This window comes from Lolium rigidum, chromosome 6 (genome assembly GCF_022539505.1).
Source record: "Lolium rigidum isolate FL_2022 chromosome 6, APGP_CSIRO_Lrig_0.1, whole genome shotgun sequence".
Taxonomy (NCBI): domain Eukaryota; kingdom Viridiplantae; phylum Streptophyta; class Magnoliopsida; order Poales; family Poaceae; genus Lolium; species Lolium rigidum.
In genome coordinates this window covers 114,823,991-114,879,030 of record NC_061513.1, presented here as the reverse complement: position 1 = coordinate 114,879,030, position 55,040 = coordinate 114,823,991, and the positions used below count along the sequence as shown (strand labels likewise).

Genomic DNA, 55,040 nt, shown 5'->3' with positions numbered 1-55,040 from the left:
AGAAAGAGAATGAAGTTACCTTATGATTCTATTATTAGAACAAATTATGATGTTGATGCTTCATCTCTCGATGTTACTTGAGATACACTTTCTGCGCCTAGCTGAAAGGCGTTAAAGAAAAGCGCTTATGGGAGACAACCCATGGTTTTACTCCAGTATTTTTGTTTTATATTTGTGTCTTGGAAGTTTTTTACTACTGTAGCAACCTCTCCTTATCTTAGTTTTATGTTTTGTTGTGCCAAGTAAAGTCTTTGATAGAAAAGAAAGTACTAGATTTGGATTATCTGCGCAGTTCCAGATTTCTTTGCTGTCACGAATCTGGGTCTATCTCCCTGTAGGTAGCTCAGAAAATTACGCCAATTTACGAGCATGATCCTCAGATATGTACGCAACTTTCATTCAATTTGAGCATTTTCGTTTGAGCAAGTCTGGTGGCCTAATAAAATCCATCTTTACGGACTGTTCTGTTTTGACAGATTCTGTCTTTTATTTCGCATTGCCTCTTTTGCTATGTTGGATGAATTTCTTTGATCCATTAATGTCCAGTAGCTTTATGCAATGTCCAGAAGTGTTAAGAATGATTGTGTCACCTCTGAACATGTGAATTTTTATTATGCACTAACCCTCTAATGAGTTGTTTCGAGTTTGGTGTGGAGGAAGTTTTCAAGGATCAAGAGAGGAGTATGATGCAATATGATCAAGGAGAGTGAAAGCTCTAAGCTTGGGGATGCCCCGGTGGTTCACCCCTGCATATTATAAGAAGACTCAAGCGTCTAAGCTTGGGGATGCCCAAGGCATCCCCTTCTTCATCGACAACATTATCAGGTTCCTCCCCAGAAACTATATTTTTATTCCGTCACATCTTATGCACTTTGCTTGGAGCGTCGGTTTGTTTTTGTTTTTTGTTTTGTTTGAATAAAATGGATCCTAGCATTCACTTTATGGGAGAGAGACACGCTCCGCTGTAGCATATGGACAAATATGTTCTTAGGCTCTACTCATAGTATTCATGGCGAAGTTTCTTCTTCGTTAAATTGTTATATGGTTGGAATTGGAAAATGCTACATGTAGTAACTCTAAAATGTCTTGGATAATTTGATACTTGGCAATTTTTGTGCTCATGTTTAAGCTCTTGCATCATATACTTTGCACCCATTAATGAAGAAATACTTAGAGCTTGCTAATTTGGTTTGCATATTTGGTTTCTCTAGAGTCTAGATAACATCTAGTATTGAGTTTTGAACAACAAGGAAGACGGTATGGAGTCTTATAATGTTTACCATATGTCTCTTATGTGAGTTTTGCTGTACCGTTCATCCTTGTGTTTGTTTCAAATAACCTTGCTAGCCTAAACCTTGTATCGAGAGGGAATACTTCTCATGCATCCAAAATCCTTGAGCCAACCACTATGCCATTTGTGTCCACCATACCTACCTACTACATGGTATTTATCCGCCATTCCAAAGTAAATTGCTTGAGTGCTACCTGTAAAACTCCATCATTCACCTTTGCAATATATAGCTCATGGGACAAATAGCTTAAAAACTATTGTGGTATTGAATATGTACTTATGCACTTTATCTCTTATTAAGTTGCTTGTTGAGCGATAACCATGTTTCTGGGGCCGCCATCAACTATTCTTTGTTGGATATCATGTCAGTTGCTATGCATGTCCGTCTTGTCTGAAGTAAGAGAGATCTACCACCTTCATGGTTGGAGCATGCATATTGTTAGAGAAGAACTTTGGTCCGCTAACTAAAGCCATGATTCATGGTGGAAGTTTCAGTCTTGGACATATATCCTCAATCTCATATGAGAATAATAATTGTTGCCACATGCTTATGCATTAAAGAGGAGTCCATTATCTGTTGTCCATGTTGTCCCGGTATGGATGTCTAAGTTGAGAATAATCAAAAGCGAGAAATCCAAAATGCGAGCTTTCTCCTTAGACCTTTGTACAGGGGACATGGAGGTACCCCATTGTGACACTTGGTCAAAACATGTGCATTGCAAAGATCCGGTAGTCCAAGTTAATTAGGACAAGGTGCGGGCACTATTAGTATACTATGCATGAGACTTGCAACTTGTAAGATATAATGTACATAACTCATATGCTTTATTACTACCGTTGACAAAATTGTTTCATGTTTTCAAAATAAAAGCTCTAGCACAAATATAGCAATCGATGCTTTCCTCTTTGAAGGACCATTCTCTTTACTTTTATGTTGAGTCAGTTCACCTATTTCTCTCCACCTCAAGAAGCAAACACTTGTGTGAACTGTGCATTGATTCCTACATATTTGCATATTGTACTTGTTATATTACTCTATGTTGACAATTATCCATGAGATATACATGTTACAAGTTGAAAGCAACTGCTGAAACTTAATCTTCCTTTGTGTTGCTTCAATACCTTTACTTTGATTTATTGCTTTATGAGTTAACTCTTATGCAAGACTTATTAATACTTGTCTTGAAGTACTATTCATGAAAAGTCTTTGCTTTATGATTCACTTGTTTACTCATGTCATTACCATTGTTTTGATCGCTGCATCCACTACATATGTTTACAAATAGTATGATCAAGGTTATGATGGCATATCACTTCGAAATTATCTTTGTTATCGTTTTACCTGCTCGGGACGAGCGGAACTAAGCTTGGGGATGCTTGATACGTCTCCGACGTATCGATAATTTCTTATGTTCTATGCCATATTATTGATGATACCTACATGTTTTATGCACACTTTATGTCATATTCGTGCATTTTCTCGGAACTAACCTATTAACAAGATGCCGAAGTGCCGGTCCTCGTTTTCTGCTGTTTTTGGTTTCAGAAATCCTAGTAACGAAATATTCTCGGAATTGGACGAAACGAAGACCCAGGGGCCTATTTTTCCACGGAGCTTCCAGAAGACCGGAGAACATTCGAAGTGGGGCCACGAGGTGGCGACACCACAAGGCGGCGCGGCCCAGGGGGGCCCGCGCCGCCCTATGGTGTGGCCCCCTCGTCTGGCCCCCACTCGCCCTTCCGCCTACTTAAAGCCTCCGTCGCGAAACCCCCGAGGCGAAAAACCACGATACGGAAAACCTATCGAGACGCCGCCGCCGATCCCATCTCGGGGGATTCTCGGAGATCTCCTCCGGCACCCCGCCGTGAGAGGGGATTCATCTCCCGGAGGACTCTACACCGCCATGGTCGCCTCCGGAGTGATGAGTGAGTAGTTCACCCCTGGACTATGGGTCCATAGCAGTAGCTAGATGGTTGTCTTCTCCTCATTGTGCTTCATTGTTGGATCTTGTGAGCTGCCTAACATGATCAAGATCATCTATCTGTAATTCTATATGTTGTGTTTGTCGGGATCCGATGGATAGAGAATACCATGTCATGTTAATTATCAAGTTATTACACATGTGTTGTTTATGATCTTGCATGCTCTCCGTTACTAGTAGAGGCTCTGGCCAAGTTTTTACTCTTAACTCCAAGAGGGAGTACTTATGCTCGATAGTGGGTTCATGCCTGCATTGACACCTGGGACAGTGACGAAAAGTTCTAAGGTTGTGTTGTGATGTTGCCACTAGGGATAAAACATTGGCGCTATGTCCGAGGATGTAGTTGCTGATTACATTACGCACCATACTTAATGCAATTGTCTGTTGCTTTGCAACTTAATACTGGAGGGGGTTCGGATGATAACCCGAAGGTGGACTTTTTAGGCATAGATGCAGTTTGGATGGCGGTCTATGTACTTTGTCGTAATGCCCAATTAAATCTCACTATACTTATCATGTCATGTATGTGCATTGTTATGCCCTCTCTATTTGTCAATTGCCCGACTGTAATTTGTTCACCCAACATGCTTTTATCTTATGGGAGAGACACCTCTAGTGAACTGTGGACCCCGGTCCATTCTTTAATACTGAAATACAAATCTGCTGCGATACTTGTTTTCACTATTTTCTCTGCAAACAATCATCTTCCACACAATACGGTTAATCCTTTGTTACAAGCAAGCCGGTGAGATTGACAACCTCACTCGTTTCGTTGGGGCAAAGTACTTTGGTTGTGTTGTGCAGGTTCCACGTTGGCGCCGGAATCTCCGGTGTTGCGCCGCACTACATCCCGCCGCCATCAACCTTCAACGTGCTTCTTGGCTCCTCCTGGTTCGATAAACCTTGGTTTCTTTCTGAGGGAAAACTTGCTGCTGTGCGCATCATACCTTCCTCTTGGGGTTGCCCAACGAACGTGTGAAATACACGCCATCAATGCCTAGCGTGCGGAGAACCTGCACATGCGCCCGTCGTTCAGCTGTGGGCGGCGGCGCGTTTGTGGAGGCCGTCGTCGATGCAGAGCGGCCACGGCGCGAAGTGAAGTTCAGCGGTTGCCGGCGCGTCCTCCTCCCTGGCGTGGGGAGGGTCGAGTCGACCTGCTTGGTCGCCGCTGTGAGGAAGTCGCCGAGCGTCCAGGGCGCCGGTGGCTCGGTGGTGGGCGGTGGCGGTGGCGGTCGTGGCCTTGTTCTACGCATGGTGATCGGCGGGGAGGCGAAGCGGCTTGCATGCTCTTGACGCTGGGCCTGCGGAGTTGATGCCGGGGCAGCGGAGGCGGGCCGCTGGAGGATGGTGATGGGCTGTGTCTCCTGGGCCATGGAGTTGGCCTCATCAGCAGAAGTATCCAGAAGCGGGGCCAGGTTAAGGGCGGGAGGATCAGCAGCAGTTTGAATTGGCGCTTCAGCATAGTGTGGGGCCGGCTCGAAAGACGCTGACCGGTCTCCGGAACCCACCAAACCTGCAGCGGAGGGGAGGTCCAAGCTAGCACCAGCTCGTCCCGACAAGGGGTCCGCCGCAGAGACCGTGATAGCTTGGCATGGCATGGAATCGGCAACTTCGCTTTCCAAAAGCATCTGGGAAGGGAGGGTGCACCGATCCCCATTGTCGCATTGGTCAGGCATGGCAGAAGAGGCCCCAACAGCGTCATCCTCACTCGCGCTACACGCCGAGGGGGCCAGGCTTTCGGCGGGCCCCGGTGGATGTGGAGAGGGGGGCTCAGCGAATGGCGCAGCGCCATCTGCTGCGGCAGCGTGTGCAACGGTCCGCGGCTCTGATCCTGTCGGCACGGGGCGCGATGGCGTGGAAGCCTTGGGCCTGTACTCCATCCTTGCAGGGGAGCTTTGACGAGCTTTGCCCTATCTCTTTTTGGCAAAGCGACGAGGACGGCGGGCCCCACGTTGAGCAGGCCAAGGGCCCACCGCTCTTTGCTGCAGCGGCGGCGCCGCCACACGGCCCTAGGTGGCGTCGACGCCAACTCCGTCTGCCCGAGCGACGCGCGGTGCTGTCCAGCCAATGGAGTCAATGGCCATGCCGTCGGCACGATCATCAGGAGCTCCTTCGGTCCGGCGGCGCTTCCGTCCGCGGCGGCGGGAGCGGCCGTGGCCAGCGCCCTGGACAGCGTTACCTGGGTTACCGTTGCCGTTGCCCGGTGCATCATCGTGGTCACCGGCCTATGGAGGGCGCGTGCCACCATTTGTGCCATTTGCTGGTGGGCATGACATGGATGTCGATGGATTAGGTCAGCGTCCTTAGAGTGGGCGGCGCGGACAGGACGTGCGACGGGACGATCTCAACGATCTCCAAGATGGCGTGGGCGCGTATGGCGGACGGGTGTCGGGGGGAAGACCCCGGGTAGGGCAAAATACTGAAAACAGCTGGCTCAAGGCCGGCTGGCCCACGGTGAAGGCCGGCTGAGGAGCAGCCGGCTGGAGCCGTGGCCGGCTGGCTTGTGAGCCGGCTGGTTCAAAGTCTACGTTGGTCTGGCCATGGCCGTCTACGCTATGGCTGGGCCGGCTTCAACTTGTCATATCCGGCTTGGTTTGTCTCTCCCCTGACCGGCTCCGAGCTGGTGAACCTTGCAGGAGAAGGAACTGGAAAGGCGATCCGACTGCTGAAGTCCACGATTATCTCATCCTCTGTAAAGTAAGGGGCACTGTAGAGCAACAGTGCCTCCGACCGGACAGGCCATCATGGCTCACGCCGCGCCGTACGGCTACAGGCCATCGATGGCGACAGGGACACTTCCTCTCCATACCGCTGACTTCGGCAGGAGACAAGACAAGGCTCAACGCCTCAACAGCTTCTGACATCAGCGTCTCGGGAAGGAGCGGAAGCTGAAGCCGGCGCAGCCGGCCACTAGGTCATAGGGACTTCTTTGTATATTGCCAGCGCCTATATAAGCTGTGCTACCCCTCTCGTGCAGGGGGACGATCGATCCTTTGATTCATTCTAGTCTTAGCGCTACTCTAGGAGAGAGACCTTCGTCTACCTTAACCTCCCCGAGCAGCCGGATACAGCTCAAGGAGCACCATTGTACTGTGATATTGCTTATACACTCATAGCCGGAGTAGAGGTGTTACCTCCACAGGAGGGCCTCGAACCTGGGTACGTTGCCGTGTCGCTCGTGCCCATACCCGCATCCAGATACCGCCGTAGAACATACTAGGAACCACTCTCATTAGCCACCCTATGGCATATGCCGTGACGATACCATGACAACGGGTTGTTCGTGTGCGTCGTGGTGCGGAAGATGGCCATGTCGGTGCGGGATCTTGTCGCCGGGTTCAGCCGCTCGATCCAGCAGTCCGAGCCGAGGATGTGCTCCGCCGTGGAGAGATGCCAGGCCTGGGCGGGGATGTCGCGGAGTTCCAGCTCAACGCGTTGATCCAACCTGCCTGTGCCGGCGTGGGCGAGCTTGCTCCAAGGACGGAGGAGGAAGGAAAAGTTGGCAGTGTTGACGAGGTGCTCGCCTGCGACGCGGTCCATGGTGGCTCTGGTGGAGAAGAGGATCAGGAAGTCTTCAGGCAGGTGGAGGTGGACGGTGAAGTCCCCGGGAGCAAGGTCAAACATGGCGTAGAGGGCGTTCTCCATGTCGGTCGCAGACACAGCGGGCATTGTCCGTGTGATGGTGGCCACCATGGCACGCTGCAACGTGAGCTCGGCCTCCTCCATCTCAACAGAGCGGGAGAGGAGGACACGCACAGGCGCGGCGGCGGGTGGGGCAGGGGCCGTGGGCGGTGGTGGGGGGCGGCGGCGGCCTTGTCTCAAGCAGCGCCGACGGTGGTTGAGGGCGCGCACGGCCGCCGTCAGGGCGCTCCCGCGCGCGGTCAGCCTCGAGGCGGCGCTGCTGCTGCTCGCGTGCGTCTCACGGTCGGCGGAGGAGTGGCCGAGCACGAGGCAAGTGCGGCAGCGCACCTTGTTGGTGCAGTCGCGGACGCGGTGGCCGGGGTCGAGGCAGCGGAAACAGAGCTCCGAGCTCCCCGGAGAGGTGCTGCGACGGCGGGGGCTTGGCGCGAGACGAGGTGGGGCGCGACGCTGGTGGTGCCTGCGGCGCGGCCGCTGGTAGCCTTCGGCGTCGAGCTCGGCGGTGCGGTTGACACGGTGGACCTCGGAGCGTGGGCTGATGCGCGCGGAGGCCGGGATCCGCTCTCTCGCCGGCGACCTGCTCGCAGGCGCGGTCCTTTGACCGGCCGCGGGGGCAGGCGCAGCGGCGGCGGGAGGCGGGGTGGGGGTGGCGGCGACGTCGCGGTAGGTACGGCTGGTGGAGCTTTCCTCGGACCAGTCGTCAGCGGATTCCAGCCACCGCGGGTTGCCGCGGGCGGCGGACGCGTCGGAGCTGGAGGCGGGCGCCATGGGAGGGGAGGGGGAGAGCTGGGGGAGGCTGCCGGCGGTGGGTGCGACGGCCGCGGCTAGTGGTGGTGGGCTAGGCTAGGAGCGGGTGCGGGAGCGAGAGCCATTCCGTTATCACCACTGATTCAAAGGGCATATCATTTAATTTTTTCGCATCATCTAATCTATTAATAATTATTAACAGAAACGATTTAAACAATCGTAAAAGCACAACAAATTAAAAGCGATGGAATGATATCCTCGCCCCAATCAAAGCCACTAAAATTTGTCGTAGTCAAACTAACTTGTCATATCAGAGAGAATTTGTATTTAAATATTTCACTATTTTTGTAGGGTTCGTATTTCTTGCCCTAAAAATAAAAGATCAGTACGGTCCACACTAGTGGAAAACACGAGGCTGCTGAGCCTCTGATCCACCCAGCCCCCACTGCGCCGTCCCTGCTCCTTCCTCGCCGTGTCGCTGCCCTTCTCAACTCCAGAACCTTGCACGACAGCCAAACCCATATCCCTCTCTTCTCGGAAGTCACCATCGGTGGTGCTTCATTTATTGCCGCTTGATGCGAACACCCTCTGCGTTTGCTACAAATATTGTCCGCCGAAGCTGCAAATATCTGACTCCGGTGCTGCAAGAGTCCGTCGCTGCCAGCGTTCTGTGAACGGTGGCTGCCATAGCTGCCAATGCCATTTTCCATTGCTACCAACGTCAACATCCACTGCTACATGGTCGGCCGCCTCTGCTTGCTGCAAAAGTCGTTCGTCGGTGCACATACGCCGCCAACCGGTGCTTCAAAGCTGGGTTGTCGCGAAAACCTCTTTTTACAGGCAACAACACCTACAGGAGTGTTAGCATTGACGTCAGCCATGTGCTGACTAATTCTTTCACAAAATTATGAAACACATTTGAAACATAACTGAAATATAATTAAAATATAATTGAAACAAAACTGAAACACGAATATTTTTGTGAAATAAACCGTAATGATATCAACAATGATGTCATCAGTTTCACTTTTCATCAGTCTGTTTCACAATGTTTTTATGTATCAATTTAGTTTCATAAAAGTTTCACTTGTGTTTCAATTATTAGTTTTATATTAGACAAATGTCAAAAGCCTCACCAATCTCAAAGCAAAGAGTGGACGGTAGATGTGACACCGGTAGATACAGTTGCCTTTAAATCCGATGTGCTTGTAGGTACTGTATTGACGCAGATGGCAACCGGATTCAGCAATGGAAAACGAAAACTGAAATATTTTGAATTGATTGTGATAAGATGGAGTAAGTTATTGGCTAGTGTTTCCTCACTCTGTCATCTTTACGATTATTTGGTGGCACTTCAATGGACAATGACTTTACGAATGTTAGCATATTCTAACTACCCTCTCCGTTTGGCATTACTCCGCATATAAAGTTATTGGAAGTCAAATTTTGCCAAATTTAAACCATTATACTATATAAAAATATATTATTATTTTAAAAACTAAAATGTCATTTTCGCATTACTTTGCATATAAAGCTAGTCAAAATAAAAAAAATCAAGTTTAAGTAATTATATGTAAAATATACTATTATTTTAAAAATTAAAATGACATCGCATATAATATTAATTTTATATCTATCATATTTTATTATTAATAATAATCAGTCAATTATTATAATCTTAACTTTGATTAAACCTTTTTTTTTTTTGCGAAACACAGTACAATCAAAGACGCTCATACATACGCGCACACACTCACCCCTATGAACGCACACACGCACACCCTACCCCTATGAGCACCTCCAAGAGACTGCGTTGAAGAACTAATCCGACGGGTCTTGAGATTGACGAAGTCACCACAGGCGTCTCGCTGTCGACGGGAACGTCGCCTCCCACTGAAGAATATTCCGCCTTTATGAGACACCAAAGTGTCAAATCTAGGATTTGAACTCACGGTGACTGCAAGAATCATGCCTCTCCTAACCATCCAACCACAGGTTGGTTCTCAACTTTGATTAAACCTTAGATACCGAGTAATATAAAACAGTCAAACAAGTGAGACAACTTGTGTTCAAACTCTTCCATGTGAAGGTATAGAAATCTTGGACGGCAAGGTGGAGACCACAAAGTCAGAAACAACTTCACTGTATCTTCCACGATGGTTCGATACGATAGCGTGAGCCAAAACCTTCGGCTTATATAACTCCGCAAGTTGCGGCTGTGCTATCCCCACTCATCCTCATATGCACCGTAGTTGACCGGCGTCGTGACGCAGCTAGCCATGGCTGCCAAAGATGAGCAGCAGCCACCGCTGCACATCCTCTTCTTCCCGTTCCTAGCCCCCGGTCACCTCATTCCGATGGCCGACATGGCCGCTCTCTTCGCCTCCCGGGGCGTCAGGTGCACCATACTCACCACGCCCGTCAACGCCGGCATCATACGCTCGGCCGTCGACCGTGCCAACGACGCTCTCCGACTCCGAGGCGCCGACTGTCCCGCCATCGACATCTCCGTCGTGCCTTTCCCTGACGTCGGCCTACCGCCAGGTGTCGAGAACGGCATGGCCCTTGCGTCCCAGGACGACCGCGACAAGTTCTATAACGCGGTGACGCGGCTGCGAGAGCCCTTCGACCGGTTCTTGGCCGACTCCCGCCCCGACGCGGCCGTGTCCGACAGTTTCTTCTACTGGTCCGCGGACGCCGCCGCCAAGCACGGCGTCCCGCGCCTGGCGTTCCTCGGCAGCAGCATGTTCGCGCGCTCCTGCAGCGACAGCATGCTGCGCAACAACCCGGTGAAGACCGCCTCCAACGACCCCGATGCCGTTGTTTTCCTGCCAGGCCTGCCGCACCGTGTCGAGCTGCGGCGGCGCCAAATGATGGACCCGGCCACGAGGCCGGACCACTGGGCGATGTTCCAGAGGATCAACGCCGCGGACCAGAGGAGCCTCGGCGAGGTGGTCAATAGCTTCCACGCCCTGGAGCCAGCCTACGTCGAGCACTACCAGACCACGCTCGGTCGCCGCGCGTGGCTCGTCGGGCCGGTCGCACTCGCCAGCAAGGACAAGGCCGGAAGAGGCACCAGCACGCCCTCGCCGGACGCGGACGGCTGCCTACGGTGGCTGGACACCAAGCAGCCTGGCTCGGTGGTGTACATCTCCTTCGGCTCGATGACCAGGTTCTCACCGGCGGAGCTGCACGAACTCGCTCGCGGCCTCGACCTCTCAGGCAAAAACTTCGTGTGGGTGGTTGGCCGCGCAGGCGTCCCAGACTCTTCAGAGTGGATGCCCGAAGGCTTCGCCGAGCTGATGGCGCGCGGCGACCGCGGCTTCATCGTCCGAGGCTGGGCGCCGCAGATGCTCATCCTGAACCACCCGGCCCTCGGCGGCTTCGTCACGCACTGCGGCTGGAACTCCACCCTGGAGGCCGTGAGCGCCGGCGTTCCCATGGTCACGTGGCCGCGGTACGCGGATCAGTTCTACAACGAGAAGCTCGTCGTGGAGGTGCTCAAGATCGGTGTCAGCCTCGGCGCCAAGGACTACGCGTCGTCCGTCGAGGCCCACGAGGTGATCGCCGGCGAGGTGATCGCTGAATCCATCGGGAGACTGATGGGCGGCAGCGAGGAAGGCGATGCGATACGAAAGAGGGCCAAAGATCTCGGCGCGGAGGCACGGAGAGCGGTAGAGAACGGCGGATCATCCTACAATGATGTTGGAATGCTGATAGACGAGTTGATGGCCCGGCGAAGCCATGCGAAGGTAGGAGAAGACATCTCACACACCTGATGGATTCTGATCACATGGCTCAGCTCGTTTTGTGTGTGTTCAATTGGAAAATATATTGAACCTGTTTGATTGATTGATTCCCCTCAAATTCCTGACCGATGATCATAGTGTTGGGGCATCAACAGACACGTCATGGCATCTACTCCCTCCGATCTCTTTTAATTAACTAAAATTTAGTATAACTTTTATATTGAATTTAAGTTAATTAAAAAGGACTAGAGAGAGTAATTAGTAAAATAATAATGCTAAACCTATGGAAGTCAGCTTACGCAAAAGACCTACTGAATTATTATGTAGTAAAACTGCCATCAAAGTGCATTTTTTCCATAAACACCATCCTAGAATAATCATACAGCGATCTTTCCCCAATGCCAGTAGTATTGGTTCCCTTTTTTGTGAATTATTATCGGCATTATCTGACTTCAATTAGACAATATACTCCATACACAGGAAGATACATTGTATGGTGGGCCAAGTTTCCAAATTCAAACTAACTACCCTAAAATGATGACCTAATGAACCACACGTGCAGTGATATAAATAATACATTTGTCATTCGAACCGGCAAACCACATATATATACTACAGTTCTACTTAGAAACCTGGTTATGCGCCAGGGGTAGTGAATTGTCAAGATTGCTTTCTATCAAAACAGTGACTGGGCGAGAAAAGCCGCGCTCAAGTTTAGTGTCATAGCCCAACGTGAACCCTCCTTCGAATGGAGAATCACATCGATGCGAGGGTATAGCACATGTCACATACTGGATCCACCTTTTATTAAAACTAGCTGAATTCTCGTGCGTTGCTACGAAGATATAAAAAAGCCTAATACACACTTTTTTAGATGAGTATAATTTATTTAGATGGATTGGTCAACTCGGGTGAGGCATGAATAATTTATCTTTCTCTCTAGAAAACAACTTGTCTGGGTAAAATCTATGTAACACAGATTTAGGTTATAAAGAGGAAGAATAGTTCCCTCGACAAAGCAAGTCTTAATCCAGTCCTGTTGTATTCTAATTACCTTCCTTCACATAGCCAGATAACATGATTGTCCAGCACATGTTTTTGTTATTCATGGAGGAAAGCTTCTCTTTTTCTACTATTGTTTTGGAAATTTGTCTGAATAGTTTTGTCATGTGTGACAGTATAATTTAAAAGAAAATGTCATTTAACTGAAAACCGAACTCAACAGGTGAATCCTCTCCTGCTGCTTCAATTTGCGGTACTTTTTTCCTTGAAGAAGAAAGTGTGGCATGCATGCCTTCAAGAATGTTGAAAAATAATGACATGAAGAAGTTAGCGCATTAACAATCTTTTTTTTTGAACATAAGAGGGTCAGAAGACCCCAGTGGAGCAATTATAGAGAACCATGTGCCAGGTACAAATTACAGAAAGATCCCTTAACATCTCTTGCTCTAAGAAACCTAATATTTGAAGAAGGGGCCTTCCACTTTGCTAAAAACACCCTGACTAAGAAACATAAAAAGCAATCGAGTCCAGAGGTTCCTCTGCCACCCAACGCCGGCGAGCTCCAGGCGAAACCACCGAGCTCCGAGCGCAGTAAGCTCGAACACTCTTGTGTGGCGACTAGATCAAGCCCCTGGCTACCACTGGATGGTCGAGGACGAACCACTTGACCATCTAGCAGCGTCGAGCTCCAGCAGCAGATCAAATTGGCCTCCATCATGGAGGTAGAAGAAGGGCCACCGTCTTGGCCATGGATCACGGAGACGAGAACAATCCCCGTGTGTTGCGCGCGATGAAGAGCTCCGAAGCAACGAGAATCGCACCGCCATCGACCGAGAGGAGATCCTCTGCCTCTGCCGCCACCATGACGGCAAGAGGGACAGAGAAGCTCTTCAAGATCTAGGCAGCAAGATCCAAGGCAGCGCTTATTGAGGGAGGCCTCGCCGGATCTGCCACCACCGCCGCATCTCCACCTTGAAGATTTGACAAGGAGCCTCACCGGAGACCACTCGGTGCCGCGCCAGGACAGCGGAGCGACGAGCCTCCATGGCATCAAGCCAAACTCCATAAAGGTAAATCTGGGACTAGCCCAAAGCCTAGATCTAACCCTACCCCTATAGAGGAAAGAGGAAGGAGAACTACTATCTACACTACAGCCCAAGCCTCCTCTCCCATCCCCACCCCAAGCAGCAGTGCCACCGGCGGAGAAGGGAAGGGGCGCCGGGCGGAGAGACGGAAAAGAGAGACGCAGGTACTGTTCACATGAGAGAGGGGAGAAGAAAGAATGGCGTGCATTAACAATCTGATTTCGTGAATAAGGTATAAAACAAGGCGCATTTAGGAGTTAAAACCTTCAGGAATTATGCTTGAGAATATCTGAAGGATACTCCAGCACCTGGCCTGGGCTTAAGCTCCAGCAAATCAGAATCACCCGTGGTGGTCATCACCCTGCACGTGCGAGGTTAGGGGAAACAGTGCGATACGGTATACCCGTATAGGAACGGCCGCTGTCGGTGTGCAGTCGAAGTCGCCGCCCACCAGGATGTCTCCTTGGCCCTGCCACCTCTGCTCCCCGCGGGCTGATGCCTCCTCAAGTGGCATCCTGCGCCGCCGCCGAGCCCAACGCTCGCCCTCCTCCTTCTCGTCTCCGTCATCATATCCCCCGCCACCTGTCTCTACCTTAGCCCAGACCCAGGAAGGTGCCGTTGGGAGCCGGCTATCTACCCATCTCCTTTCTGCCGCCGATCCGCGGAGCTCACCCCTCGCCCTACTCATTCGCCCAGCCTGGCGGCGCCATAGGGAGCTGACCATCTTCTCTCCGCCGGCGATCTGCGGAGCTATGCCGCCGCTGATTCCATCCCCGGCCACAACCCAGGGTACCGGGCGATGAGTGGATATGGCCGTTGGTGATGTATGGTTCTCACAAGGGCATTTGATACGTCTCCAACGTATCGATAATTTCTTGTGTTCCATGCCACATTATTGATGTTATCTACATGTTTTATGCACACTTTATGTCATATTCGTGCATTTTCTGGAACTAACCTATTAACAAGATGCCGAAGTGCCGATTCTTCGTTTTCTGCTGTTTTTGGTTTCAGAAATCCTAGTAAAGAAATATTCTCGGAATTGGACGAAATAAAAGCCCAGAGGCCTATTTTCTCACGAAGATTCCAGAAGACCGAAGACGAGACGGACAGGGGCCACGGGGTGGCCAAACCCTAGGGCGGCGCGGCCCCACCCCTGGCCACGCCGGCCTATGGTCTGGGCCCCCCGTGCCGCCTCTCGACTTGCCCTTCCGCCTACTTAAAGCCTCCGTGACGAAACCCCCGGCCCCGAGAGCCACGATACGGAAAACATTACCGAGACGCCGTCGCCGCCGATCCCATCTCGGGGGATCCTGGAGATCGCCTCCGGCACCCTGCCGGAGAGGGGAATCATCTCCCGGAGGACTCTACACCGCCATGGTCGCCTCCGGAGTGATGAGTGAGTAGTCTACCCCTGGACTATGGGTCCATAGCAGTAGCTAGATGGTTGTCTTCTCCCCATTGTGCTATCATTGTCGGATCTTGTGAGCTGCCTATCATGATCAAGATCATCTATATGTAATTCTATATGTTGCGTTTGTTGGGATCCGATGAATAGAGAATACTTGTTATGTTGATTATCAAAGTTATGCTTATGTGTTGTTTATGATCTTGCATGCTCTCCGTTTCTAGTAGAGGCTGTGGCCAAGTGTTTACTTTTAACTCCAAGAGGGAGTACTTATGCTCGATAGTGGGTTCATGCACGCATTGACACACGGGACGGTGACGAGAAAGTTCTAAGGTTGTGTTGTGCTTGTTGCCACTAGGGATAAAACATTGATGCTATGTCTAAGGATGTAGTTGTTGATTACATTACGCACCATACTTAATGCAATTGTCATGTTGCTTTGCAACTTAATACTGGAGGGGTTCGGATGATAACCTGAAGGTGGACTTTTTAGGCATAGATGCGGTTGGATGGCGGTCTATGTACTTTGTCGTAATGCCCAATTAAATCTCACTATACTCATCATGATATGTATGTGCATTGTCATGCTCTCTTTATTTGTCAATTGCCCAACTGTAATTTGTTCACCCAACATGCTTGTTCGTCTTATGGGAGAGACACCTCTAGTGAGCTGTGGACCCCGGTCCAATTCTCTTTCTTGAAATACAATCTACTTGCAATACTTGTTTTTACTGTTTTCTCTGCAAACAATCATCTTCCACACAATACGGTTAATCCTTTGTTACAGCAAGCCGGTGAGATTGACAACCTCACTGTTTCGTTGGGGCAAAGTAGCTTGGTTGTGTTGTGCGGGTTCCACGTTGGCGCCGGAATCTCCGGTGTTGCGCCGCACTACATCCCGCCGCCATCAACCTTCAACGTGCTTCTTGGCTCCTCCTGGTTCGATAAACCTTGGTTTCTTTCGAGGGAAAACTTGCTTGCTGTGCGCATCATACCTTCCTCTTGGGGTTGCCCAACGAACGTGTGAAATACACGCCATCAAGCTCATTTTACGGCGCCGTTGCCGGGGAGATCAAGACACGCTGCAAGGGGAGTCTCCACTTCTCAATCTCTTTAATTTGTTTTTGTCTTGCTTTATTTTATTTACTACTTTGTTTGCTGCATTATATCAAAACACAAAAAAATTAGTTGCTAGCTTTACTTTATTTGCTATCTTGTTTGCTATATCGAAAACACAAAAAAATTAGTTTACTTGCATTTACTTTATCTAGTTTGCTTTATTTACTATTGCTAAAATGGCCAACGCTGAAAATACTAAGTTGTGTGACTTCACAACCACAAATAATAATGATTTCTTATGCACACCTATTGCTCCACCTGCTACTACAGCAGAATTCTTTAAAATTAAACCTGCTTTACTGAATCTTGTCATGAACAATCAATTTTCTGGTGTTAGTTATGATGATGCTGCTGCCCATCTTAATAATTTTGTTGAACTATGCGAAATGCAAAAATATAAAGATGTAGATGGTGATATTATTAAACTAAAATTGTTCCCTTTCTCATTAAGAGGAAGAGCTAAAGATTGGCTGCTATCTCTGCCTAAGAATAGTATTGATTCATGGACTAAATGCAAGGATGCTTTTATTGGTAGATATTATCCCCCTGCTAAAATTATATCTTTGAGGAGTAGCATAATGAATTTTAAACAATTAGATACTGAACATGTTGCTCAAGCTTGGGAAAGAATGAAATCTCTGGTTAAAAATTGCCCAACCCATGGATCGACTACTTGGATGATCATCCAAACCTTCTATGCAGGACTAAATTTCTCTTCGCGGAATTTATTGGATTCAGCTGCTGGAGGTACCTTTATGTCCATCACTCTTGGTGAAGCAACAAAGCTTCTTGATAATATGATGATCAACTACTCTGAATGGCACACGGAAAGAGCTCCACAAGGTAAGAAGGTAAATTCTGTTGAAGAATCCTCTTCCTTGAATGATAAGATTGATGCTATTATGTCTATGCTTGCGAATGATAGGACTAATGTTGATCCTAATAATGTTCCATTAGCTTCATTGGTTGCACAATAAGAACATGTTGATGTAAACTTCATTAAAAATAATAATTTCAACAACAATGCTTACCGGAACAATTCTAGTAACAACTATAGGCCATATCCTTATAATAATGGCAACGGCTATGGTAATTCTTATGGAAATTCTTACAACAATAATAGGAATTCACCCCCTGGACTTGAAGCCATGCTTAAAGAATTTATTAGTACACAAACTGCCTTTAACAAATACGTTGAGGAAAAACTCAATAAAATTGATATTCTTGTTTCTAGAGTTGATAGTCTTGCTTCGATGTTGATCTTTTGAAATCAAAAGTTATGCCTAATAGGGATATTGAAAATAAAATTGTTACTACAGCAAATGCCATTCAAGTTAGAATTAATGAGAATATAAGATTAATGGCTGAACTGCGTGCTAGGTGGGATAGAGAAGAAAATGAAAAACTAGCTAAAGAGAAGAATATAGCTAAAGTTTGGACTATTACCACCACTAGTAATGCTAATGCTACACATGTTGCTGCACCTCCTACTCATACTAATAAAAGAATTGGTGTTAGCAATGTTTCCACTTCTAATGCAAAGCGCGAAAAGCTGCTGAAAGCTGCTAAAGCTACTGAAACTGCACTGTGATAAAGCTGCTGAAATTTTTTCCAACATTGGGGATGATGATCCCATTGCTTTAGATTATAATGGTTTGAATTTTGATGATTGCCACATCTCTGAAGTTATAAAGTTCTTGCAAAAACTTGCTAAAAGTCCTAATGCTAGTGCTATAAATTTGGCTTTCACGCATCATATTACAAATGCTCTCATAAAAGCTAGAGAAGAGAAACTAGAGCGCGAAGCCTCTATTCCTAAAAAGCTAGAAGATGGTTGGGAGCCCATCATTAAGATGAAGGTTAAAGATTTTGATTGTAATGCTTTATGTGATCTTGGTGCAAGTATTTACTGTTATGCCGAAGAAAATTTATAATATGCTTGACTTGCCACCGCTGAAAAATTGTTATTTGGATGTTAATCTTGCTGATCATTCTACAAAGAAACCTTTGGGTAAAGTTGATAATGTTCGCATTACCGTTAACAATAATCTTGTTCCCGTTGATTTTGTTGTCTTGGATATTGAATGCAATGCATCTTGTCCAATTATATTGGGAAGACCTTTTCTTCGAACTGTTGGTGCTATTATTGATATGAGGGAAGGTAATATAAAATATCAATTTCCTCTCAAGAAAGGTATGGAACACTTCCCTAGAAAGAGAATGAAGTTACCTTATGATTCTATCATTAGAACAAATTATGATGTTGATGCTTCATCTCTCGATGTTACTTGATACACACTTTCGCGCCTAGCTGAAAGGCGTTAAAAAAAGCGCTTATGGGAGACAACCCATGTTTTTACCTACAGTACTTTGTTTTTATTTTGTGTCTTGGAAGTTGTTTACTACTGTAGCAACCTCTCCTTATCTTAGTTTTGAGTTTTGGTGTGCCAAGTTAAGCCGTTGATAGAAAAGTAAGTACTAGATTTGGATTACTGCGCAGTTCCAGATTTCTTTGCTGTCACGAATCTGAGCCCACTGCCCTGCAGGAAGCTCAGAAAATTATGCCAATTTACGTGCATGATCCTCAGATATCTACGCAACTTTCATTCAATTTGAGCATTTTCATTTGAGTAAGTCTGGTGCCATTTTAAAATTCGTCAATACGAACTGTTCTGTTTTGACAGATTCTGCCTTTTATTTCGCATTGCCTCTTTCGCTATGTTGGATGAATTTCTTTGATCCACTAATGTCCAGTAGCATTATGCAATGTCCAGAAGTGTTAAGAATGATTGTGTCACCTCTGAATATGTCAATTTATATTGTGCACTAACCCTCTAATGAGTTGTTTCGAGTTTGGTGTGGAGGAAGTTTTCAAGGGTCAAGAGAGGAGTATGATGCAACATGATCAAGGAGAGTGAAAGCTCTAAGCTTGGGGATGCACCCGGTGGTTCACCCCTGCATATATCAAGAAGACTCAAGCGTCTAAGCTTGGGGATGCCCAAGGCATCCCCTTCTTCATCGACAAATTATCGAGGTTCCTCCCTGAAACTATATTTTTATTCGGCCACATCTTATGTGCTTTTTCTTGGAGCGTCGGTTTGTTTTTGTTTTTGTTTTGTTTGAATGAAATGGATCCTAGCATTCACTTCATGGGAGAGATACACGCTCCGCTGTAGCATATGGACAAATATGTCCTTGGTTTCTACTCATAGTATTCATGGCGAAGTTTCTCCTTCGTTAAATTGTTATATGGTTGGAATTGGAAAATGATACATGTAGTAATTGCTATAAATGTCTTGGGTAATGTGATACTTGGCAATTGTTGTGCTCATGTTTAAGCTCTTGCATCATATGCTTTGCACCCATTAATGAAGAAATACATAGAGCATGCTAAAATTTGGTTTGCATATTTGGTTTCTCTAAGGTCTAGATAATTTCTAGTATTGAGTTTGAACAACAAGGAAGACGGTGTAGAGTCTTATAATGTTTACAATATGTCTTTTATGTGAGTTTTGCTGCACCGGTTCATCCTTGTGTTTGTTTCAAATAGCCTTGCTAGCCTAAACCTTGTATCGAGAGGGAATACTTCTCATGCATCCAAAATACTTGAGCCAACCACTATGCCATTTGTGTCCACCATACCTACCTATACTACATGGTATTTTCCCGCCATTCCAAAGTAAATTGCTTGAGTGCTACCTTTAAAATTCCATCATTCACCTTTGCAATATATAGCTCATGGGACAAATAGCTTAAAAACTATTGTAGTATTGAATATGTAATTATGCACTTTATCTCTTATTAAGTTGCTTGTTGTGCGATAACCATGTTTCTTGGGGAACGCCATCAACTCTTTGTTGAATTTCATGTGAGTTGCTATGCATGTTCGTCTTGTACGAAGTAAGGGCGATCTACACTGAGTTGAATGGTTTGAGCATGCATATTGTGAGAGAAGAACATTGGGCCGCTAACTAAAACCATGATTCATGGTGGAAGTTTCAGTTTTGGACAAATATCCTCAAATCTCTAATGAGAAAAGAATTAATTGTTGTCAAATGCTTAAAGCATTAAAAGAGGAGTCCATTATCTGTTGTCTATGTTGTCCCGGTATGGATGTCTAAGTTGAGAATAATCAAAAGCGAGAAATCCAAATGCGAGCTTTCTCCTTAGACCTTTGTACGGGCGGCATAGAGGTACCCCTTTGTGAAACTTGGTTAAAGCATATGTATTGCGGTGATAATCCGGGTAGTCCAAGCTAATTAGGACAAGGTGCGGGCACTATTAGTACACTATGCATGAGGCTTGCAACTTATAAGATATAATTTACATGATGCATATGCTTTATTACTACCGTTGACAAAATTGTTTCATGTTTTCAAAATCAAAGCTCTAGCACAAATATAGCAATCGATGCTTTTCCTCTATGAGGACCATTCTTTTACTTTCAATGTTGAGTCGGTTCACCTATTTCTCTCCACCTCAAGAAGCAAACACTTGTGTGAACTGTGCATTGATTCTTACATACTTGCTTATTGCACTTATTATATTACTCTATGTTGACAATATCCATGAGATATACATGTTACAAGTTGAAAGCAACCGCTGAAACTTAATCTTCTTTTGTGTTGTTTCAATACCTTTACTTTGAATTATTGCTTTATGAGTTAACTCTTATGCAAGACTTATTGATGCTTGTCTTGAAGTGCTATTCATGAAAAGTCTTTGCTTTATGATTCACTTGTTTACTCATGTCATACACATTGTTTTGATCGCTGCATTCTCTACATATGCTTTACAAATAGTATGATCAAGTTTATGATGGCATGTCACTCCAGAAATTATCTTTGTTATCGTTTTACCTGCTCGGGACGAGCGAGAACTAAGCTTGGGGATGCTGATACGTCTCCAACGTATCGATAATTTCTTGTGTTCCATGCCACATTATTGATGTTATCTACATGTTTTATGCACACTTTATGTCATATTCGTGCATTTTACGGAACTAACCTATTAACAAGATGCCGAAGTGCCGATTCTTTGTTTTCTGCTGTTTTTGGTTTCGAAATCCTAGTAAAGAAATATTCTCGGAATTGGACGAAATAAAAGCCCGAGAGGCCTATTTTCTCACGAAGCTTCCAGAAGACCGAAGACGAGACGGAGAGGGGCCACGGGGTGGCCAAACCCTAGGGCGGCGCGGCCCCACCCCTGGCCGCGCCGGCCTATGGTCTGGGCCCCCCGTGCCGCCTCTCGACTTGCCCTTCCGCCTACTTAAAGCCTCCGTGACGAAACCCCCAGTGCCGAGAGCCACGATACGGAAAACATTACTGAGACGCCGTCGCCGCCGATCCCATCTCGGGGGATCCTGGAGATCGCCTCCGGCACCCTGCCGGAGAGGGGAATCATCTCCCGGAGGACTCTACACCGCCATGGTCGCCTCCGGAGTGATGAGTGAGTAGTCTACCCCTGGACTATGGGTCCATAGCGGTAGCTAGATGGTTGTCTTCTCCCCATTGTGCTATCATTGTCGGATCTTGTGAGCTGCCTATCATGATCAAGATCATCTATATGTAATTCTATATGTTGCGTTTGTTGGGATCCGATGAATAGAGAATACTTGTTATGTTGATTATCAAAGTTATGCTTATGTGTTGTTTATGATCTTGCATGCTCTCCGTTTCTAGTAGAGGCTGCGGCCAAGTTTTTACTTTTAACTCCAAGAGGGAGTACTTATGCTCGATAGTGGGTTCATGCACGCATTGACACCAGGACGATGACGAGAAAGTTCTAAGGTTGTGTTGTCTTGTTGCCACTAGGGATAAAACATTGATGCTATGTCTAAGGATGTAGTTGTTGATTACATTACGCACCATACTTAATGCAATTGTCCGTTGCTTTGCAACTTAATGCTTGGAGGGGTTCGGATGATAACTTTGAAGGTGGACTTTTTAGGCATAGATGCGGTTGGATGGCGGTCTATGTACTTTGTCGTAATGCCCAATTAAATCTCACTATACTCATCATGATATGTATGTGCATTGTCATGCTCTCTTTATTTGTCAATTGCCCAAGCGTAATTTGTTCACCCAACATGCTTGTTCGTCTTATGGGAGAGACACCTCTAGTGAGCTGTGGACCCCGGTCCAATTCTCTTTCTTGAAATACAATCTACTTGCAATACTTGTTTTTACTTGTTTTCTCCGCAAACAATCATCTTCCACACAATACGGTTAATCCTTTGTTACAGCAAGCCGGTGAGATTGACAACCTCACTTTGTTTCGTTGGGGCAAAGTAGCTTGGTTGTGTTGTGCGGGTTCCACATTGGCGCCGGAATCTACGGTGTTGCGCCGCACTACATCCCGCCGCCATCAACCTTCAACGTGCTTCTTGGCTCCTCCTGGTTCGATAAACCTTGGTTTCTTTCTGAGGGAAAACTTGCTGCTGTGCGCATCATACCTTCCTCTTGGGGTTGCCCAACGAACGTGTGAAATACACGCCATCAGCATTCAACGGGTGAATCGTGGCCGGTAGCGCGGCGTCCGTGAGGCGGACGTCCTCCAGCGAGGATGCGGGAGTGGCAAGGATAGGGAGCAGCTCCGTCTGCCGCCTTGGTTCGCATCGAGGTGCTGGCAGGGCCGGCTCTAGGATTTGGAGGGCCCGAGGGTGAACTCTTTAAATGGGTCCAATTAGGCTGCGTGCATGTTAGATGGGTCTAATTTTTTTCTTCTACCTTTTTCTATATACACTATGCCAGAAAAAATGGGTCTTAGTTTTGGTTGGATCCTGGGCCGTCGCACTTCTTGCCCTGGGCCAGAGCCGGCCCTGAGTGCCGGCTCCCTCGGCCGCGGAAAGAAACACTACCAAGGACTACGGGTTGGTTTCAAAATTTGTTTTAGTGGCTAAATTGCAAAGTCACGCTGCAGGGCGCACGACGTAGCATTGCGGCTTAATAGTAAAGATGTTTTCATCACTTATGATCTAACCCCTTGTGTTTACAAAAAGCTTAAAAATAGAAAACTTCAAAACACAAAAATATTGTTTTATTTTTAGTGGTGTTTCTACTAGATTCTCTAGGAAGGAAACCACTGGAACGCATCAAGGAATATCCATTGAAGCAAAGGTTCGTGTCCATTGAAGGAGAGGTTATTTGTATCTCAACGGGATAGTGTGTCATCCCTTGCTTTAACTTAAGCTTGGGGAGATAATCACTTCTCGCACTCTCTTTTGATAACTACATTTTTCTCATTTCTTTTCGTAATTTTCTCAAGCTGGTTCATGCAAAATTCTAAACTTGGGGAAGTTACTTTTGCACATGTAGAATCTTGTGCAATGTTCTTAGTCGATAAAGTTTTTGTGCAACCATGTATCTCTATGTTTTTGTGCAAAATTCTAAGCTTGGGGAAGTTACTTATTTGCTATTTACTTTCTTTTATTGCAAACTGTATATCCAGAACACAAAAACCGTTATTTTACTATTAATACTTTCTTGTTATTTTGATAACCAATACCTTCAGCTCCTCGTGGGTTCGACAACATTTCTTTATTGAAAAGTACTACAATTGATCTCCTGCACTTGGGAACCATCACTTAGTCAGCTGCAACCAATCCGCATTCATAGAAAGCAAGAACCTGCATGACAATTTCATCTTGGTTAGGCAAATGGCGAGGAAGATAAATGATAAGAAGCAGTCCGGGGTACTGCTCAAGCTAGACATATTGAGGGCCTTTGATTCTCTCTCCTGGGCTTTCCTGTTTGAGGTTTTGCGTAGGATGGGTTTCCCTGAGGCCTAGTTGCGGTGGATCAAAATTGCGTTGAGGACAACTAGTACCCGGGTGTTGGTCAATGGTGTTCCTGGGAGAACTATTGTGCATGCCAGGGGGCTCCGCCAGGGGGATCCCCTCTCCCCCAGCTGTTTGTTATTGCGATGGAAGTGGTCAAGCTTGTGTTTGCGTGTGCAGTGGATCTAGGGCTGCTCTCCCAAATTGTGCAATGTACGCAGATTCAGAGATTGTCCATCTACGCTGATGACATGGGGGTGTTCGTGACACCTTCGGTCGTCGATCTAGTGACTGTCAGGCAGTTGCTACTTATGTTTGGGCAGGCGTCAGGGCTGCGGGTCAACTACACGAAAACTTCGGCAACTCTTATCAGAGGACGTGAGTGCGAGAAGGATCTGGTCCGGGAGATGCTGCAACGCCAGATTTCTGAATTCCTGATCAAGTATCTCGGTCTGCAGTTAGTGATCAAGCCGCAGATTAGGGCATGATGGCACGTAAGACACACGTCCGTTAGGAACCCCAAGAGGAAGGTGTGATGCGTACAACAACAAGTTTTCCCTCAGTAAGAAACCAAGGTTATCGAACCAGTAGGAGTCAAGGAACACGTGAAGGTTGTTGGTGGCGGAGTGTAGTGCGGCGCAACGCCGGGGATTCCGGCGCCAACGTGGAACTCTGCACAACACAATCAAAGTACTTTGCCCCAACGTAACGGTGAGGTTGTCAATCTCACCGGCTTGCTCGTAAACAAAGGATTAGATGTATAGTGTGGATGATGATGATTGTTTGCGAAGAACAGGTAAAGAACAATTGCAGTAGATTGTATTTCAGATGTAAAGAATGGACCGGGATCCACAGTTCACTAGTGGTGTCTCTCCCATAAGATAAATAGATGTTGGGTGAACAAATTACGGTTGGGCAATTGACAAATAAAGAAGGCATAACAATGCACATACATATATCACGATGACTACTATGAGATTTAATCAGGGCATTACGACAAAGTACATAGACCGCTATCCAGCATTCATCTATGCCTAAAAAGTCCACCTTCAGGTTATCATCCGAACCCCTTCCAGTATTAAGTTGCAAACAACGGACAATTGCATTAAGTATGGTGCGTAATGTAATCAACACAAATATCCTTAGACAAAGCATCGATGTTTTATCCCTAGTGGCAACAACACATCCACAACCTTAGAACTTTCTGTCACTGTCCCAGATTCAATGGAAGCATGAACCCACTATCGAGCATAAATACTATTCTTGGAGTTACAAGTATCAACTTAGCCAGAGCCTCTACTAGCAACGGAGAGCATGCAAGAACATAAACAACATAGATGATAGATTGATAATCAACTTGACATATAGTATTCAATATTCATCGGATCCCAACAAACACAACATGTAGCATTACAAATAGATGATATTGATCATGATAGGCAGCTCACAAGATCTAACATGATAGCACAATGAGGAGAAGACAACCATCTAGCTACTGCTATGGACCCGTAGTCCAGGGGTGAACTACTCACACATCGATCCGGAGGCGATCATGGCGATGAAGAGCCCTCCGGGAGATGATTCCCCTCTCCGGCAGGGTGCGGAGGCGATCTCATGAATCCCCGAGATGGGATCGGCGGCGGCGGCGTCTCTGGAAGGTTTTCCGTATCGTGGCTCTCGGTACTGGGGTTTTCGCGACGAAGGCTTTAAGTAGGCGGAAGGGTAGGTTTAGGGGCGGCACGAGGGACCCACACAACAGGGCGGCGCGGGCCCAGCCCTGGCCGCGCGGCCCTGGCATGGCGTCGCCTCGTCGCCCCACTTCGTAATCCTTTCGGTCTTCTGGAAGCTTCGTGGAAAAATAAGACCCTGGGCGTTGATTTCGTCCAATTCCGAGAATATTTCCTTTGTAGGATTTACGAAACCAAAAACAGCGAAAAACGACAGCGGCTCTTCGGCATCTCGTCAATAGGTTAGTGCCGGAAAATACATAATAATGACATATAATGTGTATAAAACATGTGAGTATCATCATAAAAGTAGCATGGAACATAAGAAATTATAGATACGTTTGAGACATATCAAGCATCCCCAAGCTTAGTTCCTACTCGCCCTCGAGTAGGTAAACGATAACAAAGATAATTTCGAAGTGACATGCTATCATAATCTTGATCAATACTATTGTAAAGCATATGAGATGAATGCAGCGATTCAAAGCAATGGTGAAGACAATGAGTAAACAAATAAATCATATAGCAAAGACTTTTCATGAATAGTACTTTCAAGACAAGCATCAATAAGACTTGCATAAGAGTTACTCATAAAGCAATAGATTCTTAGTAGAAAGCTTTGAAGCAACACAAAGGAAGATATAAGTTTCAGCGAGTTGCTTTCAACTTCAACATGTATATCTCATGGATAATTGTCAACACAAAGTAATATAACAAGTGCAATAGGTAAACATGTAAGAATCAATGCACACAGTTGATACAAGTGTTTGCTTCTGAGATAGAAGGAATAGGTAAACTGACTCAACAAAAAAGTAGAAGAATGGCCCTTCGCAGAAGGAAGCATGGATTACTATATTTGTGCTAGAGCTTTTCATTTTGAAAACAAGAAACAATTTTGTCAACGGTAGTAATAAATCATATGTGTTATGTATAAGACATCTTATAAGTTGCAAGCCTCATGCATAGTATACCAATAGTGCCCGCACCTTGTCCTAATTAGCTTGGATTAACATTGATTATCATTGCATAGCATATGTTTCAACCAAGTGTCACAAAGGGGTACCTCTATGCCGCCTGTACAAAGGTCTAAGGAGAAAGCTCGCATTGGATTTCTCGCTTTTGATTATTCTCAACTTAGACATCCATACCGGGACAACATAGACAACAGATAATGGACTCCTCTTTAATGCATAAGCATTCAACAACGAGATAAAATTCTCAAAAGAGATTGAGGATTAATTGTCCAAACCGAAACTTCCACCATGGATCATGGCTTTAGTTAGCGGCCCAATGTTCTTCTCTAACAATATGCATACTCAAACCATTTGATCATGAAAATCGCCCTTACTTCAGACAAGACGAACATGCATAGAAACTCACATGATATTCAACAAAGGTAAAAGTTGATGGCGTCCCCAAGAACATGGTTATCGCTCAACAAGCAACTTATTAAGAAATAAGATACATAGCTACATATTCTTCACCACAATAGTTTTTAAGGCTATTTTTCCCATGAGCTATATATTGCAAAGACAAAGGATAGAATTTTTAAAGGTAGCACTCAAGTAATTTACTTTGGAATGGCGGAGAAATACCATGTAGTAGGTAGGTATGGTGGACACAATTGGCATAGTTTTTGGCTCAAGGATTTGGATGCACGAGAAGAATTCCTCTCAATACAAGGCTAGGCTAGCAAGGTTGTTTGAAGCAAACTCAAGTATAAAATGGTGCAGCAAAGCTTACATATGAAAATATTGTAAGCATTATAAGACTTTACATCGTCTCCTTGTTGTTCAAACACCTTAACCAGAAAATATCTAGACTCTAGAGACCAATCATGCAAACCAAATTTTAACAAGCTCTATGTAGTTCTTCATTAATGGGTACAAAGTACATGATGCAAGAGCTTAAACATGATCTATATGAGCACAACAATTGCCAAGTATCAAATTATTCAAGACATTATACCATTTACCACATGCGGCATTTTCTGTTTCCAGCCATATAACAATGAACGAAGTAGTTCAACCTTCGCCATGAACATTAAGAATAAAGCTCAGAACATATGTGTTCATACGAAACATCGGAGCGTGTCTCTCTCCCAAACAAAGAATGCTAGGATCCGATTTTATTCAAACAAAAACAAAAACAAAAACAAACAGACGCTCCAAGTAAAGCACATAAGATGTGACGGAATAAAAATATAGTTTCACTAGAGGTGACCTGATAAGTTGTCGATGAAGAAGGGATGCCTTGGGCACCTCCAAGCTTAGATGCTTGAATCTTCTTAAAATATGCAGGGATGAACCACGGGGGCATCCCCAAGCTTAGACTTTTCACTCTTCTTGATCATATTGTATCATCCTCCTCTCTTGACCCTTGAAAACTTCCTCCATACCAAACTCAAAACAATCTCATTAGAGGGTTAGTGCATAATTGAAAATTCATATATTCAGAGGTGACATAATCATTCTTAACACTTCTGGACATTGCACAAAGCTACTGAAAGTTAATGGAACAAAGAAATCCATCAAACATAGCAGAACAGGCAATGCGAAATAAAAGGCAGAATCTGTCAAAACAGAACAGTCCGTAAAGACGAATTTTTTTAGAGGCACTGGACTTGCTCAGATGAAAATGCCCAAATTGAATCAAAGTTTCGTACATATCTGAGGATCACGCACGTAAATTGGCAGATTTTTCTAAATTTTCTACAGCAAGGGCGGCTCAATTTCGTGACAGCAAGAAATCTGTTCCTGCGCAGTAATCCAAATCTAGTATTGACTTTACTATCAAAGACTTTACTTGGCACAATAATGCAATAAAATAAAGATAAGGAGAGGTTGCTACAGTAGTAACAACTTATAAGACTCAAATATAAAACAAAAGTGCAGAAGTAAAATAATGGGTTGTCTCCCATAAGCGTTTTTCTTTAACGCCTTTCAGCTAGGCGCAGAAAGTGCGAATCAAGTAACGTCAAGAGATGAAGCGTCAACATCATAATTTGTTCTAATAATAGAATCATAAGGTAACTTCATTCTCTTTCTAGGGAAGTGTGCCATACCTTTCTTGAGAGGAAATTGATATTTAATATTACCTTCCTTCATATCAATGGTAGCACCAACAGTTCGAAGAAAATGTCTTCCCAATATAATGGGACAAGATGCATTGCATTCAATATCCAAGACAACAAAATCAACGGGGACAAGGTTATTGTTAACCATAATGCGAACATTATAAACCTCCCCAAAGGTTTCTTTATAGCATTATCAGCAAGATTAACATCCAAATAACAATTTTTCAATGGTGGCAAGTCAAGCATATCATAAATTTTCTTAGGCATAACAGAAATACTTGCACCAAGATCACATAAAGCATTACAATCAAAATCATTGACCCTCATCTTAATGATGGGCTCCCAACCATCTTCCAACTTCCTAGGAATAGAAGTTTCAAGTTTTAGTTTCTCTTCTCTAGCTTTTATGAGAGCATTTGTAATATGTTTTGTAAATGCCAAACTTATAGCACTAGCATTGGGACTTTTAGCAAGTTTTTGTAAGAACTTTATAACTTCAGAGATGTGACAATCATCAAAATCTAAACCATTATGATCTACAGCAATGGGATCATTGTCCCCAATATTTTAAAAAATTTCAGCAGTTTTATCACAAACAGTTTCAGCAGTTTTAGCAGTTTCAGGCAATTTTGCACGCTTTGCACTAGGAGTAGAAACATTGCCAACACCAATTATTTTACCATTGATAGTAGGGGGTGTAGCAACATGTGAAGCATTATCATTACTAGTGGTGGTAATAGTCCAAACTTTAGCTACATTATTCTCTTTAGCTAGTTTTTCGTTTTCTTCTCTTTCCCACCTAGCATGCATTTCAGCCATCAATCTAATATTTTCATTGATTCGAACTTGGATGGCGTTTGCTTTAGTAACAATTTTATTATCATTATCCTTATTAGGCATAACTTTCAATTTTAAAAGATCAACATCAGAGGCAAGTCTATCAACCTTAGAAGCAAGAATATCAATTTTATCAAACTTTTCCTCAACAGATTTGTTAAAAGTAGTTTGTGTACTAATAAATTCTTTAAGCATGGCTTCAAGACCAGGGGGTACACTCCTATTATTGTTGTAAGAATTCCCATAAGAATTACCATAACCATTACCATTAGCAGAAGGATATGGCCTATAGTTGTTGCCAGAATTATTCATATAAGCATTGTTGTTGAAATTATTATTTTTAATGAAGTTCACATCAACATGTTCTTCTTGGGAAACCAATGAAGCTAAAGGAACATTATTAGGATCAACATTAGATCTACCATTCACAAGCATAGACATAATAGCATCAATCTTATCACTCAAGGAGGAGGTTTCTTCAACAGAATTTACCTTCTTACCTTGTGGAGCTCTTTCCGTGTACCATTCAGAGTAATTTATCATCATATCATCAAGAAGCTTTGTTTCCGCCCCCAAAGTAATGAACATAAAGGTACCTCCGGCAGCTGAATCCAATAGGTTCCACGAAGAAAAATTCAATCCTGCATAGAAGGTTCGGATGATCATCCAAGTAGTTAGTCCATGGGTAGGGAAATTCTTCACCAAAGATTTCATTCTCTCCCATGCTTGAGCAACATGTTCATTATCTAATTGCTTAAAATTCATTATGCTACTTCTCAGAGATATAATTTTAGCGGGAGGATAATATCTACCAATAAAAGCATCCTTACATTTAGTCCATGAATCAATACTATTTCTAGGCGAGAGATAGCAACCAATCTTTAGCTCTTCCTCTTAAGGAGAAAGGAAACAATTTTAATTTTATAATGTCACCATCTACATCCTTATACTTTTGCATTTCACAAAGTTCAACAAAATTATTAAGATGAACAACGAGCATCATCGGAACTAACACCCGGAAAATTGCTCTCTCATAACAAGATTTAGTAAAGCGAGGTTTAATTTCAAAGAATTATGTTGTAGTAGCAGGTGGAGCAATAGGTGTGCATAAGAAATCATTATTATTTGTGCTAGTGAAGTCACACAACTTAGTATTCTCAACGAGTACCCATTTTAGCAGTAGTAAATAAAGCAAACTAAATAAAGTAAATGCAAGTAACTAATTTTTTTGTGTTTTTAATATAGAGAACAAGACAGTAAATAAAGTAAAGCTAGCAACTAATTTTTTTGTGTTTTTAATATAGATCGAGAACAAGACAGTAAATAAAGTAAAACTAGCAACTAATTTTTTAGTGTTTTTGATATAAGAGCAAACAAAGCAGTAAATAAAGTAAAGTAAAGCAAGACAAAAACAAAGTAAAGAGATTGGATGTGGGAGACTCCCCTTGCAGCGTGTCTTGATCTCCCCGGCAACGGCGCCAGAAAATATGCTTAATGGCGCGTGAGAGACACGTCTGTTGGGAACCCCAAGAGGAAGGTGTGATGCGTACATCAGCAAGTTTTCCCTCAGTAAGAAACCAAGGTTATAGAACCAGTAGGAGTCAAGGAACACGTGAAGGTTGTTGGTGGCTGATACGTCTCCAACGTACCTATAATTTCTGATGTTCCATGCTTGTTTTATGACAATACTTACATGTTTTGCTCGCGCTTTATAATGTTTTTATGCGTTTTCCGGAACTAACCTATTAACAAGATGCCGAAGTGCCAGTTCCTGTTTTCTGATGTTTTTGGTTCCAGAAAGGCTGTTCGGGCAATATTCTCGGAATTCGACGAAACGAAGACCCAACATCTTATTTTTCCCGGAAGCATCCAGAACACCGAAGGAGAGTCGGAGAGGGGCCGGGGGGCCACCACACAACATGGCGGCGCGGCCCCGGGCCTGGCGCGCGCCGGCCTCTCGTGAGGGGGCCCGGGCACCCTCCGACTCCGTCTCTTCGCCTATATAAGCCCTTTCGACCTAAAAACGCGATACAAATTGACGAAACTCCAGAAAGACTCCGGGGCGCCGCCACCATCGCGAAACTCCGTTTCGGGGGACGAAGTCTCCGTTCCGGCACGCCGCCGGGACGGGGAAGTGCCCCGGAAGCCATCTCCATCAACGCCATCGCCTCCATCATGCTCCGTGAGTAGTTCCCCCATGGACTACGGGTTCTAGCTGTAGCTAGTTGGTATTCTCTCCCCCATGTACTTCAATACAATGATCTCATGAGCTGCCTTACATGATTGAGATTCATCTGATGTAATCGGTGTTGTGTTTGTCGGCATCCGATGGATTGTTACCTTATGATTAGTCTATCTATAAAGTTATGAAGTTATTGTTGCTGCAATCTTGTTGTGTTTAATGCTTGTCACTAGGGCCCGAGTGGCATGATCTTAGATTTAAGCTCTATACTTATTGCTTAGATTGTATCTACAAGTTGTATGCACATGTCTATGTCCGGAACCAAAGGCCCCAAAGTGACGAAATTGGGACAAGCTGGAGGGGAAGGCTTAGATATGAGGATCACATGTTTTCACGAGTGTTAATGCTTTGCTCCGGTGCTCTATTAAAAGGAGTACCTTAATTTCCGAGTAGATTCCCTAGAGGCCCGGCTGCCACCGGCTGGTAGGACAAAAGATGTTGTACAAGTTTCTCATTGCGAGCACGTATGACTATATATGGAAAACATGCCTACATGATTAATGATCTTGATGTTCTGTCTTAATGCTATTTCAATCCTATCAATTGCCCAAGCTGTAATTTGTTCACCCAACACTTGTTATTGGAGAGTTACCACTAGTGTAGATAGCTGGGAACCCCGGTCCATCTCTCATCATCATATACTCGTTCTACATGTCATTGGAAGTAGTATCAACTATTATCCGGTGCCATTGCTCTCATATTACTATTGCTACTGCTGCGTATTCTTGTTACTCATGCTCTCATATTAATGCTACTTTCACATCACCCTCGTTACTAGTGCTTTTCCAGGTGCAGCTGAATTGACAACTCAGTTGTTAAGGCTTATAAGTATTCTTTACCTCCCCTTGTGTCGAACCAATAAATTTGGGTTTTACTTCCCTCGAAGACTGTTGCGATCCCCTATACTTGTAGGTTATCAGTGGCGGAGTGTAGTGCGGCGCAACACCAGGGATTCCGGCGCCAACGTGGAACCTGCACAACACAATCAAAGTACTTTGCCCCAACGTAACAGTGAGGTTGTCAATCTCACCGGCTTGCTGTAAACAAAGGATTAGATGTATAGTGTGGATATGATGATGATTGTTTGCGAAGAACAGTAAAGAACAATTGCAGTAGATTGTATTTCAGATGTAAAGAATGGACCGGGATCCACAGTTCACTAGTGGTGTCTCTCCCATAAGATAAATAGATGTCGGGTGAACAAATTACAGTTGGGCAATTGACAAATAAATAAGGCATAACAATGCACATACATATATCACGATGACTACTATGAGATTTAATCAGGGCATTACGACAAAGTACATAGACCGCTATCCAGCATGCATCTATGCCTAAAAAGTCCACCTTCGAGGTTATCATCCGAACCCCTTCCAGGTATTAAGTTGCAAACAACGAGACAATTGCATTAAGTATGGTGCGTAATGTAATCAACACAAATATCCTTAGACAAAGCATCGATGTTTTATCCCTAGTGGCAACGAGCACATCCACAACCTTAGAACTTTCCGTCATCGTCCCGGATTCAATGGAGGCATGAACCCACTATCGAGCATAAATACTCCCTCTTGGAGTTACAAGTATCAACTTAGCCAGATCCTCTACTAGCAACGGAGAGCATGCAAGAACATAAACAACATATATGATAGATTGATAATCAACTTGACATAGTATTCAATATTCATCGGATCCCAACAAACACAACATGTAGCATTACAAATAGATGATCTTGATCATGATAGGCAGCTCACAAGATCTAACATGATAGCACAATAAGGAGAAGACAACCATCTAGCTACTCGCTATGGACCCGTAGTCCGGGGGTGAACTACTCACACATCGATCCGGAGGCGATCATGGCGATGAAGAGCCCTCCGGGAGATGATTCCCCTCTCCGGCAGGGTGCCGGAGGCGATCTCTTGAATCCCCCGAGATGGGATTGGCGGCGGCGTCTCTGGAAGGTTTTCCGTATCGTGGCTCTCGGTACTGGGGTTTTCGCGACGAAGGCTTTAAGTAGGCGGAAGGGTAGGTTTAGGGGCGGCACGAGGGACCCACACAACAGGGCGGCGCGGGCCCAGCCCTGGTCGCGCGGCCCTGGCGTGGCGTCGCCTCGTCGCCCCACTTCGTAATCCTTTCGGTCTTCTGGAAGCTTCGTGAAAAAATAAGACCCTGGGCGTTGATTTTGTCCAATTCCGAGAAAATTTCCTTTGTAGGATTTCTGAAACCAAAAACAGCAGAAAACACCAACTGGCTCTTCGGCATCTCGTCAATAGGATAGTGCCGGAAAATGCATAATAATGACATATAATGTGTATAAAACATGTGAGTATCATCATAAAAGTACCATGGAACATAAGAAATTATAGATACGTTTGAGACGTATCAGGGCACAATGGTAGCAAATGTTGGAGGCCGCACTTCACATTGTCCCTGCTTGGTAGCGGGTGATACGTCGCAAACGTATCTATAATTTTTGATGCTCCATGCTTGTTTTACACCAATTCCGATATGTTTTGTTTACACTTCGTGGCACTTTTATGCATTTTCCAGAACTAACCTATTGACAAGATGCCACAGTGCCAGTTCCTGTTTTCTGTTGTTTTTGTATTTCATAAAAGTTGTACAAGAAATATTCTCGGAATTGGACGAAACAAAAGCCAAAGTTGGTATTTTACCGAAGCGAATACGAAGTCCAAAGCAGAGATGGGGGGGGCACCGAGGCGGCCAAACCACCCCTAGGCGCGGGCTGGCCTTGACCTGCGCCTAGGCATGGTCTGGGGCCACCTGGCGCCCACCGGCCTCGCCCTTCCGCCTATAAATTCCCTTCGACGAGAAAACCCTGAATATACAAGCCTCCGTCCATGAAAAGTACCATCGTTGCCGCATCGTCCAGATGAGTTTCGGGGGTCAGAAGTTCCTGTTCCGGCACCCTACCGGGATGGGGATTAACCCCCGGAGCCATCTCCATCGACTCCACCGCCTCCACTTCGACACCATGACGGTTTGTGAGTAGTTCCCCCCGGGACTACGGGTTCTCGGCTGTAGCTAGTTGGTACTTTCTCTCCCATGTACTTCAATACAATGATCTCATGAGCTGCCTTACATGATTGAGATACATATGATGTAATCGGTGTTGTGTTTGTTGGGATCCAATAAATTGTGGAATTGTGGTCAGATTGTTCATCATATTATCATACTACTATTATTTAAGATCCTGCATGCTCTCCGGTACTTGCAGTTACCTTGATCAAGTAGTTGTCTGTATCTCCAAGAGGGAGTATTTATGCTCGATAGTGGATTCATGCCTCTAGTTTTCTGGGAGAGTGACATTTAACTTCTAAGATTGTAGATGTGTTGTTGCTACTAGGGAGAAAACAACAATGTTGTTTCTAAGGATAATTCTATTGTTTACTTTACACACATTGCTTAATGCGATAGTCTGTTGCTTGCAACTTAATACTGGAAGGGGTTCAGATGATAACCTGAAGGTGGATTATTAGTCATAGACGCAGTTGATTTATTGTCTATGTATTATATCGTAATGCCCAATTAAATACTACAATAACTTTATCTTATCATAGCATGCATTGTCATGCCCCTACATTATCAATTTCCCAACCGTAATTTGTCACCCAACACATGTTATTTGGAGAGTTACCACTAGTGTAGATAGCTGGGAACCCCGGTCCTTCTTTCATCATCATTGCTCTATAGTCAACTCCGCACTGGAATAATTTCTGGTCTCATCTCCTCTGTGTTACTGCTACTTCTGTTGTGTTACTATTATCATTGCTCTCATATTACTGCTGCTTTCACATCACCTCTGTTACTAGTGCTTTTTCAGGTGCAGCTGAATTGACAACTCCGTTGTTAAGGCTTATAAGTATTCTTTACCTCTCCTTGTGTCGAATCAATAAATTTGGGTTTTACTTCCGATCCCCTATACTTGTGGGTTATTAAGACTATTTTCTAGCGCTGTTGCCGGGGAGGCATAGCTCTACTCATAAGTTCACCTAGGGAGTACACTTTGCATGTCTCTCTGTTTTTAATTTATTTTATTTTTTCTTGTCTATTTTATTTTTACTTAGTTTATTTATGTTTAGTTGTGTTTTGTTTAGTTTACTTTTGTCTAGTTTATTTTTGTCTTGTTTTATTTTTCTTATATACCCGAAAATCCATAAAAATTTGAAAACCCGAAAATCTAAAAAACTGATGTTATGGAAGAACATGCTAGACTCTCTACGGAATTATTTATAAAGTATAGAGAATCATATAATGATAAAGTCTTGAGAGTTGTGTTAAAAAATTTGGATGTAATTGGTAAATTTTGCTTAAATGCGATGATGTAAATTGTTGCTATGAACAGGATACTAACCATCTTAAATTCCAATGTGGTTTTAGTAAAGAAGTTTTAATTGTGAACTATCATTGGAATAACTATATTCATCTTGGGTTTGAAGAAAGTAGAACAATTTGTCTTATTTATGTGAGCTTCTGAAATAGAATCCTTCATGTCTAAAAATTATGAAACATGTGTTGCTTGTAAAGACCTTAATGAATATGTCTCTTCTATCCTTGATTATTGCATATAAAATTTTATCAATAATTATTATATCATTGATTATAAAGAGAGACTCAGTAATGCACAAGAATGTATCCACAATTTGCAGAAACCTGTGGAAGAAGAAATGGCTGAACCTGAAAGATCATTAGATGAAAAAGAGAAAGAGAGCAATGAACAAAAGGAGGAAGAATGGATTAGCTTCCCATGCCTACCTTCTAATGCGAGTAACTCTTTATCCCTTACACAATTTGTTGTCCTCCATGCTTATTAAAGGAGGATGAATGTTATGTTCCTACAGATTCTCTTGAAATATCTACTATGAGTAAAACTTGTGATAATAATTATGCTCCTGTTATTTATGATAATCCATGCTATTTTGATAAATCTTATGATAATTCTTTATTTGTGCCTAACTTCGAAATGCATGGTACTAAAGAGTTTTGCTTAGAAAATGTTTATGATAAAGCTCTAGATGATGGTCCTATATTGGTTGATAATATTAATTGTACTACTATTGAAAATGAGATTGGAGGGTCTTGATTTTATATTGGAGCCTCATACCTCTTGAGAATGATCAATCATGTTGTTATAAAATTGTTAAAAGCGGGTTTGAATGTTTTAATCCCACTATTTTTGAGCTTGATAGAAATTATGTGTTTGTAGATCATGAAAAGCATGTTTATGTGATAGTTATATTGTTGAGTTTATTCATGATGCTACTGAAAATTATTATGAGAGAGGAAAATATGGTTGTATAGGTTTTCATGGTACTAAAACACATCTCTATATGCTGAAATTTTTGAAGTTACTCTTTTTTTATCTTCCTATGTTTGTCACTTTGTTCTTTGTGAATTTATTTGTGTACAAGATTTCTATGCATAGGAAGTGGGTTAGACTTAAATGTGTTTCATATTTTCTCCTCTATGCTCTATTTTGGTTCAATTCATATTTCTTATATAATCATCTTCTCAAATTACTGAGCCTAGCTAAAAGGCATTAAAGAAAAGCGGTTATGGGAGACAACCCATTGTTTTATTTCTGTAATTTTTATTTTGTTGAGTCTTGGAGGTTGTTACCTCTGTAATGACCTCTCCTTATCAATTTTATTTCGTTTTTGTGCCAAGAATAGCCTGTAATAGGAAGAAAGTAAGATTTGGGGAAGTTGCTGTCCTGAAAACAGATTCTGTGCTGTTACCATAAAAATTCGTAAAAACAGCCAGAGCGTAATTTTGAGCTGCCATTTTTTATGCATATGCCCCAGGTTATTATCTAACTTTCATTAGTTGACCACTTTTCGAGCTGAGCAACATAAGATTTTCTAAAAAATCAATCTTTACCTGCTGTTCTGTTTTGACAGATTTCTATCACCATTTGCATTTCCCGCTTGATCTTTCTTATTTTTTGAGTTCTTTTGAGAAGGAGTTTTTCAAATAAATTGCTACAGTATCTAAATGTTTTAATGGATGTTTGATTTATGTTAGAACTGAACCAAGTGGATTTGTTATTTTGATTGTACTAATGCTGCTAATAAGAATTGTGTGAAGTTTTGTATGAAGGAAGTTTTCAAGTGTAGGGAGAGAAGAATGATGTGATGAGATGAAGTATGGACAAAAGCTCAAGCTTGGGGATGCCCATGTCACCCCAAGAAATATCCAAGAGGTACAAGCGTCAAAGCTTGGGGATGCCCAAGACATCCCCTTCTTCATCAACAAAGTATCAGGTCATCTTTCAACACGCTATATTTTTATTGCTTCATATGTTATGTGTTGTTCTTGGAGCGTATTTGTTTTTGTTTTTAGTTTTATTTTACTTTTACTGTAGAATATGGTTGGAACCCAACATATTTGTTTTGTAGAGAGACACGCTCCGTTTTCATTGCATAGAACACTCTAGTTTTCACTCTTATTGTTCTACAGGGGTTCTAGTTTGCTAGTACTGCGTTTAGCTCTTGGTTTTCCACTCTGATTTTGTTTAGAGGTTGTTAGTTTTTTTATTTATGTATGATTAGCTCTCTGATCCATATTGATTTTCATCTCTGAGAGCTATTTCAAATAAGTTTATTGGTGTTGGAGACGAGTAAAATGTTTCATGCTTATAGTGATGCAAAAGGAAGCTTATCTAGACTGTGGCATAGACTTTCGCATGTCATGTTGGATGTTATTCTTGTTATATGCTTAGTGGTTATTGTTGTAGCATGACTTATTTCAAATATCTGAGAGTGCTTAATGCGCCATTGAAATAATCATGTGTTGTTTCCATCATACAAAAGCATAGTATTGTGGTATTCTCCTTTGATGCCGTTATTGGGTCGACTTGGCACATGCTTACACCATGTTATGAATACAAACCAGTCACCTAAATCCTCTATGATCATTTAGTTTTTGACTTGTAATATCACTTTATGCTTTGATTAATAATGTTTTGTCGCTGTGCATGATTATGGCCATTATTGCTCTCTTAGTTGGTCGCTCACAGTCCTTTGCTAGCCTTCGCCTCTACTAAGTATGAGCTCTACTCGTGCATCCAACCAGCAAAAACCAAAGTTTTCAATTGTGTCCACCATACCTACCTATATGTGGTATTTCACCGCCACTCCAAAGTAAATTGCTTGTGTGCTACCTTTAAACCTTCAAAATTATTACTTATTTTGTGTTTTGTTTTAGCTCATGAGGAAGTATTGAATGGTTTATTATCTTTTCATGACTTCACACCTTGACTAAGCATGAATAGTGTGCTAAAGTCACCTAATATTGCAAAAGAGCAAGACAACTGGGTGTCCATCCCAAACAAAATATAAAATAAACAAATAATGCGCCGCACATTATGTACTGGAGAGATCCTAAATAATGGTGTGCAACGGAGAACTACATGTGAGCCGCTCTTGAGGTCACTATATGAAAGGATGATAGATTGTTTGATGCCATTCGTTGACATAGACATGCATACTCTCAAAATACATTTGCAACACCTCTATTTTATGCAAAATAAAAAGCTCTAGCACATGAGTGATCCCTGCTTCCCTCTGCGTAGGGCATTTCTTTTACTTTTATGTTGAGTCTTCATCTTCTTGCTTTATGCATCACTAGAAGAGCATAGTTTTCATTCTGAGTATAATGTGCATAGTCCCAAAATTTATTATTGATTGATTCATGATTATGATTATTGCTTGTTCTCAAATTATTTGTATCTAGCCATCCCTTAAACTTTAAAGGTGTCCTGGCATTTATGTTTTGCTACTTCATAAAGGACAAGTTGAATACCACTTTGCAATGTTTTCGCTATGCCCGTAAACAAACAAGTTGCTTTTAGTGCATTATTATTTATGATCTTTTGTTTGAGTTACTTCTCATGTTATAACATATAGTTGCTAAGCTCTATGGTTAGAATTATATCTAGCATGCCTATGTTTAGAGTACTTTGATCTCAGCTCACAATGCTTTTACAATAACTTGATCAAGATTGTGTTGGCCTCATGTCACCTCAAAAATTATCTTTGTTTTCACTTACCTACTCGAGGACGAGCAAGAGTTAAGCTTGGGGATGCTTGATACGTCGCAAACACATCTATAATTTTTGGTGATCCATTCTTGTTTACACCAATTCCAATATGTTTTATTTACACTTCGTGGCACTTTTATGCATTTTTCGGAACTTACCTATTTGCAAGATGCCACAGTGCCAGTTCCCTGTTTTCTGTTGTTTTTGTATTTCAGAAAAGTTGTACAGAAAATATTCTCGGAATTGGACGAAACAAAAGCCAAAGTTTCTATTTTACCGAAGCGAAGACAGAGTCCAAAGCAGAGACGGAGGGGGGCGCCGAGGCGGACAAACCACCCCTAGGCGCGGGCTGGCATTGACCCGTGCCTAGGCATGGTCTGGGGCCACCTAGCACCCACCGACCTCACCCTTCCGCCTGTAAGTTCCCTTCGAAGAGAAAACCCTGAATATACAAGTCTCCGTCCACGAAAAGTTCTGTCACCGCCGCCATCGTCCAGACGAGTTTCGGGGGTCAGAAGTTCCTGTTCCGGCACCCTGCTGGGACAGGGATTGACCCCCGGAGCCATCTCCATCGACTCCACTGCCTCCACTTCGATTCCATGACGGTTTGTGAGTAGTTCCCCCTGGACTACAGGTTCGCGGCTGTAGCTAGTTGGTACTCTCTCTCTCCCATGTACTTCAATACAATGATCTCATGAGCTGCCTTAAATGATTGAGATCCATATGATGTAATCGGTGTTGTGTTTGTTGGGATCCGATAAATTGTGGAATTGTGATCAGATTGTTCATCATATTATCATACTACTGTTATTTAAGATCTTGCATGCTCTCCGGTACTTGCAGTTACCTTGATCAAGTAGTTGCTTGTATCTCCAAGAGGGAGTATTTATGCTCGATGGTGGGTTCATGCCTCTAGTTTTCTGGGAGAGTGACATTTAACTTCTAAGATTGTAGATGTGTTGTTGCTACTAGGGAGAAAAAAACAATGTTTTGTCTAAGGATAATTCTATTGTTTACTTTACACACATTGCTTAATGCGATAGTCTGTTGCTTGCAACTTAATACTGGAAGGGGTTCGGAGTATAACCTGAAGGTGGGTTATTAGTCATAGACGCAGTTGGATTACGGTCTATGTATTATGTTGTAATACCCAATTAAATACTACAGTAACTTTATCTTATCATAGCATGCATTGTCATGCCCCACATTATCAATTGCCCAACTGTAATTTGTCACCCAACACATGTTATTTGGAGAGTCACCACTAGTGTAGATAGCTAGGAACCCTGGTCCTTCTGTCATCATCATTTCTCTACAGTCAACTCCGCACTGGAATACTTTCTGGTGCCATCTCCTCTGTGTTACTATTGTCATTGCTCTCATATTACTGTTGCTTTCACATCACCCCTGTTACTAGTGCTTTTCCAGGTGCAGTTGAATTAACAACTCCGCTGTTAAGGCTTATAAGTATTCTTTACCTCCTCTTGTGTCGAATCAATAAATTTGGGTTTTACTTCCCTCAAAGACTGTTGCGATCCCCTATACTTGTGGGTTATCAGCGGGCGCTGATTGCCAAGCCTAGGCGTCTTGTGTTGGTACATGCGGTGATGACAGCGAGACGGTGCACCATCTGCTCATTTCAGAGGCACCAGTATGGCTCCTGGATGATATAGATAGAGGGCTCAAGGGTTTCTTCTGGGCAGGAAAAGAAAAGGCTAATGGGGGACAATGTTTGGTCGCCTGGGAGCAGGTGTGCAAGCCCAAGGATTTGGGAGGTTTGGCAAGGATTGGAAACGCGTGTCAGGTGGGAATGGCTGCAACATACGAACAATGCCAAGCCCTGGCAGTCACTCCGGGCATAAATCCCGAATCCCGAACCCGAAATTCCCGATCTCGAACCCGTATATCCCGAACCCGAAAATCCCGAGCATCTATTCGGGTAGGTGTTTCAAATTCCCGAAATTATTTCAGGAATTTCGGGCATGTACACTTGGCACCCGAATATCCCGAACAGCCCATTAACAATCAGAAATTCAAAAAGCCCACGTGCCCGAAGCCCAGCCCAAGTGGAGAGATACGAGAGTAACCTAAACTATTACGAGCGCACGGCCGCACACATCGTCCTCATGTCTCCCTACTCCCCATTTCCTCCAGCAGCCACAATGAATCGAGCAGAAAAATGGGACTACGGAGCGAGCCCGCGACCTGGATGAGGAGTGGGGGCACTCGCGTGCGGCTTCGCGGCCTCGCGTAGCTTCGTCGTCGACACTTGCCAGGACGCCTCCACGCTCCCTGTTCGTCGCCTCGCTGCGGAAACCAAGCAACATGATCGATCTTGACTCTGTGTTGCGGGAGAGTAGGTACTAGATGGAGTATCGTGTTTGGAGTTGAGAAGGACGGATGCTGAAACTCTCCATCTTTCTTGATGTCAATTTTTTTTTGCAGTATGTTATTCCGGGATATTCAGGAATTCCCGATCCCGAACCCGAATTATCGGGTACCCGAATTATCGGGAGTCAAATATTATGATGTATTTTCGGGTGTCAGTTTTTAGATCCCGAAATATTTTTTTCCCGAATTTCCCGTCCCGAAATTTCGGGATTTCCCGAACGCCCAGAGTGACCTGGCAGGGACTGCCGATGATCAAGGATAAGGAAGCTTGTCAGGTTGTTGATAGCCTGCTTCGAATTGTGGTGGGAAACGGAAAGGATGTCAAGTTTTGGATAGATCGATGGATTGAGGGGTGGTCGGCTTCTGATTTTGCGCCAGGGATCGTTATGCACATCAGCACCAGAGTGAAGAATTGCATGACCATGGAAGAAGCTATGCTCGATAATCGTTGGATCATGGACATCGGAGCCACACTGCCAGCTAGAGGAGCGATGGAATGTGTGGCTCTTTGGAGAGCAGTTAACGCAGTTAATAGACAGGGGGACATATCTGATAGGTTCTCTTGGCCTTGGTCGTCCTCTGGCCTTTACTCGGTGAGGTCTACATACCGGATGCTGCTCCATGGCAACACTAGGTTTGAGATAGGTAGAGTGATCTGGGGGAGCAACTCATCCAATAAGAGTAAGCTCTTCATGTGACCGTATCTGGACTGTGGATCAGAGGGCTAGGCATGGTCTACAGGTGGGAACTTCCCCTTGTTTTGTGTGTTTACAAGAGGAAGACACGGCGGACTGATACGTCTCAAACGTATCTATAATTTTTGATGCTCCATGCTTGTTTTACACCAATTTGTATATGTTTTCCTCATGCTTCTTTGAACTTTTATACATTTTCCAGCACTAACCTATTAACAAGATGCCACAGTGCCAGTTCCCTGTTTTCTGCTGTTTTGTATTTCAGAAAAGCTGTACAGGAAATATTCTCGGAATTGGACAAAACAAAAGCCGAAGTCAATATATTTTTGTAACGAAGACAGAGTCTAGAGGGGGGTCGAAGAAAGGCAGCAGGGCGGCCAGACCAGCCCTAGGCGCAGCCTAGCCCTGGCCCGCGCCTAGGGGTGGTGTGGGCCACCCTGGCCTCCATCGACATCGCCCCTCTGCCTATTTATTCACGATCTTGGGAAAACCCTGAATACCCGAGCCTCCATCCACGAAAAGTTCCGTCGCGGGCCATTGCAGAACCCATCTCGGAAGGGTTCTGAAGCTCTTCCCGACACCCTGCCGGAGGGGGAAATCATCGCCGGAGGCATCTACATCGCCATGCCCGCCTCCGAAATGATGTGTGAGTAGTTCATCCTAGGATTATGGGTCCATAGCAGTAGCTAGATGGTTGTTTTCTCCAATGTGTGCCTCATGTTTAGATCTCGTGGGCTGCCCTACATGATCAAGATCACCTTTATGTAATGCTACATGTTGTGTTTGCTGGGATCCGATGAATATTGTATACTATGTTGAGATCGATTGTATATTCTTGTCATATGTTATTTGTGATCTTGCATGCTCTCCGTTGCTAGTAGATACTCTGGCCAAGTAGATGCTTGTGACTCCAAGAGGGGGTATTTATGCTCGATAGTAGGTTCATGCCTTTAATTTTCTGGAAGAGTGACAATAACTTATAAGATCGTATATGTGTTGTTGCTACTACAGAGAAAACAACAATGTTTTATCCAAGGGTAACTCTATTGTTTACTTTACACACATTGCTTAATGCGATAATCTGTTGCTTGCAACTTAATACTAGAAGGGGTTCGGACGATAACCAGAAGGTGGATTATTAGTCATAGACGCAGTCGGATTACGGTCTATGTATTATGTTGTAATGCCCAAACAAATTTCATATTAATCATCTTGTCATGTATGGTCGATATTCTGTCAATTGCCCAGCTGTAATTTGTTCACCCAGCATGCTATTTATCTTTATGGAGAGACACCTGTAGTGAACTGTGGATCCCGGTCCTTTCCTTTACACTGATAAATTCAACCATTGCAATCCTGTTCTGTTTAATTTCTGCAATCCCGTTCTTTTTAATTACTGCAAACATCTCTTTTCACTCGATACGTCTAATCCTTTGTGTTCAGCAAACCGGTGAGATTGACAACCTCACTGTAAGTTGGGGCAAAGTATTTTGGTTGTGTTGTGTGCAGGTTCTACGTTGTTGCTGACGTCGGTAGTGCGCCCTGCCAACAGTCAGCTAGCAACATCTTCAGAAGTCACGCATTTCTCCTACTGGTCGATTAAACCTTGGTTTCTTACTGAGGGAATTTTTTTTGTTGTGCTCATCACACCTTCCTCTTGGGGTTCCCCAACAACTACACGCCATCACGGACCACCTGTTAGTCCAACGCGTCTCTGCAAGAGAGGTCTGATACAAATGCAAAGTGGCGTTGCGGCTAAACTTTCAGGTCGTAGAAAGTAATAGTCGCCTTAAAGACTGGTGGATGGCTGAGCGGGAGAGGTTCTGACGTCCGGATCACAAGTGGTTCGATGGGATGGTGCGCACTGTTGGGCATCTCCTTTGGAAGAATCGCAATGCTTGGTGCTTCAACAATATTCAGCAATAGCGTACCACTGATGCCATCGTAGCGTTGGCCATTGAGGAGCTAGCTAAGCTGAAGGCCATGTTAGAGATAGAATAGTTAGTTAAGATAGAGCTAAGTTGTTTCTGTCTTTGTGTTCACGCCAAGCATCTGTTGATAAAGATCTTGTGCGGTTTCCCTCCTCTATCTCTTGTAACAACTCTGTAAATCTCTGCCGAGGTTGGCCTATATAAACACGGAACCGAGCCGAGTCCAAGGCATCGTTAAAGCAAGAACTTTCATATGGTATCAGAGCTAGTCTTCCAAAAACACATATAGAAACACGAAAAGCCAACCATGAGCTCCTCCTCCTCCACCCTCGGTATGAGCAGCCCGCTACCGACGCAGGGCACGTCGGAGAAGCTGACAAGGGAGAACTTCCTGCTGTGGGAGATGCAGGTCCTCCCCGCCATCAGAGGCGCCCGCCTGATGGGTTTCCTTGATGGAACAAACAAGGCGCCGTCGGAAACGATCTTCGACACCATCGACGGCAAACGCACCGAGGTGAGCAATCCAGATTATGAAAACTGGGTTCAAACTGATCAGCAGGTCCTTCACTACCTGCTGGCATCGCTGTCCAAGGAGATTCTCGTCTCCTGCATCGGCCTGAGGACAGCGTCGGCGGTCTGGCTGGCGATCAAGTCCATGTTCGCCGCCAAATCGCGCACTCGCATCGCCAACCTGCGGGTGCAGCTCGCCAACACCAAGAAGGAGGGCAAAACTACGGCGCAATACTTCGCTGCGGTGAACGCGATCACCGATGAGCTTGCAGCAGCAGGCCGCCCCATGGAAGAAGACGAGGTGGTGGAGTACTTCCTCGCCGGGCTTGACGACCCGTACAATCCTCTCTTTGCCACCATCGGGGCAAACCCCGATCACAAGATCACTGTCGCCGAGCTCTACGCGCAGATCAGCTCCTACGACAACCACATGAATCTCCTCCTCGGCGGCATCGACAACGATCTGAAGTCCTCCACCAAATCTGCTGCGCGTGGACGTGGCGGACGGCGTGGCAGCCGTGGAAACTATCGCGGCGGCCGTGGCGGCGGTCGTGGATATGCTCAAGGGCATGGCCAGGGACATCAGCAAGGCGGCCGTGGAGGCGGTCGTCGTGGCGGCGGCAACAAAGGAAGCGGCAAGGACCGCGACGTCGTCTGCCAGATCTGTGGCAAATCGGGCCACCCTGCATACAAGTGCTGGTACCTGATGTCTACGGGAGCTTCTATTCTTGTAGACAGTGTTGGGCCTCCAAGAGCAGAGGTTTGTAGAACAGCAGCAAGTTTCCCTTAAGTGGATACCCAAGGTTTATCGAACTCAGGGAGGAAGAGGTCAAAGATATCCCTCTCATGCAACCCCGCAACCACAAAGCAAGAAGTCTCTTGTGTCCCCAACACACCTAATAGGTGCACTAGTTCGGCGAAGAGATAGTGAAATACAGGTGGTATGAATAAGTAGTAGCAACGGCAGAAAAGTGCTCTGCCCAGGACAGTAAACAAGCAGTAGTAACGCAGCAGTAGTAAACAAGCAGTAGTAAACAAGCAATAGTAACTCAGCAGTATTTAGGAACAAGGCCTAGGGATTACACTTTCACTAGTGGACACTCTCAACATTGATCACATAACAGAATAGATAAATGCATACTCTACACTTTTGTTGGATGATGAACACATTGCGTAGGATTACACGAACCCTCAATGCCGGAGTTAACAAGCTCCACAATAATGCTCATATTTTAGTAACCTTTAGTGTAAGATAGATCAATAGACTAAACCAAGTACTAGCATAGCATGCACACTGTCACCTTCATGCATATGTAGGAGGAATAGATCACATCAATATATCATAGCAATAGTTAACTTCATAATCTACAAGAGATCATAATCATAGCATAAACCAAGTACTAACACGGTGCACCCACTGTCACCTTTACACACGTGCAGGAGGAATAAAACTACTTTAATAACACATCACTAGAGTAGCACATAGATAAATTGTGATACAAACATGCTGCAATCATAAAGAGATATAAATAAGCACTTCACTACGCCATTCAATAGTGAATAAGTATTCTGTGAAATCTAGCCTAAGAGACCCACACGGTGCACACACTCGTCACCTTTACACACGTGGGACGAGGAGTCTCCGGAGATCACATAAGTAAAACCCACTTGACTAGCATAATGACATCTAGATTACAAGCATCATCATATGAATCTCAATCATGTAAGGCAGCTCATGAGATTATTGTATTGAACTACATAGGAGAGAGATGAACCACATAGCTACCGGTACAGCCCCGAGCCTCGATGGAGAACTACTCCCTCCTCATGGGAGCAGCAGCGGTGATGAAGATGGCGGTGGAGATGGCAGCGGTGTCGATGGAGAAGCCTTCCGGGGGCACTTCCCCGCTCCGGCAGGGTGCCGGAACAGAGATCCTGTCCCCCAGATCTTGGCTTCGCGATGGCGGCGGCTCTGGAAGGTTTTCGTGGGTTTCGTCAATTGTTATCGGGTTTTCTGATCCAGGGGCTTTTTATAGGCGGAGAGGCGGCGCAGGAAGGTCGAAGGGCTGGCCAAACCCTAGGGGGCGCGGGCCCCCCCTAGGCCGCGCCAGGGTATGGTGTGGTGGGCATGTGCCCCCCCTCTGGTCCCTCTCGTGTGTTCTGGATGCTTCCGGGGATTCTAAGATCTTTGGCGTTGATTTCGTCCGATTCCGAGAATATTTCGTTACTAGGATTTCTGAAACCAAAAACAGCAGAAAACGAGAACCGACACTTCGGCATCTTGTTAATAGGTTAGTTCCGTAAAATGCACGAATATGACATAAAGTGTGCATAAAACATGTAGATAACATCAATAATGTGGCATGGAACACAAGAAATTATCGATACGTTGGAGACGTATCGGCATCCCCAAGCTTAGTTACGCTCGTCCCGAGCAGGTAAAACGATAACAAAGATAATTTCTGGAGTGACATGCCATCATAATCTTGATCATACTATTTGTAAAGCATATGTAATGAATGCAGCGATCAAAACAATGTGTATGACATGAGTAAACAAATGAATCATAAAGCAAAGACTTTTCATGAATAGCACTTCAAGACAAGCATCAATAAGTCTTGCATAAGAGTTAACTCATAAAGCAATAATTCAAAGTAAAGGTATTGAAGCAACACAAAAGAAGATTAAGTTTCAGCGGTTGCTTTCAACTTGTAACATGTATATCTCATGGATATTGTCAACATAGAGTAATATAATAAGTGCAATATGCAAGTATGTAAGAATCAATGCACAGTTCACACAAGTGTTTGCTTCTTGAGGTGGAGAGAAATAGGTGAACCGACTCAACATTGAAAGTAAAAGAATGGTCCTCATAGAGGAAAAGCATCGATTGCTATATTTGTGCTAGAGCTTTGATTTTGAAAACATGAAACAATTTTGTCAACGGTAGTAATAAAGCATATGCATCATGTAAATTATATCTTATAAGTTGCAAGCCTCATGCATAGTGTACCAATAGTGCCCGCACCTTGTCCTAATTAGCTTGGACTACCTGGATTATCACCGCAATACATATGCTTGAACCAAGTTTCACAAAGGGGTACCTCTATGCCGCCTGTACAAAGGTCTAAGGAGAAAGCTCGCATTTGGATTTCTCGCTTTTGATTATTCTCAACTTAGACATCCATACCGGGACAACATAGACAACAGATAATGGACTCCTCTTTTAATGCTTTAAGCATTTGACAACAATTAATTCTTTTCTCATTAGAGATTTGAGGATATTTGTCCAAAACTGAAACTTCCACCATGAATCATGGCTTTAGTTAGCGGCCCAATGTTCTTCCCTCACAATATGCATGCTCAAACCATTCAACTCAGTGTAGATCGCCCTTACTTCAGTACAAGACGAACATGCATAGCAACTCACATGAAATTCAACAATGAGTTGATGGCGTTCCCCGATAAACATGGTTATCGCACAACAAGCAACTTAATAAGAGATAAAGTGCATAATTACATATTCAATACCACAATAGTTTTTAAGCTATTTGTCCCATGAGCTATATATTGCAAAGGTGAATGATGGAATTTTAAAGGTAGAACTCAAGCAATTTACTTTGGAATGGCGGGAAAATACCATGTAGTATAGGTAGGTATGGTGGACACAAATGGCATAGTGGTCGGCTCAAGTATTTTGGATGCATGAGAAGTATTCCCTCTCGATACAAGGTTTAGGCTAGCAAGGCTTTTTGAAACAAACACAAGGATGAACCGGTGCAGCAAAACTCACATAAAAGACATATTGTAAACATTATAAGACTCTACACCGTCTTCCTTGTTGTTCAAACTCAAAACTAGAAATTATCTAGACCTTAGAGAAACCAAATATGCAAACCAAATTTTAGCATGCTCTATGTATTTCTTCATTAATGGGTGCAAAGCATATGATGCAAGAGCTTAAACATGAGCACAACAATTGCCAAGTATCACATTACCCAAAACATTTATAGCAATTACTACATGTATCATTTTCCAATTCCAACCATATAACAATTTAACGAAGGAGAAACTTCGCCATGAATACTATGAGTAGAAACCAAGGACATATTTGTCCATATGCTACAGCGGAGCGTGTATCTCTCCCATGAAGTGAATGCTAGGATCCATTTTATTCAAACAAAACAAAAACAAAAACAAACCGACGCTCCAAGAAAAAGCACATAAGATGTGGCCGAATAAAAATATAGTTTCGTGGGAGGAACCCGATAATTTGTTGATGAAGAAGGGGATGCCTTGGGCATCCCCAAGCTTAGACGCTTGAGTCTTCTTGATATATGCAGGGGTGAACCACCGGGTGCATCCCCAAGCTTAGAGCTTTCACTCTCCTTGATCATATTGCATCATACTCCTCTCTTGATCCTTGAAAACTTCCTCCACACCAAACTCGAAACAACTCATTAGAGGGTTAGTGCACAATATAAATTGACATATTCAGAGGTGACACAATCATTCTTAACACTTCTGGACATTGCATAATGCTACTGGACATTAATGGATCAAAGAAATTCATCCAACATAGCGAAAGAGGCAATGCGAAATAAAAGGCAGAATCTGTCAAAACAGAACAGTTCGTATTGACGAATTTTAAAATGGCACCAGACTTGCTCAAATGAAAATTCTCAAATTGAATGAAAGTTGCGTACATATCTGAGGATCATGCACGTAAATTGGCATAATTTTCTGAGCTTCCTGCAGGGCAGTGGGCTCAGATTCGTGACAGCAAAGAAATCTGGAACTGCGCAGTAATCCAAATCTAGTACTTACTTTTCTATCAAAGACTTTACTTGGCACAACAAAACACAAAACTAAGATAAGGAGAGGTTGCTACAGTAGTAAACAACTTCCAAGACACAAATATAAAACAAAGTACTGTAGCAAAATAACACATGGGTTATCTCCCAAGAAGTTCTTTTCTTTATAGCCATTAAGATGGGCTCAGCAGCTTTAATGATGCACTCGCAAGAAATAGTATGTGAAGCAAAAGAGAGCATCAAGAGGCAAATTCAAAACACATTTAAGTCTAACATGCTTCCTATGCATAGGAATCTTGTAAATAAACAAGTTCATGAAGAGCAAAGTAACAAGCATAGGAAGATAAAACAAGTGTAGCATCAAAAATTTCAGCACATAGAGAGGCATTTTAGTAACATGAAAATTTCTACAACCATATTTTCCTCTCTCATAATAACTTTCAGTGGCAACATGAGAAAACTCAACAATATAACTATCAAATGAAACATTCTTATCATGAGTCTCATGCACAAAATTATTACTACTCCCAACATAAGCATAATCAGTTTTATTAGTTGTAGTGGGAGCAAATTCAACAAAGTAGCTATCATTATTATTCTCATCAAGTGTAGGAGGCATATTGTAATCATAATCAAATTCACTCTCCATAGTAGGTGGCACCAAAAGACCACTATCATTATAATCATCATAAATAGGAGGCAAAGTATCATCAAAGAAAATTTTCTCCTCAATGCTTGGGGGACTAAAAATATCATGAAAACCAGCTTCCCCAAGCTTAGAACTTTCTATATTATTGTCAACAATGGTGTTCAAAGCGTTCATACTAATATTACTACCAGCATGCAAAGAAGATTTCATAGGTTTTTTAATTTTCGCATCAAACAATCCATGTTTTAAATCAGGAAATAGAATAAGAAGCTCACTCTTGTACATTATGCCAAACTAGTGTAAACAAGAAACAACAAGATGCAATTGCAGGATCTAAAGGAAATAGCTTCGAGCACACACACAACGGCGCCGTAAAATTACTTTACCCGAGACCGTAGTATGAGAGCCTTTTACCTTTCCTCCCCGGCAACGGCGCCGTAAAAGTGCTTGATGTCTACGGGAGCTTCTATTCTTGTAGACAGTGTTGGGCCTCCAAGAGCAGTAGGTTTGTAGAACAGCAGCAAGTTTCCCTTAAGTGGATACCCAAGGTTTATCGAACTCGGGGAGGAAGAGGTCAAAGATATCCCTCTCATGCAACCCTGCAACCACAAAGCAAGAAGTCTCTTGTGTCCCCAACACACCTAATAGGTGCACTAGTTCGGCGAAGAGATAGTGAAATACATGTGGTATGAATAAGTAGTAGCAACGGCAGAAAAGTGCTCTGCCCAGGACAGTAAACAAGCAGTAGTAACGCAGCAGTAGTAAACAAGCAGTAGTAAACAAGCAATAGTAACTCAGCAGTATTTAGGAACAAGGCCTAGGGATTACACTTTCACTAGTGGACACTCTCAACATTGATCACATAACAGAATAGATAAATGCATACTCTACACTTTTGTTGGATGATGAACACATTGCGTAGGATTACACGAACCCTCAATGCCGGAGTTAACAAGCTCCACAATAATGCTCATATTTTAGTAACCTTTAGTGTAAGATAGATCAATAGACTAAACCAAGTACTAGCATAGCATGCACACTGTCACCTTCATGCATATGTAGGAGGAATAGATCACATCAATATATCATAGCAATAGTTAACTTCATAATCTACAAGAGATCATAATCATAGCATAAACCAAGTACTAACACGGTGCACCCACTGTCACCTTTACACACGTGCAGGAGGAATAAAACTACTTTAATAACACATCACTAGAGTAGCACATAGATAAATTGTGATACAAACATGCTGCAATCATAAAGAGATATAAATAAGCACTTCACTACGCCATTCAACAGTGAATAAGTATTCTGTGAAATCTAGCCTAAGAGACCCACACGGTGCACACACTGTCACCTTTACACACGTGGGACGAGGAGTCTCCGGAGATCACATAAGTAAAACCCACTTGACTAGCATAATGACATCTAGATTACAAGCATCATCATATGAATCTCAATCATGTAAGGCAGCTCATGAGATTATTGTATTGAACTACATAGGAGAGAGATGAACCACATAGCTACCGGTACAGCCCCGAGCCTCGATGGAGAACTACTCCCTCCTCATGGGAGCAGCAGCGGTGATGAAGATGGCGGTGGAGATGGCAGCGGTGTCGATGGAGAAGCCTTCCGGGGCACTTCCCCGCTCCGGCAGGTGCCGGAACGGAGATCCCGTCCCCGCATCTTGGCTTCGCGATGGCGGCGGCTCTGGAAGGTTTTCGTGGGTTTCATCAATTGTTATCGGGTTTTCTGATCCAGGGGCTTTTTATAGGCGGAGAGGCGGCGCAGGAAGGTCGAAGGGCTGGCCAAACCCTAGGGGGGCGCGGGCCCCCCCTAGGCCGCGCCAGGGTATGGTGTGGTGGGCTCGTGCCCCCCTCCGGTCCCTCTCGTGTGTTCCGGATGCTTCCGGGGATTCTAAGATCTTTGGCGTTGATTTCGTCCGATTCCGAGAATATTTCGTTACTAGGATTTCTGAAACCAAAAACAGCAGAAAACAGGAACCGACACTTCGGCATCTTGTTAATAGGTTAGTTCCAGAAAATGCACGAATATGACATAAAGTGTGCATAAAACATGTAGATAACATCAATAATGTGGCATGGAACACAATAAATTATCGATACGTTGGAGACGTATCAGTACCGATACTCTGAAGATGAAGAGGAGGAAGAAGAAAGAGGTGCAAATGCCGCCTCCTACGGTGTGGATACCAATTGGTACTCTGACACCGGGGCCACAGATCACATCACCGGTGAGCTAGAGAAGCTCACCATGAAAGAGAAGTACAACGGCCGTGAGAAGATCCATGCGGCCAATGGGACAGGTATGGACATTAGTCACGTTGGTCATGCATTTGTTAACTCCCCATCCAAACAACTCCACCTTCGAAATGTCCTTCATGTTCCAAGTGCTACAAAAAATCTTGTTTCCATTCATCGTCTAACATTAGATAATAATGTCTATGTTGAATTTCATCCTTGGTACTTTTATGTGAAGGATCTGGAAATGAAGAAGGTACTTCTTAAAGGTAGATGCTTCGGAGGCCTCTATCCATTTGTGTCATCATCATCATCAAGAAATAAACAAGTCCTTAGCGCCACCAAGCCTTCACCTACACAGTGGCATGATCGATTAGGTCATCCTTCCTTTAAAATCGTTCATAGAATTCTTAGGAAATTTGAGCTTCCTTATTCAAAAGAATCTAGGTGTGAGTTTGTGTGTGATTCATGTCAAAGAGCAAAAAGTCATCAACTTCCCTATACAAGATCCACTAGTATGTCCACTACGGTACTAGAGTTAGTGTTCTCCGATGTTTGGGGACCTGCTCCCACCTCTGTTGGTCGTTTTTCATACTATGTAAGCTTCATTGATGACTTTAGTAAATTTTCATGGATCTATCTTATCAAGAAGAAATCTGAAGTTTTTCAGAACTTTCAAACTCTTGTTGAACGAAAATTTGATAGTAAAATCATTGCCATCCAAACAGATTGGGGAGGTGAATATGAAAAATAACACCCCTTTTTCACCAAAATGGGTATATCCCATCATGTGTCTTGCCCTCATGCCCATCAACAAAATGGGTCAGCAGAACGCAAGCATCGCCACATTGTCGAGGTGGGCTTAGCACTGCTTGCAAATGCATCCATACCATTGAAATTTTGGGATGAAACCTTTTTGACCGCCACATACTTAATCAACATGCTCCCATCTTCGGTCATTGACAATGAAATACCTATGACACGTCTCCTCCATGAATCTCCTGATTTTTCATCTCTACGTGTTTTTGGTTGTGCCCGTTGGCCCAACCTTAGACCATACAACAAACGAAAGTTAGCATTCCGTTCCAAACAATGCGTCTTTCTTGGCTACAATCATATGCACAAAGGTGTGAAATGCCTTGATGTGTCAACTGGCCGTGTCTATGTGTCTCGAGACGTTGTCTTTGATGAAACAGTATTTCCCTTTGCAAAGCTTCATCCCAATGCTGGTGCTCTCCTCCGACGAGAAATTCTTCTCCTCCTTCCTCTCTCCAAAATCCAGCGGAATTAGATCAAGGGGAGGAACAATGCATTGATCTAACACCTAATGTTCCTGCTGTTATTTTGCCTCACAATGTTCCCCAGGGCCAGGAGCTAGATGGAGAAGAAAATTTCATGCAAAATGATGGTCAAAATCAGCCAAACGGTGATGCTCCGGACGTGCCGCTAGACGACATGCATGGCGCGGACTTCAATACAGATACGCCTGGGATCCTGGAAGAATCGCCCTCGGGATCGAGTTCCACGTCGCCATCCGGTCGTGCGTCAGAAGATGCTCGCGGGCCCAGCAGCAGCCAACGAACGGACGCCACATCGCCTGGCTCCTCCACGTCCGAAAGGGCGGGCAGCCCTCCTGCTGCCACGTCCAGCGAAACAGGCCGACCGGCGATAGCGCGTGGGCCACCTGCTGCTGCACCTGCTCGTGGGCTCCCGACCAGGTGGAGGACCGCCAGGCCAGGTGGGCCAATTGAATCGGCTCCCGCGCGCGGGAGCCAATCCTCACGCAGCGACGCGGCTGCTCGACAACGCCAGGGGACATCTGCAGCACCTGATCCATCTAGAGCACCGGGATCCTCTGCTTCAGGCTCGTCTGTGGTACCCGTGTACCGCACCAGATCTACAACAGGAAACAGACGGCCCAAAACCTACACCGATGGAACAGTTCGGTATGGTCTTTCCACCTTTTCTAATGAACCTGAAACCTTGCAGATGGCATTAGAAAATCCTGATTGGAAGCATGCTATGAATGATGAGTACAAATCA

The 55,040-nt window shown here is 44.1% G+C and overlaps 1 protein-coding gene across 1 annotated transcript; it reads left to right on the top strand.

Moving 5' to 3' along the window:
• The first annotated feature begins 9,913 nt into the window (after window positions 1-9,913).
• On the top strand, window positions 9,914-11,537 carry LOC124666131 (anthocyanin 3'-O-beta-glucosyltransferase-like). Its single transcript, XM_047203486.1, has one exon. It carries the CDS (start codon window positions 9,939-9,941, stop codon window positions 11,436-11,438), a length of 1,500 nt encoding a protein of 499 aa, XP_047059442.1. The 5' UTR covers window positions 9,914-9,938; the 3' UTR covers window positions 11,439-11,537.
• The last annotated feature ends 43,503 nt before the right edge of the window (window positions 11,538-55,040 follow it).

Bases quoted from the DNA above. Each gene is read 5' to 3' on its own strand.
- LOC124666131 (XM_047203486.1), top strand. From the start codon at position 9,939: ATGGCTGCCAAAGATGAGCAGCAGCCACCGCTGCACATCCTCTTCTTC.